At 41.7% G+C, this 71,574-nt stretch overlaps 4 protein-coding genes, 2 long non-coding RNA genes and 1 pseudogene across 8 annotated transcripts in view; 6 read left to right on the top strand and 1 right to left on the bottom strand.

The window, feature by feature from the left end:
• LOC112432671 (TBC1 domain family member 2A-like) overlaps nt 1-4,940 on the top strand; it is a 13,947-nt gene extending 9,007 nt beyond the window's left edge. The window contains exons 2-7 of one of the 2 annotated variants that reach the window (XM_076890001.1): nt 2,223-2,320; nt 2,353-2,436; nt 2,524-2,644; nt 2,729-2,914; nt 3,539-3,660; nt 3,990-4,940. In XM_076890001.1, coding sequence (XP_076746116.1) covers nt 2,223-2,320; nt 2,353-2,436; nt 2,524-2,644; nt 2,729-2,914; nt 3,539-3,660; nt 3,990-4,191 — 813 coding nt within the window. In that variant the 3' untranslated portion in view covers nt 4,192-4,940. Of the gene's footprint in view, nt 1-2,222; nt 2,437-2,523; nt 2,645-2,728; nt 2,915-3,538; nt 3,942-3,989 lie in introns of those variants that run through there. The other variant, XM_076889999.1, reaches the window with a different exon arrangement.
• Nucleotides 4,941-7,658: 2,718 nt separating this feature from the next.
• Nucleotides 7,659-11,015, top strand: LOC106675518 (uncharacterized). Its single transcript, XM_014410314.4, has one exon. It carries the CDS (start codon nt 8,473-8,475, stop codon nt 10,708-10,710), a length of 2,238 nt encoding a protein of 745 aa, XP_014265800.3. The 5' UTR covers nt 7,659-8,472; the 3' UTR covers nt 10,711-11,015.
• A 19,955-nt stretch (nt 11,016-30,970) lies between these two features.
• Nucleotides 30,971-35,074, top strand: LOC143421077 (TBC1 domain family member 2A-like). Its single transcript, XM_076889990.1, has 3 exons — nt 30,971-31,227; nt 31,852-31,973; nt 32,303-35,074. The coding sequence occupies exons 1-3, from the start codon at nt 31,069-31,071 to the stop codon at nt 32,502-32,504; spliced, it is 483 nt and encodes a 160-aa protein (XP_076746105.1). The 5' UTR covers nt 30,971-31,068; the 3' UTR covers nt 32,505-35,074.
• A 9,887-nt stretch (nt 35,075-44,961) lies between these two features.
• On the top strand, nt 44,962-47,185 carry LOC112431616 (TBC1 domain family member 2A-like). The gene is made up of 4 exons (XM_024800283.2): nt 44,962-45,246; nt 45,331-45,516; nt 46,141-46,262; nt 46,779-47,185. Exons 1-4 carry the CDS (start codon nt 45,076-45,078, stop codon nt 46,978-46,980), a joined length of 681 nt encoding a protein of 226 aa, XP_024656051.2. The 5' UTR covers nt 44,962-45,075; the 3' UTR covers nt 46,981-47,185.
• A 7,325-nt stretch (nt 47,186-54,510) lies between these two features.
• Nucleotides 54,511-55,355, bottom strand: LOC143413636 (uncharacterized). Its single transcript, XR_013094255.1, has 3 exons — nt 55,246-55,355; nt 54,659-55,131; nt 54,511-54,570 (listed from the first exon to the last, which is right to left on the bottom strand). It is a non-coding gene; the product is annotated as an uncharacterized LOC143413636 (long non-coding RNA).
• A 948-nt stretch (nt 55,356-56,303) lies between these two features.
• LOC112431618 (TBC1 domain family member 2A-like) lies at nt 56,304-60,891 on the top strand (annotated as a pseudogene).
• Nucleotides 60,892-71,249: 10,358 nt separating this feature from the next.
• The window catches only part of LOC112432666 (uncharacterized), an 11,344-nt gene continuing 11,019 nt past the window's right edge, over nt 71,250-71,574 (top strand). Inside the window, exon 1 of one of the 2 annotated variants that reach the window (XR_013094254.1) lies at nt 71,250-71,482. This is a non-coding gene — a long non-coding RNA (uncharacterized LOC112432666). The remainder of the gene's footprint in view (nt 71,483-71,574) is intronic. The other variant, XR_013094252.1, reaches the window with a different exon arrangement.

Genomic DNA, 71,574 nt, shown 5'->3' with positions numbered 1-71,574 from the left:
GAAACAGATGAACCAGAATTGGTTTGTAAAAATGGTGCAACTTCAGTGATGTGGAACTGGTTTGGTGTTTGTCCGTCAGATACACGACAAAGCACATTTTTTTGCAGAACATGCAAGCGGCCGTTGTTATTGTTGTATTTGTCGGACTAAGATGCTCTTAAATCTGGGAGTAATCTGGGTCCTAAACTCCTTATGCTTCAGTTCAAACGAACACTGCAACTTTAATAAAACGATCAGCATTGCTGCTTTACCAGGTGTAACTATGAAGTTTAACTTCCAGGCATCCATTAAAACAAAATTTATTACATTTAACAGAGTTAGAAGTTAGCGGGAAGCTAGCGGAAGTTAGCTCGCTAGTTACCTAAGCATGATATTGCATGTTCTGACTGAGAGATTTCTGAAAAAAATCAAACGTACAGCTCTGCTATCACTTCCAACATAAATGAAGACAGGAAACTAAACAGCAGTGACGTTTGTAGGGTTACTGAAGTTGGGCTAGCTGGTATATAATGATGTGCTACGTAATCGCTAGCGACACAGCTATGTTAGCATAACATAAACAGGGAAGCTGGAGGACGAACACTGTAACACTTTTCCACTTATAAAAGTTAACGTTAAGGTTCCTCATGGTTAGAGACAAATGCAATCGCATGGCAGGGTGCTGTAAACAGACCAAACTTCAGTCAGGAGAACAACTGAGATAATCCATCCACAATACGAGGTTAGTCATTAATATACTGCAACAACATGGGAATAGAGCAGCTGCCAGAGAATTCAACATTAATGAATCAATGGTACAGAAGTGGAGGAAGCAAGAAGAATGAGTTTAATAAAGTTTGATTTATCTGACTGCTTTGTTTCGCTTGATGTGCCTTATAATCCCGTGCACCTTATGGTCCGAAAAATACGTATTGCATACTGCAGTTTAATTTTGCAAAGCACCTCTTTTTAACTTCAGTGGATATTATATATGGTTATGCTCAGGATATGTCAGCCCATTTCTACTGGAAATGCCTTTTGATTAAACTTTCAGCAAGGAATTTGTATTTGCACTGTTACATTTTTATAAAGCTTTAATGTACATAAAAACCAGCTTCTTATTTAAGTGAAAATAAATGGAAGGTTTTCTTTTTGCGCTAGTAATGTTGTGGAGTTGTATTTTGTCTCGCATCAATTATATCGTCAGTTATATCGTTATCGCAAATTTTCAAATATATATCGTGATAAATATTTTTGGCCATATCGCCCTGCTCTAGTACTGAGGTATCTGAAAGGGACAACCGAGAAAGAACTGTGTTACAGGAAATGTGACAACAAAGAACTGAGGTTGTGGGCATACAGCGATGCTGATTGGGCAGCTGATGTAACAGACAGACGGAGTACAACTGGTTATTGCATAAGCTTGTCTGTAGATGGTCCTTTAATCTCATGGAAAACCAAAAGACAACCTACTGTTGCATTATCTACCTGTGAAGCGGAGTACATGGCTTTAGCTGCGACCCTACAAGAAGTTTTGTACCTAATGCAACTGTTACAAGGTATTGATGGACAAAAATATGCACCGCCAAAAGTTCATGAAGATAATCAGGGTGCAATTGCGTTGGCGAAGAATCCTGTGACGAGACAGAGATGTAAACATGTTGACATAAAGTACAACTTTGTGAGATCAACTGTGAGTGCAGGAAAAATAACTCTGGATTATTGTTCAACAGAAGAGATGGTTGCAGATGTAATGACAAAGCCTGCAACAAAAGTTAAGCTGTTCAAGTTTGAGAAGTTTATGTTTGGGCATTAACATGGTATACGAACATGTATACAGTACTGAGGAAGAAACCTTTTGTTTGTTGTTTTTTTTGTTTACTTAAGAGCATCATAATATGAGAGCAAGTGGGGGTGTTGAAATAAGAAGAGAAAATGCTCTCAATTATGGAGACAGTCAAATGGTTTATTTATGTTTGATGTGTGCTTTACATTTGTGTGGCTGTTAATAAAGTTAGCACGCTCTAGGGGGCGTATGCGTTCATCAAAAAATGGCCGAAGGTTGATGTGTGATTATTCCTCCCAAAATGTCGTTGATGAAGTTAGCTATGCACGTTAGATTTTACTGCGCATTTTCATACCTCTGCCAACAGAGTGCTTTATCCGCACCTGAGCACAGGTGGCTCCTCCTCCTTCCTGTTGGGAATGCTGGCGAGCACTCAGTAATCCTGTTCTGTTTCCAGCTGTGTGAGAAGAGTCGGACAGCTCCTAATCCTGCCTCCAGGCAGGTCCAGCTGGACCTTCACCGAACCCTGACGACCAATCAGCACTTCTCCTCGCCGTCCAGCCCCGCCCTCCAGCCCCACCCTTCAGCCCTGCCCTCCAGCAGCTCCGCCGCATCCTTCTGGCCTTCTCCGGGCATAACCCTGCCATTGGCTACTGCCAGGTACTCAACAGGTCAGAACAAAAGTATAAATTTTATATCTGAGTTCTTATGTGGACCCGCCTTCCAGGCAGAACCTCACCTTCCATCAATGTCCACAGGTTAGCGGCCCTCGCTCTGCTGGTCCTCCAAAGTGACGAAGACGCCTTCTGGTGTCTGGTGGCAGTGGTGGAAGCCATCATGCCTCAGGACTACTACACCAAGAATCTGGTGGCCTCTCAGGTCAGCAGACACACTCACCTGCTTGCCTGCTGTGATCTGTTTTAGTGATCAGTGAGGCTGATCTCTGTGAGTCTTTGTGCTCAGGCGGACCAGCGCGTGCTGAAGGACTTCATGGCGGAGAAGCTTCCTCGCCTGGCATCTCACTTTGAGGATCACAACATTGACGTCTCTCTGGTCACCTTCAACTGGTTCCTGGTGGTTTTTGTGGAGAGTCTGCCCAGCGACATCCTGATGCCTCTGTGGGACGCCTTCCTGTATGAGGGTACCAAGGTACCATACACCCGAACACACCATGACAGAAATGCAGACAACACTTGAATGCACCACAGTAGTGTCCATGGAAACAAAAATGATTTTGTTTTCACCTTTAGATGTCTTTATTTACATTTTAGGAGTAATAAGACATTGTTTACTAAGCATGGGGAACTGTCATGTGACATGAAATAGGAGTGGGAAAGCAGATCATTCTAGTAACGACCTCACAGTCTACCACAAGCAGCGTAAATCCAGACGATGAGCGGGACAATGGCTTTGGGCTTGTTTCTGCAATGTGACAAATGCAGCACAGCTTTTACATCGTTTGTCTCAGGAAATAAAATCACAGTTCAGACACAGAAATATATACCACACAGGGATAAATGCTGACAACAGCTTCAGCCACGTAGATCCAACCCAAAAGTTTAATTTAAACTTAAAGCTCAACTACCAAGTAAGTTAATATTATCTGGCAACTGAGGAACCAAGTGGCTTATTGGAAATCGATCAGAGCTGTAATGAGTAAAGGGCCCAACTGCACCACAACTGAAAGAGTAATTTTATGACTCACCTCCTCAAAGTTTCCAATTAATTGTGTGGCGTGAGTGTCCTGTTATGAAATGCGTGTCTGTGCTGCAGGTGATCTTCAGATACACTCTGGCTCTGTTCAAATACAAAGAGGACGACATCCTGAAGATTCACGACAGCGTGGAGATCTACCAGTACCTACGCTTCTTCACAAAGACCGTCTCCAATGCCAGGTACGCACTCGCCTCCACCCGCCTTAATCTACGAGCTGTTACACTCTCAGAAGTGTAGCGGATGTAGCTGTTGAATCTTTGAGCTTCAAACCCTTTTTACTGAAATTTTGTGAGAAGTTTAAATTTCCCTGATCACAGTAACAACGATTTAAAGATTTTTAAGTATCTGCAGCTCTCGGATACATGTGGTCCAGTCAGTCCAGTATTTCCTGCTCAAACTGCAGTACCTGAAGTATCAAGCAGCATAAAACAGAAACACTCAAGCTGATCAGTTTCCAGTTCCTCTGTGTTGGTGATCGAGTCCTTTCCACCTGCGTGTGTCCATGCAGGAAGCTGGCCAGCATCGCCTTCAACGACATGAACCCATTCCCCAGCCGGCTGCTGAGGAACCGGCGAGTGCTCCACCTGGAGCGCCTGCAGGCGGAGCTGCGTGAGCTGGAGGAGCAGCACAAGGAGGTCATCACAGAGAGCGTCGTACGGAAAGACAAAGAGCTCGACGTCATGGTGAGCGAGGACGACGAGGACCTCTGATCACACGGGACGCTTCAGCTGCTCACTTCGAGACGACGATGAGTTTTCCATGAGTTCAAGAGAATTTTACTAAACCGGCTGTTAACTGGTTTCCTTGAAACTAAACACAGGATTGTGTCAGGTTCACCATCTCTACTAACACTACAAGGAAACAGACGCATACAGATTTAACTGCATCACATCTCTGAAACAAGCTTGCAGTAAACAAATGTGTACTGTGTTCACGTGTGTAATAAGTCAGGCTGCAGAAATGTGCAGATGTATTTCAGTGAATTCATTTGGATTAATATGTGATAGCTTATTTATTTCATTGCATCTTTTGCTTTATACCTAAAAATGCGTGACATTTCTAAATGTAGTCACATCCCTGTGAAACATGGTTGATTATCAGCTGTAGTCACAGCTGGTGATAAAGTAATTAAATGTCCAGCTATTCAAAAATAGGGCATTCTGCACAATGAGTACTTTTTGGTACTTGAAGTATATTTTGATGCTGATGCTTCAGGGCATTGTGCTGCATTGTCGAAGCTCTCTGGGCTTCCGGTTAGAACGACCTCACAGTGTTTTATTTTGATCTGGTGTAAAGTGCATTGTGCAGAAATGACAGAATGATAGTCACATGATAAAACTGACTTTTCTTTTTTTTTTTACATTTTACTGGGTGTGCATCTTGTTCAAATGTCTTTTTCAGCATTTGTACATAAATATTCTGTATATAAATATTTGATTTTCATTTATTTTACAGAGTCCTTTATTTTGTTTCACAAATATGACATTCATGTCAAATGACATCTGCAGACTTTATAATGACCAGCAGGGGGCAGTGTATTGCAGTCTATGAGAACATTTACTGAGACCTGTTTCATGCACTAGTTTCATGTCTCATTGAATCCAACATGATGTTGATTTTGTAAATTAAGGTCACATCTTCATCACATCTAATTTCAAAACACTGATCAATTTAAAAAAAAAAAATGAATTCCATACCAATTGCAGGAATAAAATAGGAATAAATAACAAACGAGAAATACATACAAAACAAGAGAAAGGCACACATGAGAGAACAGGTCACATGACAGCACAGCATTATCTACCCACAATTTGAACTAAATAACAGATAGCACAGGCAATGAAAACAAACGGAAATCAGAATAAATTTAAAAACTTTTATTGATGTTAACTTGAAGTGCTGAATTAGCCCTGTTGTCAGTTCAAATCACTTCAATCTATAGCGCACTTTAAGGTCTTTAGACCTTAAAAAGTAATACACTGCAAGGTAAGCTTGCAGCATCTTACTTTAAGGTCAACTGTGAAACTTTGTGGAAAGCCTGAGACAAGTTGATGAGTCAGTGAAGCGCACCTCCTTCTGATGACGGCTATACTGAGGTGAGTTTTTAAGCATATCCTGAACTTTATTCATTATTAGACTTCTGACACCTGGCAAATAAACTCTCATGCGATATGAGAACATAACAGCAAAAAGCCAGTAGCTGGTACATGAATGGATAAAAATTGGATCCCTCAGGGAGGCGCCACCACTTGATCTTCTCCACCGTCGTGGTTGGTGTTCTTCGTCGTCGTTGGCCAAGGTTGAGTCGGAGATACATCACAAGTAGCCGATGTTGAGGGCCAATATTGGTTGATGGTATGACTTTTACGTTCGTGACTAGGCTGAGATGGGGTCTTCGGACTAGCCAGTAGTCGATTTGGGTGTCTCTGCCGCCGCTGGAGTACGTGATGAGGTGTGCCGGCTTCTTTTTGAAGAAGGTGTTGGTCACGGCAAGATCGTGGGCCTCTGCGTAGTCCAGTACCCGGCAACCGTCGTCGTTTCTGGTCCCAAATCCTTGGCCGCCATGGAATCGGTGATATCCGTCTCTCCCCTTGCCTACATGTCCATTTAGGTCGCCGCCTACCGCCACGTGTTCCTCAGGGCTAATCGTTTGCAGGTGGTCGTCGAGGGCGCGCCAGAATTCTGTCTTCTCCTCGTCGGGGCAGTTGGTCTGTGGTGCATAGCAGGAGATCGGGGGGGGGCTAGAGGGGCTTGAGCACCCGCCCCTTTCCTGATGAGTGCCCAAAGTGCCCTTTTGTTGAGGCAACTTTTAAATTTTTTTTATTTATTTATTTTATGTGTGTGTGCGTGCGGAGTCCTGTCTGTGCCCCTCAACAATAATATTTAACTATTAATCATAGTTTTGCTAAATAAAAGGATCTGGCTTGCATCAGTCACATGATCACATTTAACCAATGATCGCCCTCGACGGCAGAACGCGCTGGTTACGAGCCGGGAACGAGCTCACAAAGAGCACGCGCATTTGTTGCGGTCCGGAGCTGTAGGAGAAACACAAGTTAACTCAGAGACACAGACTGATGCGACAAACCCAGTAAGTAGGTGTACAGCGCACACTGTAGTGTGTAGCACACAGGAGTATTAGCTTATTACATACACGTTGGTAAGCTGTCTTGTTGCAACTGACGAACTGAAACAAACGAGCGTGCTGTGTGTGCAACAGCGTGACAAACATTACCTGTCCTTTTATTAACTGCACAAGTAGTGCTGGTCACAGCTGCTGGCTACCTGTGTAAGGCTGTCATGGGTCTGTAGCTCTGTCACCGTTTTAGGGAACATATTTAGTTTTAAAGTATTTAGAACATATTTAGTTTTAAAGTAAGTTTCTGGGCATTTCCTGCCTTTCTGGAGGGATTATATTTCACTAAAAAACGATCTAATATGCATGTCCACATAATAATTATTATAATTATAATATATTAAAAAACACACGCTGTATTTTAAAGAACATACATTAAGAAGCAGATTATATTAGATTTATATTTTAAATAAGACAAAAGTTGGATTTTACAGCAGTAAAATGATTGTATCTCTACAGTTTAAAAATGTAATAAGCTTTGCCCCTGCACAGAGTGGATAGTGAAACAAATGGAATCATCATAAATACATTATTTCATATTTATTACTTCCCCCTCCTCATTGCTTTATTATTGTAGCTCTAGTAATAAATAATAATTTAAGGATGCCCATAGTATATACAGTATTCTGAAGAAGGTCTAAAATGTCACTGTGTGTGCATGTGTGTGTTTTATTTAGCTGGATTTAAAAAAATATTACTCATGATATAACATTGTGCAGACATGGCTGGTAAGGACATGAGGAGGAAATAGTAGGAGCTGTATGAGGCTACTAAAGGCAGGGCTATAACATTTTGCTGTCATCATTTTATTATAGATTAAGTGCAAGAGTTGTTAGGTGTGGATAATTAGATTATAGTTTATTGCAATAGCAAGTTGTGCCTTGTTCTCAGATAGACAGCAAGTGGAGAGTGATATATGAAATGATGGGAAGGAAGGAAGAAGAGAAGCAAAGAGTGATTCACAGGCAGAGCCGAGTTTATGTCACAGTTTTTCGTTGCCTTATGGTTCCAAGCGCTGTCACCAATCTTTGCATTTTGTTATTATCTCATGAAACTTGTTTAATCAGCTACCATCTCTCCTGTGGACTTTTTAATGTCTACAGTCTCAGATCAACACAGCCCTGCCCTTCCCATATTAGATTCTTGATGAATGTGTGTTGTTGTTATTCAGCATGGTTCAATGTGCCCCTTTTTAACTTTGAGCACCCGCCCCTTTAAACCTCTCTGCACGTCCCTGATAGAGACAGGTTTTAAAGACTAGAAATGAAAACATGTGAGTCCTGTCTTTAAATAAAAATATATAATTCCCTATATTCCTATCTATTCTTGACATTGAAGCTTTACTCTTCTTGATATTGTGACAAAATACTCTTGGGTTAACCACGAGCTTTCTAAAAACTTGCATATAACAATTGTGCACCATTCATTCCTCATCTTTGCTGCCCATCATTACAACTTTGCTAATGATGGGCAGCAGGTTAGTGTCATGATGTCACCTCAGACATAGTTAAAAGCCCTGTTAACGTAGCTGCTTCTCGCCGGGTGCGGTGGCGCGTGCCTGTAATCCAAGCTACCGGGAGGCTGAGGTTGGAGGATCGTTTGAGCTCACGAGCTCTGAGCTGCAGCAGGCTATGTCGATTAACACAAAATAATTATCCTCATTCAAAAGTCATGTAAGAACCTCATTGGCTTACGGAATGTTGATGTTATTTAAAAAATTCATACAAAAACATGACCTCATTCTAGAATGTCATGTGACAACCTCATTGGCTTATGGAATTGTGATGTCACAGGCTTCTGAATCCATAAATAGGGGTGAGGAGGTACAACTTTCAGTCCGTTATTTGCAGCACTTATGTTAGCAGCATTCAAACGTTCACCAGTAAAGCATTTTCAAACATCTGGATACTTTTCGTACTCACGGTATACAGACTCCAACATGTCTCAGAAAGAGCAAGAAAGACAAGAAGCTGACCCCAGCTCTATTCCATGGTATGAGTCCCTAGACCCTTACATCAGCTCTCTTCCTTGGGATGAACAGGTGGAATTAGAGGAAAAGCGATTGGAAGAAATGGAGAAGGAAAATCTCATGAACAGAGAAAAGATTAAGATCCTGACAGAAGAAAATGAGAGAAAGAGCGCTGAATTAGAAAAATTATCCTACCAGCTTCAGGAAAGGGAAGGTATTATTGAGGAGAAACAATGGGCTCTCCAAGATAAGAAGAATCACGAGCTCCAAGAAAAGCTTGATGAAGCTCTAGAAAAAATTAAAGATCTGCTCCAAAATGAGAAAAAAGAGAGCATTAAAGGGGATAAAATGCTCAAGAAGAATCAGGAGCTCCAAGAAAAGCTTGATGGAGCTCTGGAAAAAAATAAAGATCTGCTCCAAAAGGAGAAAAAAGAGAGCATAAAACAGGAAAACATGGTCAAGAAGAATCAGGAGCTCCAAGAGAAGCTTGACGAAGCTCTGGAAAAACTGAAGGAAATCCACCAAGAAGAGAAGCAACAGTCCACACAGCAGAGAGACATGCAGAGCAAACTCCAAGCCATGGAGGAAAAATACAAAGCGCTGCAGGTGAAACATGACAAAACTCTGCACAAAAGTCAACAGTTGCTTCAAGACAAGAAGCAAATGGAAATGAAACAGAAGGAAATTGACTCCAAGCTTGACGAGATGGAGGAAAAACACAGATCGCTCCAAATCAAGCTTGAGAAAACAGTGCACAGAAATAAAGAGTTCATTCAAGAGAGAGAGCAACAAGAAATGCTGGAGAAAGAAACAGACTCCCAGCTTGAAGTCTTGGAGGAAAAACTGAAAATGCTGCAACTAACTCTTGAGGAAACACTGCTCAAAAATAAAGAGCTGCTTCAAGAAAAAGACCAACAGAAAATACATCAGGAAGAAATGGATTGCAAGCTGAGGAACATCGAGAAACAAAATGAAGGCTTGCAAGTGATGCTTGATGAAGCTCTGGAGAGAAATAAAGAGTTTCTGCACGAGAAAGACCAACAGAAAATAAAAAAGGAAGAAATGGATTGCAAGCTGAGGCACATCAAGAAACAGAATGAAGGCTTGCAAGTGATGCTTGATGAAGCTCTGGAGAGAAATAAAGAGTTTCTTCACAAGATAGACCAACAGAAAATAAAAAAGGAAGAAATGGATTGCAAGCTGAGGAACATTGAGAAACAAAATGAAGGCTTGCGAGTAATGCTTGATGAAGCTCTGGAGAGAAATAAGGAGAACCTCCAAGAAAAGAAACAAGAGCCCGTAGAGCAGAGAGACCTGCAGAGCAAACTCCAAGCCATGGAGGAAAAATACAAAGCGCTGCAGGTGAAACATGACAAAACTCTGCACAAAAGTCAACAGTTGCTTCAAGACAAGAAGCAAATGGAAATGAAACAGAAGGAAATGGACTCCAAGCTTGACGAGATGGAGGAAAAACACAGATCGCTCCAAATCAGGCTTGATAAAAAAGTGCACGGAAATAAAGAGCTTCTTCAAGAAAAAGACCAACAGAAAATACAACAGGAAGAAGAAAAACTTCATCTCCAGAGGAAAAATCAAGCACTCCAAGAATTGTATAACGAAACAAAGTACAAATCAACTGTACTGGAAGAAGAAAAGAAAAAGCTGGAAAAACAATGCTCAGCGATGCAGAGTAGCATCAATGAGATGCTGAGAAAAAATACCGAACTTGAGGAACTTTCTAAGACCTTGAAGTACAAAAACACTGAAATCCAGGCGCAAAAGCAAGAACAACAGAAAACACATAAAGACCTGCAGTGTAGACTTCAAGAAATCCAGAAGAGAAACCAGCAGCTGGAAGACATGCACACAGATGTGCACAAGGCAAAGCGAATAGAGGAGGCAACAGTTAAAGAACTGAAAGACAAGCTTAAAGAAAAACAAGAACAATTAGAAGACATGGTGAAAAGATGCAACAAACTTGAGAAAGAAAACGCAGAAACAATCGATGAGCTGAAAACCCTCATCATTGAGAAAAAAGTGCTGGTGGAAGAGTATCTGAAAAAGAAGAAAAAACGCTTCCACTGGTTCTGGAGGAGGGGCACTGCTGCTTCTCACCTGATGTAACCTCGTCTTCCTCCACCTCTATTCCATCTTCATTTCCCCCCTTCCCCTCCCTCCTTTTTCTTTTTTCACCCTCACCCCCCGACCAGTCCCGGCAGTTGACTGCCCCCTCCTGAGCCTGGTTCTGCCATAGGTTTCTCCTTTAGGTGTCTTTCACTTTAAAAGGAGTTTTTCCTATCCACTGTCGCCTGCTGCTTGCTCAGAGGGGATTGTTGGGGTTTTCTCTCATCTCTCTCTTTCATTCTTTCTATCCTTTCCCCCCCTTCTGCCTTTTCCTTTACCCAATAAACACAATTGCCCACATTTTACATTTGTTTGAAAAATGTCTTCATTCAACAATAATTCATCTTAGGTATAAAAACAAGAAATAGGTAATAGCTGCATGTGTGTTTGTGTGTGTGCATAATATACATACTTGTTTCCCAGAAAGATTTAATACTAGATGGATAGAGACCAGGCACGTGCAGAGGGGGGGGCTAGAGGGGCTTGAGCACCCGCCCCTTTCCTGATGAGTGCCCAAAGTGCCCTTTTGTTGAGGCAACTTTTAAATTTTTTTTATTTATTTATTTATTTATTTATTTTATGTGTGTGTGCGTGCGGAGTCCTGTCTGTGCCCCTCAACAATAATATTTAACTATTAATCATAGTTTTGCTAAATAAAAGGATCTGGCTTGCATCAGTCACATGATCACATTTAACCAATGATCGCCCTCGACGGCAGAACGCGCTGGTTACGAGCCGGGAACGAGCTCACAAAGAGCACGCGCATTTGTTGCGGTCCGGAGCTGTAGGAGAAACACAAGTTAACTCAGAGACACAGACTGATGCGACAAACCCAGTAAGTAGGTGTACAGCGCACACTGTAGTGTGTAGCACCCAGGAGTATTAGCTTATTACGTACACGTTGGTAAGCTGTCTTGTTGCAACTGACGAACTGAAACAAACGAGCGTGCTGTGTGTGCAACAGCGCGACAAACATTACCTGTCCTTTTATTAACTGCACAAGTAGTGCTGGTCATAGCTGCTGGCTACCTGTGTAAGGCTGTCATGGGTCTGTAGCTCTGTCACCGTTTTAGGGAACATATTTAGTTTTAAAGTAAGTTTCTGGGCATTTCCTGCCTTTCTGGAGGGATTATATTTCACTAAAAAACCATCTAATATGCATGTCCACATAATAATTATTATAATTATAATATATTAAAAAACACACGCTGTATTTTAAAGAACATACATTAAGAAGCAGATTATATTAGATTTATATTTTAAATAAGACAAAAGTTGGATTTTACAGCAGTAAAATGATTGTATCTCTACAGTTTAAAAATGTAATAAGCTTTGCCCTGCACAGAGTGGATAGTGAAACAAATGGAATCATCATAAATACATTATTTCATATTTATTACTTCCCCCTCCTCATTGCTTTATTATTGTAGCTCTAGTAATAAATAATAATGTAAGGATGCCCATAGTATATACAGTATTCTGAAGAAGGTCTAAAATGTCACTGTGTGTGCATGTGTGTGTTTTATTTAGCTGGATTTAAAAAAATATTACTCATGATATAACATTGTGCAGACATGGCTGGTAAGGACATGAGGAGGAAACAGTAGGAGCTGTATGAGGCTACTAAAGGCAGGGCTATAACATTTTGCTGTCATCATTTTATTATAGATTAAGTGCAAGAGTTGTTAGGTGTGGATAATTAGATTATAGTTTATTGCAATAGCAAGTTGTGCCTTGTTCTCAGATAGACAGCAAGTGGAGAGTGATATATGAAATGATGGGAAGGAAGGAAGAAGAGAAGCAAAGAGTGATTCACAGGCAGAGCCGAGTTTATGTCACAGTTTTTCGTTGCCTTATGGTTCCAAGCGCTGTCACCAATCTTTGCATTTTGTTATTATCTCATGAAACTTGTTTAATCAGCTACCATCTCTCCTGTGGACTTTTTAATGTCTACAGTCTCAGATCAACACAGCCCTGCCCTTCCCATATTAGATTCTTGATGAATGTGTGTTGTTGTTATTCAGCATGGTTCAATGTGCCCCTTTTTAACTTTGAGCACCCGCCCCTTTAAACCTCTCTGCACGTCCCTGCAGGAGATAATCCGTAGGACGGTCGGGTCGGCGTCGATCTTCACTGACATGATGCGATCCGATATGCGGGTAACTTCGACCACGTTGTGCCGGAGCTTTATTATTAGACTTCTGACACCTGGCAAATAAACTCTCACGCGATATGAGAACATAACAACAAAAAGCCAGTAGCTGGTACATGAATGGATAAAAATTGGATCCCTCTTAGATTGAATTGGTTGCCCTCTTATATTACGTTGTTTTGAACCTAACCGCATCCACTGAATTAATGCAGTTTTCAGGACAGTAAAAACAGAGAACTCTGATATACACAATTTCTGATTGCTGATAGTGTTTCTTAATGCAAAATGGGCTTCCATTTAAAATGCAATTGCTTTATGTTCGATCTTTAGTGAAGAAGGGTCATTTTTGATTCTGTGGACAAGGGATGCAAATGGAATGTGAAGGCAACAGGTAGTAGGGTGAATTAGGGTTTCGTGTGGTCTTCAGTGCATGAATTTTATTGCCACTTTATTTCAACTTTTTATTAATGTACTCAAAAGAAAAACAAGAACCACAAAGGAGATTCTTGTGATTCTTGTTTGTGCTATCTGTTTGTGAAAGAAAGCACATTTTACCACATCATACTGTGTTTGCTGCCATTTATTTTACTCGTCCTGCCTGAGTGTCTGGGCTGCGTTTGTCTGTGCACCTTTGTTCTGGCCTTCTGCTGATGGGTTTCACATGCTGGGCTTTCCCTCTTGGTCCACACCCAGCAGCCTGCTGCTGACCACACACAGCCTACAAACTGATCCATCCATGCATCCATCCATGCATGCATGGCCTGGTTATTGTTGAGTTATCACCTCCAGCTCCTTGCTCATAACCAGGTAGATACTGGGCTGGGCCTGATCTCTGAGCTCAATAACAATGACAAAAATGCCAAACACTTGACTCTTCATGGTAAAAAATGTTTATAATACAGTAAAAACTGGATGTAGCCAAAATCAGTGTTTTATATACAGTGTAAGTGAACAACATTGCTACACTGCTGGTGTTTGATTGATAGAGGCTTTCTTTATAAGAACTATGATATCATTTCTTTTGCTGATTAACAGTTTTTATATAATTTTTATATCATATATAGCTTTCAAGAAGCCAAAGATCACTGGACGAAAAGACTACAGACCTGTGGCTCTGACATCTGGTCAGGAAGTCTTTTGAGCGCCTGGTTCTCTCCTATCTTAAGACCCTCACGGCCCCCCTCCTGGACCCCCTGCAGTTTGCATACAGAGCCAACAGGTCTGTAGACGATGCCATCAACATGGCCCTACACTTTGTCCTGCAGAATCTATGCTAGGATCCTGTTTGTGGACTTCAGCTCTACCTTCAACACCATCCTTTCAGACCTTCTTCAAGGATTGCTTTCCCAGATGAATGTGCCTGATCCCATCTGCCGGTGGATCACTGACTTCCTGACGGACAGGAAGCAACCAGTGAGGCTGGGGAAGAATGTCTTGGACTCCCGGACCATCAGCACGAGCTCCCCTCAGGGCTGTGTTCTTTCTTCTATGCCCTTCTCCCTGTACACCAACTGCCGCACCTCCAACCACCAGTCTGTCAAATTAATTAAGCTTGCAGATGACACCACCATTATTGGACTCCTCTCAGACGGGGATAAGTCTGCCTACAGGATGGAGGCTGAACATCTGGTGTCCTGATGCAGCCGCAACAACCAGGTGCTGAATAAGTGTTATTTTCATTTACCACTGGCCCAAGTACATTTTTATTGGCTTGTGAACAAAGCTGTAGTTTTTGTATTTTTTAAATATTAACGCAATTTAATTGACACATTATTTATATTATTTCACTTTCAATGTGAAAAATGCTGGAAAAACGTTGAAAATAATGGTCACCCCTGTTCGCTGCAATGTAAAATAGTACAACTGCTGTCAGCCTTCATTAAGTTGCATCATTTAAACATTTGCATATTTTTATTCAACTTCTGCAGGATGCTTTGATGAAAGACTCCCTTTTCCCAAGTAGAGGCTTTACTAGAGGTCACAGGAACAGCGCTGCTGTTTTGGATGCGGAAAAATGTTGTCTTTCACTCTACCTGAGCTCAGTGTCTCAGTAAGGGCTCCGCCTCATTGTAGCTGACGCTGAAATGTTTGTGTGGGTTGCCATGACAACACCAGAAGTGCATCTGAGATCGTGTCCAAATTCATGGGCTGCATCCTCCTGAGGACTCGGTGTTCTGACAAAACGTCTTACTTTGGCAAAACGTCCTACCGTAAGTAGTTCATGCGTTCTCGGCGGCTCTAGTGACCCTCGAACTCTCGGCTAGCTATCGAGGTGGTGGATAACATACGTCTCCCCCACAAGAGCACGAACCTACAACTTTTCTACTACTGGTTTTACAAGGCGTACACGGTAAAAACATTATGCTGTTATTTGTTAAGCACTTGTGCACCTTGTGAAAAGAAATAAGTGGCTGAGATGGATGTCATATGTGCTATTGATATTATTTTACTCGTTTCTAGTTTTCACGGTGCTCCATGATTGTGAGAGGAATAAAAAAGAATTGTGGACATCAGTACGAAGCATGGATTCTTTTGACCAGAGTAGATACACTGGTCCCTTGAATATACTAATCTTTTTGAGGTGGGTGACTGTTCCTGTGTATTTACAGAAACAATGGTTGTGATAACCTCAGCTGTTTCAGAGGGTGACTGTTCGTTGCTTTGCGCACTTTTAAATCTGTATACAATGGTTTGTTCCCTTTTTGTGTTCTGAGGTTTAAACAAAGATGTACTAGATGTATTATACCGGTCCCTCGAATCTACAAATCTTTTAGATGTGGATGACTGTTCATTTTCATCTGTGTTTACAGAAACACTGGGTGTTGGAACCTCAGTAGTTTCTTTTTGGCTGACAGACTCTGGAGCTGTACAAGAGGAATAAAGAGCTGCAATGCTTTTGTGAACCTGACCTGGGAAGGGAGAGAAATATATTTTTGTTTTGTTTTTGTTTGTCTTCTTGTTTTATTTGATTCCTTGTGGGATTTGGATCCAACAAGTAAAGTATGCATATTATGCACACACACAAACACACATGCAGCTATTACCATTTCTTGTATTCTTGAATAAAGACATTGATCTGACACATTTAAAATGCAGCCAATTGTTTTTATTGTTATATTATTAAGAAAAAAGAAAAGGTGGGGGTGGGGGGATGTAAAGAAGAGCTTAAAGGAAAGGGCTAGAGGAGAGAAAACCCCAACAATTAGCAGGGCATTTTTTTACTTGGACAAATTGTTAATAAAGTTTCCATATCTGTAACAATGATGACAGTATAATTGTTTATAAACAATTATATTGACAATTATATGTGTCCAGTATGTTGGCTCATTTTCTTTTACTTTTTGCATTTGAAAATAAAAGTTGGGCTGATTTTGACACCATTACAAGAAGTGTTGTTAATGATTCTTTTTGAATTAAAATCAGGTTACCACAAATTGTTTTTTAATTTAATTTCATTTGAAATGTTTGTCAGTGGGTAAACAATTCGTAATGCAAAGTCAGAAACATCGAGTTATTCTTGTACTGCATGCTTGCAATAAATAAGTTGTCCTAACAGTCAGTCAAAGGAGCTTGGAAAGAAAAGCGTCTGGACTTCTTTGAGTTGAAGTGACTGATATATATATTTTTTGTCTGTTTGTTTTGTTGGTTTTTGTTTTTTGCCCTTTATCACCATTCCTCTTCCCTGCTGTTTTTCTTTCCCTCTTTCTTTCTCCCCTTTCTTTCCCTCAGTCATGTCTGTCCTATGTGTAGCAAGTGAAAATAAAATAAACAAGAAAAACAAAGGTGAATCAAATAGACCAATACGGCAAGGCCGGGATGGTCCATTTGGTAAAGTAAATCCGTTAGTTATATTTAACATAATGTTAAATGGCAACATTCTGTTTACAATGTTACCATTTCACATTATGTTAAATGGTAACATTCTGTTTACAATGTTACCATTTCACATTATGTTAAATGGTAACATTCTGTTTACAATGTTACCATTTCACATTATGTTAAATGGTAACATTCTGTTTACAATGTTACCATTAACACCGTCGATCTTCACTGACATGATGCGATCCGATATGCGGGTAACTTCGACCACGTTGTGCCGGAGCTTTATTATTAGACTTCTGACACCTGGCAAATAAACTCTCACGCGATATGAGAACATAACAGCAAAAAGCCAGTAGCTGGTACATGAATGGATAAAAATGGGATGCAAATGGAATGTGAAGGCAACAGGTAGTAGGGTGAATTAGGGTTTCGTGTGGTCTTCAGTGCATGAATTTTATTGCCACTTTATTTCAACTTTTTATTAATGTACTCAAAAGAAAAACAAGAACCACAAAGGAGATTCTTGTGATTCTTGTTTGTGCTATCTGTTTGTGAAAGAAAGCACATTTTACCACATCATACTGTGTTTGCTGCCATTTATTTTACTCGTCCTGCCTGAGTGTCTGGGCTGCGTTTGTCTGTGCACCTTTGTTCTGGCCTTCTGCTGATGGGTTTCACATGCTGGGCTTTCCCTCTTGGTCCACACCCAGCAGCCTGCTGCTGACCACACACAGCCTACAAACTGATCCATCCATGCATCCATCCATGCATGCATGGCCTGGTTATTGTTGAGTTATCACCTCCAGCTCCTTGCTCATAACCAGGTAGATACTGGGCTGGGCCTGATCTCTGAGCTCAATAACAATGACAAAAATGCCAAACACTTTACTCTTCATGGTAAAAAATGTTTATAATACAGTAAAAACTGGATGTAGCCAAAATCAGTGTTTTATATACAGTGTAAGTGAACAACATTGCTACACTGCTAGTGTTTGATTGATAGAGGCTTTCTTTATAAGACTTATGATATCATTTCTTTTGCTGATTAACAGTTTTTATATAATTTTTATATCATATATAGCTTTCAAGAAGCCAAAGATCACTGGACGAAAAGACTACAGACCTGTGGCTCTGACATCTGGTCAGGAAGTCTTTTGAGCGCCTGGTTCTCTCCTATCTTAAGACCCTCACGGCCCCCCTCCTGGACCCCCTGCAGTTTGCATACAGAGCCAACAGGTCTGTAGACGATGCCATCAACATGGCCCTACACTTTGTCCTGCAGAATCTATGCTAGGATCCTGTTTGTGGACTTCAGCTCTACCTTCAACACCATCCTTTCAGACCTTCTTCAAGGATTGCTTTCCCAGATGAATGTGCCTGATCCCATCTGCCGGTGGATCACTGACTTCCTGACGGACAGGAAGCAACCAGTGAGGCTGGGGAAGAATGTCTTGGACTCCCGGACCATCAGCACGAGCTCCCCTCAGGGCTGTGTTCTTTCTTCTATGCCCTTCTCCCTGTACACCAACTGCTGCACCTCCAACCACCAGTCTGTCAAATTAATTAAGCTTGCAGATGACACCACCATTATTGGACTCCTCTCAGACGGGGATAAGTCTGCCTACAGGATGGAGGCTGAACATCTGGTGTCCTGATGCAGCCGCAACAACCAGGTGCTGAATAAGTGTTATTTTCATTTACCACTGGCCCAAGTACATTTTTATTGGCTTGTGAACAAAGCTGTAGTTTTTGTATTTTTTAAATATTAACGCAATTTAATTGACACATTATTTATATTATTTCACTTTCAATGTGAAAAATGCTGGAAAAACGTTGAAAATAATGGTCACCCCTGTTCGCTGCAATGTAAAATAGTACAACTGCTGTCAGCCTTCATTAAGTTGCATCATTTAAACATTTGCATATTTTTATTCAACTTCTGCAGGATGCTTTGATGAAAGACTCCCTTTTCCCAAGTAGAGGCTTTACTAGAGGTCACAGGAACAGCGCTGCTGTTTTGGATGCGGAAAAATGTTGTCTTTCACTCTACCTGAGCTCAGTGTCTCAGTAAGGGCTCCGCCTCATTGTAGCTGACGCTGAAATGTTTGTGTGGGTTGCCATGACAACACCAGAAGTGCATCTGAGATCGTGTCCAAATTCATGGGCTGCATCCTCCTGAGGACTCGGTGTTCTGACAAAACGTCTTACTTTGGCAAAACGTCCTACCGTAAGTAGTTCATGCGTTCTCGGCGGCTCTAGTGACCCTCGAACTCTCGGCTAGCTATCGAGGTGGTGGATAACATACGTCTCCCCCACAAGAGCACGAACCTACAACTTTTCTACTACTGGTTTTACAAGGCGTACACGGTAAAAACATTATGCTGTTATTTGTTAAGCACTTGTGCACCTTGTGAAAAGAAATAAGTGGCTGAGATGGATGTCATATGTGCTATTGATATTATTTTACTCGTTTCTAGTTTTCACGGTGCTCCATGATTGTGAGAGGAATAAAAAAGAATTGTGGACATCAGTACGAAGCATGGATTCTTTTGACCAGAGTAGATACACTGGTCCCTTGAATATACTAATCTTTTTGAGGTGGGTGACTGTTCCTGTGTATTTACAGAAACAATGGTTGTGATAACCTCAGCTGTTTCAGAGGGTGACTGTTCGTTGCTTTGCGCACTTTTAAATCTGTATACAATGGTTTGTTCCCTTTTTGTGTTCTGAGGTTTAAACAAAGATGTACTAGATGTATTATACCGGTCCCTCGAATCTACAAATCTTTTAGATGTGGATGACTGTTCATTTTCATCTGTGTTTACAGAAACACTGGGTGTTGGAACCTCAGTAGTTTCTTTTTGGCTGACAGACTCTGGAGCTGTACAAGAGGAATAAAGAGCTGCAATGCTTTTGTGAACCTGACCTGGGAAGGGAGAGAAATATATTTTTGTTTTGTTTTTGTTTGTCTTCTTGTTTTATTTGATTCCTTGTGGGATTTGGATCCAACAAGTAAAGTATGCATATTATGCACACACACAAACACACATGCAGCTATTACCATTTCTTGTATTCTTGAATAAAGACATTGATCTGACACATTTAAAATGCAGCCAATTGTTTTTATTGTTATATTATTAAGAAAAAAGAAAAGGTGGGGGGATGTAAAGAAGAGCTTAAAGGAAAGGGCTAGAGGAGAGAAATCCCCAACAATTAGCAGGGCATTTTTTTACTTGGACAAATTGTTAATAAAGTTTCCATATCTGTAACAATGATGACAGTATAATTGTTTATAAACAATTATATTGACAATTATATGTGTCCAGTATGTTGGCTCATTTTCTTTTACTTTTTGCATTTGAAAATAAAAGTTGGGCTGATTTTGACACCATTACAAGAAGTGTTGTTAATGATTCTTTTTGAATTAAAATCAGGTTACCACAAATTGTTTTTTAATTTAATTTAATTTGAAATGTTTGTCAGTGGGTAAACAATTCGTAATGTAAAGTCAGAAACATCGAGTTATTCTTGTACTGCATGCTTGCAATAAATAAGTTGTCCTAACAGTCAGTCAAAGGAGCTTGGAAAGAAAAGCGTCTGGACTTCTTTGAGTTGAAGTGACTGATATATATATTTTTTGTCTGTTTGTTTTGTTGGTTTTTGTTTTTTGCCCTTTATCACCATTCCTCTTCCCTGCTGTTTTTCTTTCCCTCTTTCTTTCTCCCCTTTCTTTCCCCCAGTCATGTCTGTCCTATGTGTAGCAAGTGAAAATAAAATAAACAAGAAAAACAAAGGTGAATCAAATAGACCAATACGGCAAGGCCGGGATGGTCCATTTGGTAAAGTAAATCCGTTAGTTATATTTAACATAATGTTAAATGGCAACATTCTGTTTACAATGTTACCATTTCACATTATGTTAAATGGTAACATTCTGTTTACAATGTTACCATTTCACATTATGTTAAATGGTAACATTCTGTTTACAATGTTACCATTTTACATTGTGTTAAATGGTAACATTCTGTTTACAATGTTACCATTTAACATTATGTTAAATGGTAACATTCTGTTTACAATGTTACCATTTTACCTTGTGTTAAATGGTAACATTCTGTTTACAATGTTACCATTTTACATTATGTTAAATGGTAACATTCTGTTTACAATGTTACCATTTTACCTTGCGTTAAATGGTAACATTCTGTTTACAATGTTACCATTTTACCTTGTGTTAAATGGTAACATTCTGTTTACAATGTTACCATTTTACATTATGTTAAATGGTAACATTCTGTTTACAATGTTACCATTTTACCTTGTGTTAAATGGTAACATTCTGTTTACAATGTTACCATTTTACATTATGTTAAATGGTAACATTCTGTTTACAATGTTACCATTAACACCGTCGATCTTCACTGACATGATGCGATCCGATATGCGGGTAACTTCGACCACGTTGTGCCGGAGCTTTATTATTAGACTTCTGACACCTGGCAAATAAACTCTCACGCGATATGAGAACATAACAGCAAAAAGCCAGTAGCTGGTACATGAATGGATAAAAATGGGATGCAAATGGAATGTGAAGGCAACAGGTAGTAGGGTGAATTAGGGTTTCGTGTGGTCTTCAGTGCATGAATTTTATTGCCACTTTATTTCAACTTTTTATTAATGTACTCAAAAGAAAAACAAGAACCACAAAGGAGATTCTTGTGATTCTTGTTTGTGCTATCTGTTTGTGAAAGAAAGCACATTTTACCACATCATACTGTGTTTGCTGCCATTTATTTTACTCGTCCTGCCTGAGTGTCTGGGCTGCGTTTGTCTGTGCACCTTTGTTCTGGCCTTCTGCTGATGGGTTTCACATGCTGGGCTTTCCCTCTTGGTCCACACCCAGCAGCCTGCTGCTGACCACACACAGCCTACAAACTGATCCATCCATGCATCCATCCATGCATGCATGGCCTGGTTATTGTTGAGTTATCACCTCCAGCTCCTTGCTCATAACCAGGTAGATACTGGGCTGGGCCTGATCTCTGAGCTCAATAACAATGACAAAAATGCCAAACACTTTACTCTTCATGGTAAAAAATGTTTATAATACAGTAAAAACTGGATGTAGCCAAAATCAGTGTTTTATATACAGTGTAAGTGAACAACATTGCTACACTGCTGGTGTTTGATTGATAGAGGCTTTCTTTATAAGAACTATGATATCATTTCTTTTGCTGATTAACAGTTTTTATATAATTTTTATATCATATATAGCTTTCAAGAAGCCAAAGATCACTGGACGAAAAGACTACAGACCTGTGGCTCTGACATCTGGTCAGGAAGTCTTTTGAGCGCCTGGTTCTCTCCTATCTTAAGACCCTCACGGCCCCCCTCCTGGACCCCCTGCAGTTTGCATACAGAGCCAACAGGTCTGTAGACGATGCCATCAACATGGCCCTACACTTTGTCCTGCAGAATCTATGCTAGGATCCTGTTTGTGGACTTCAGCTCTACCTTCAACACCATCCTTTCAGACCTTCTTCAAGGATTGCTTTCCCAGATGAATGTGCCTGATCCCATCTGCCGGTGGATCACTGACTTCCTGACGGACAGGAAGCAACCAGTGAGGCTGGGGAAGAATGTCTTGGACTCCCGGACCATCAGCACGAGCTCCCCTCAGGGCTGTGTTCTTTCTTCTATGCCCTTCTCCCTGTACACCAACTGCCGCACCTCCAACCACCAGTCTGTCAAATTAATTAAGCTTGCAGATGAACAAAGCTGTAGTTTTTGTATTTTTAAATATTAAGATAAGATAAGATAAGATAACCTTTATTAGTCCCACACGTGGGAAATTTGTTTTGTCACAGCAGGAAGTGGACAGTGCAAAAGTTATGAGGCAAAAATTAGAATACAATAAGAATAAATACAGTACACAACTGTACAGAATAGAATAAAATACTATACTATATACAGTAGAATAAAATAAAATAAATATACAATAAGATAAAAATAGAATACAAATACAAATACTATATACAACTGAGTAAAAATACAACGATGACAGAAAGGATTATTGCACTTAGTATTATTGCATATGTATGGATGTGTGTGCTTGATCAGTTAAAGTCTTTATTATGGAGTCTGACAGCAGTGGGGAGGAAAGACCTGCGAAATCTCTCCGTCCCACACCATGGGTGCCGCAGTCTCCCACTGAAGGAGCTGCTCAGTGCTGTCACAGTCTGCTGCATGGGGTGGGAGATGTTGTCCATCAGGGATGACAGCTTAGCCCCCGTTCTCCTGTCACTCACCACCTCCACTGGGTCCAGAGGGCATCCTAGAACAGAGCTGGCCCTTCGGATCACCCTGTTCAGTCTCTTCCTGTCCCCAGCAGAGATGCTGCCGCCCCAGCAGACCACACCATAAAAGATAGCAGAAGCCACAACAGAGTCATAGAATTTCTTCAGGAGTGGGCCCTCCACTCCAAACGACCTGAGTCTCCGCAGCAGGTACAGCCTGCTCTGCCCTTTCCTGTAGAGGGCGTCTGAGTTATGAGTCCAGTCCAGTCTATTGTTCAGATGAACACCAAGGTACCTGTAGCTGTCCACAGCCTCAATGTCTATACCTTGGATGTTCAGTGGTTGCAGTGGAGAATGCTTGTGTCTGCGGAAGTCTACCACCAGTTCCTTGGTTTTACTGGCGTTGATCTGGAGGTAGTTCAGCTGGCACCAGTCCACAAAGTCTTGGGTCAGACCTCTGTACTCCTTGTCGTCCCCATCAGTGATGAGGCCGACTATTGCAGAGTCATCAGAGAACTTCTGCAGGAAGCACTGGGTGGAATTGTGGGAGAAGTCTGCAGTGTAGATGGTGAAGAGGAACGGAGCCAGAACCGTTCCCTGTGGGGCCCCCGTACTGCAGACGACCCTGTCCGACACACAGCCCTGAGTCCTCACATACTGTGGTCGGTCGGTGAGGTAGTCCAGGATCCAGGTAGTGAGGTGATGGTCCACTCCAGAGTTCTCCAGCTTGTCCTTCAGAACCGAGGGAAGAATAGTGTTGAAGGCACTGGAGAAATCAAAGAACGTGATTCTCACAGTGCTTCCAGCGGTCTCCAGGTGAGCGAGGGAACGATGTAGGAGGTGAATGACGGCATCATCCGCTCCAATGCCAGGCTGGTAGGCAAACTGAAGTGGGTCCAGTGATGAGCTTATTAGGCGCCGAAGCTGAGCCAGGACCAACCGCTCCAGGGTCTTCATCAGGTGGGATGTCAGAGCCACCGGCCTGTAGCTGTTGAGGTCCTTGGGGCGTGAAGTCTTTGGCACTGGTACAACACAGGAGGTTTTCCAGAGCTGTGGGACTCTTCCCAACCTCAGGCTCAGGTTGAAGAGGTGCTCCATCACCCCACACAGTTGGTCCGCGCAGGACCTGACGACCCTCGAGCTGATGCCATCTGGACCCGCTGCCTTCTTGCCATTAATCCTCCTCAGTTCCCTCCTAACCTGGGTGGTTGAGAGAGACAGGCTGGAGCCTTGTGTTGAGTGTGTATTGGATGCTGTTGTTGGGGGTGGGGGGGAGTGAGCAGGGTGAATAGAGGAGGTGTGAAGTGTCTGAGGTGGAACAGCAGCAGTGGGGGTGGGTGAGTCTGCAGCCGATGTTGCAGACTGCCTCATGGCTGAGTCAAATCTGTTGAAGAAATGATTCAGTTCATTTGCCCATCTCACATCCCTCCCAGGCAGAGAGTTCTGCTGTTTGTGGCCCGAGATGGTTCTGAGGCCTCTCCAGACTTCACCAACGTTGTTTTGTTGAAGCTGGTTCTCCATCTTCTGCCTGTAGCTCTCCTTCCCATTCCTTATCAGTCCCCTCAGCTCTCTCTGCACCCTTTTCAACTCCTCTTTGTCTCTGGATTTGAAGGCCCTCCTCTTCTGCTTGAGGACAGCTTTAATTTCTGGGGTAATCCAAGGTTTGTTGTTGGAGAAACACCGTACAGTCCTGGTAGGTACAGTGTTATCCACACAGAAGTTTATATAGTCAGTAATGCATGTAGTAAGGCTGTCGATGTCCTCACCGTGGTCATCACAAATCACCTCCCACACAGTCGACTCAAAACAATCCTTAAGAGCCTCCTCGCTCTCCTCTGACCATCTCTGTACTGTGCGGGTGGCTGGTGGCTCCCTGCGCACTAAGGGCTCATACACAGGGACAAGGTGCACCAGGTTGTGATCAGATCTGCCCAGGGGAGGGAGAGGTGATGAACTGTATGCCTCTTCTGCATTGGCATACAGTAAGTCCAGTGTTTTATTGACTCTGGTTGGGCAGGTCACATACTGGGTGAAGGTGGGCAGTGTGGAGTCCAGTGAGGCATGATTGAAGTCCCCTGATATTATGAGAAGGGCTCTCGGTGATTGTGTTTGCAGTCTGCTGACCACAGAGTGGAGAGAGTCACAGGCTGCATCCGCGTTGGCCGAGGGGGGGACATACGCTGTTATCGCGATAACATGCGAGAACTCCCGGGGCAGGTAGTACGGACGCATGCTAACGGCTAACAGCTCAATGTCTCTGCTGCAGAGTTGCTCTTTTACAGTGATGTGCCCAGGGTTACACCATCTGTCGTTCACAAAAACTGCCAGTCCCCCTCCTTTCCTCTTACCGCTGTCTCTGGTCCTGTCCGCTCGCAGCAGCTGGAATCCCGGTAGTGTCACGCTCGTGTCCGGAGTTAGCGATGTTAGCCACGACTCCGTTAGCGCAATTTAATTAGATTAGATTAGATTAGATAGAACTTTATTAATCCCTCGGGTGGGTTCCTCTGGGAAATTCGATTTCCAAAAAAGCACAGCACCGACAGAAGTTACAGAGTTATACACACACACATATATATAAATACAGAGACAATATAAATAAAATATACGAAGGGGATAAATATAATAAATAGGAATAAAAATAAAAATACAAGTGAATTGCACATTTCAAGTATTGAGTCTATTGCACCGTTGACTATTTACAAAAGTACTGCACAAAAGGTATTGCACAGTGAGGTGAAGAGGCACTACAGCTTAGTTGTTCCCCCCTCCTTTGTCCTCCTGTTTCCCCTCCCTCTCCCCTCCAGAGAGGAGTTAAACAGTCTGATGGCGTGTGGGACAAAGGAGTTTTTAAGTCTGTTAGTTCTTGTCTTTGGGAGAAGCAACCTGTCACTGAACAGACTCTTCTGGTTGTTAATGGCCGTGTGCAGAGGATGCCTGGCATTGTCCATAATGTCCATCAGTTTCTTTAATGTCCTTTTCTCTGCCACTGTCACCAGAGTGTCCAGCTTCATGCCGACCACAGAGCTAGCCCTCCTGATCAGTTTCTCCAGCCTGGATGAGTCCTTCTTTGCTGTGCTGCTCCCCCAGCACACCACAGCATAGAAAAGTACTCCAGCAACCACTGACTGGTAAAACATCCTCAGGAGCTTCCTGCAGATGTTAAAAGACCTCAGCCTCCTGAGGAAGTACAGTCGGCTTTGGGCTTTTTTATACAGGTGCTCTGAGTTGCATGACCAGTCCAGTTTATTGTCCACCCACAGCCCGAGGTACTTGTACTTGTTGACCACCTCCTAATCGAGACATTATTTATATTATTTCACTTTCAATGTGAAAAATTCTGTAAAAACGTTGAAAATAATGGTCACCCCTGTTCGCTGCAATGTAAAATAGTACAACTGCTGTCAGCCTTCATTAAGTTGCATCATTTAAACATTTGCATATTTTTATTCAACTTCTGCAGGATGCTTTGATGAAAGACTCCCTTTTCCCAAGTAGAGGCTTTACTAGAGGTCACAGGAACAGCGCTGCTGTTTTGGATGCGGAAAAATGTTGTCTTTCACTCTACCTGAGCTCAGTGTCTCAGTAAGGGCTCCGCCTCATTGTAGCTGACGCTGAAATGTTTGTGTGGGTTGCCATGACAACACCAGAAGTGCATCTGAGATCGTGTCCAAATTCATGGGCTGCATCCTCCTGAGGACTCGGTGTTCTGACAAAACGTCTTACTTTGGCAAAACGTCCTACCGTAAGTAGTTCATGCGTTCTCGGCGGCTCTAGTGACCCTCGAACTCTCGGCTAGCTATCGAGGTGGTGGATAACATACGTCTCCCCCACAAGAGCACGAACCTACAACTTTTCTACTACTGGTTTTACAAGGCGTACACGGTAAAAACATTATGCTGTTATTTGTTAAGCACTTGTGCACCTTGTGAAAAGAAATAAGTGGCTGAGATGGATGTCATATGTGCTATTGATATTATTTTACTCGTTTCTAGTTTTCACGGTGCTCCATGATTGTGAGAGGAATAAAAAAGAATTGTGGACATCAGTACGAAGCATGGATTCTTTTGACCAGAGTAGATACACTGGTCCCTTGAATATACTAATCTTTTTGAGGTGGGTGACTGTTCCTGTGTATTTACAGAAACAATGGTTGTGATAACTTCAGCTGTTTCAGAGGGTGACTGTTCGTTGCTTTGCGCACTTTTAAATCTGTATACAATGGTTTGTTCCCTTTTTGTGTTCTGAGGTTTAAACAAAGATGTACTAGATGTATTATACCGGTCCCTCGAATCTACAAATCTTTTAGATGTGGATGACTGTTCATTTTCATCTGTGTTTACAGAAACACTGGGTGTTGGAACCTCAGTAGTTTCTTTTTGGCTGACAGACTCTGGAGCTGTACAAGAGGAATAAAGAGCTGCAATGCTTTTGTGAACCTGACCTGGGAAGGGAGAGAAATATATTTTTGTTTTGTTTTTGTTTGTCTTCTTGTTTTATTTGATTCCTTGTGGGATTTGGATCCAACAAGTAAAGTATGCATATTATGCACACACACAAACACACATGCAGCTATTACCATTTCTTGTATTCTTGAATAAAGACATTGATCTGACACATTTAAAATGCAGCCAATTGTTTTTATTGTTATATTATTAAGAAAAAAGAAAAGGTGGGGGTGGGGGGATGTAAAGAAGAGCTTAAAGGAAAGGGCTAGAGGAGAGAAAACCCCAACAATTAGCAGGGCATTTTTTTACTTGGACAAATTGTTAATAAAGTTTCCATATCTGTAACAATGATGACAGTATAATTGTTTATAAACAATTATATTGACAATTATATGTGTCCAGTATGTTGGCTCATTTTCTTTTACTTTTTGCATTTGAAAATAAAAGTTGGGCTGATTTTGACACCATTACAAGAAGTGTTGTTAATGATTCTTTTTGAATTAAAATCAGGTTACCACAAATTGTTTTTTAATTTAATTTCATTTGAAATGTTTGTCAGTGGGTAAACAATTCGTAATGCAAAGTCAGAAACATCGAGTTATTCTTGTACTGCATGCTTGCAATAAATAAGTTGTCCTAACAGTCAGTCAAAGGAGCTTGGAAAGAAAAGCGTCTGGACTTCTTTGAGTTGAAGTGACTGATATATATATTTTTTGTCTGTTTGTTTTGTTGGTTTTTGTTTTTTGCCCTTTATCACCATTCCTCTTCCCTGCTGTTTTTCTTTCCCTCTTTCTTTCTCCCCTTTCTTTCCCCCAGTCATGTCTGTCCTATGTGTAGCAAGTGAAAATAAAATAAACAAGAAAAACAAAGGTGAATCAAATAGACCAATACGGCAAGGCCGGGATGGTCCATTTGGTAAAGTAAATCCGTTAGTTATATTTAACATAATGTTAAATGGCAACATTCTGTTTACAATGTTACCATTTCACATTATGTTAAATGGTAACATTCTGTTTACAATGTTACCATTTTACATTGTGTTAAATGGTAACATTCTGTTTACAATGTTACCATTTTACATTATGTTAAATGGTAACATTCTGTTTACAATGTTACCATTTACATTATGTTAAATGGTAACATTCTGTTTACAATGTTACCATTTCACATTATGTTAAATGGTAACATTCTGTTTACAATGTTACCATTTCACATTATGTTAAATGGTAACATTCTGTTTACAATGTTACCATTTTACATTGTGTTAAATGGTAACATTCTGTTTACAATGTTACCATTTTACATTGTGTTAAATGGTAACATTCTGTTTACAATGTTACCATTTTACATTGTGTTAAATGGTAACATTCTGTTTACAATGTTACCATTTTACATTATGTTAAATGGTAACATTCTGTTTACAATGTTACCATTTACATTATGTTAAATGGTAACATTCTGTTTACAATGTTACCATTTCACATTGTGTTAAATGGTAACATTCTGTTTACAATGTTACCATTTCACATTGTGTTAAATGGTAACATTCTGTTTACAATGTTACCATTTTACATTGTGTTAAATGGTAACATTATGTTTACGATGTTACCATTTTACATTATGTTAAATTGTAACATTATGTTTACGATGTTACCATTTTACATTATGTTAAATTGTAACATTATGTTTACAATGTTACCATTTACATTATGTTAAATTGTAACATTATGTTTACGATGTTACCATTTTACATTATGTTAAATTGTCAGTAGGCCTGGTACCGGAACAGGTACTGGACCCCCTTTTACTTTCAGCCATCAGAAGAGGGTACACTGTGGTCATAACAATACTCAGACTGTAGCATTTAAAGGTCCCAAAGTGTACCAGGAAAATATCCCCCGCACGATTACACCAGCAGCCTGAATTGTGAATGTGAGGGAGGATGGATCCATGCTTTCATGTTGTTCACTCCAGGCTGATATAAAAATGATATAACTAATACTACTTCTACTAATAATGACAATAACAACAAAATAATAATAATAATGTCAAAAATACCAGTAATAATAATAACAATAACAACATAAACAACAACATTACTACTAATAATAATAAAGATAAACAAATGTATTAAAAAATTAATAATGATAATAATAATAATAAAACTGATCATAACAGTAACAATATCAATCATAACAACAAGAGTACTAACAACAATAATAACAATAACAATGAAGGTGTTGCTGCAGATCTGAGTCCCGACTCTGCTGCCTTTCTAGTGCGGCAAAGAAAGTAAGAAATAGAAAAAGAAAAACACAAATAAACTGAGTGTGAGGGTTTTTCTACAAGTTACACTGAATATTTGCACAGACATGCTGACTGTTTGCTGGGAGACGTCACCTGTCTTTTATAGAATAGCAGGTAAGCTGTTCTCTGCCGCTGCTCACACACAGACTCACACGTGGTCTGGCAGACCAACTCGTCATCGTACGTAAGCCGGCTGTCTGTGACGTCGTCTCTTCCGCTCATCTGGTGAACGCCGTCACAGACGTAATGTCCTGAGAGGAGAAGGCGCACTTATTAAGGTCTCATAAACTTTCAAAGCTGACCTGCATTCAGCACATGTGTCTGAAAGCACCCACTCACCGCTGTAAGCTGAGGAGCCCAAACGACTGATCACGCTGACCAACAAATAGCGAGCAGTTTACTGGGAGAGGGCAGCGGCACCACCCGTTAGCTTAGAAATGGGCTCCATCCATACTTGAAATGAACGGTGTGCCTTTTCCCTTACCTCTTCAGTAAAGGCTGTGTCCTGGCTGATCACCAGCTGCTGTGTCAGAACAATGGGGCTGTTCTTCTTCTCCACGGTGAACGATGGAGTGAACGTAAACCACTTCAGCTGGAGGATCAGCACACTGAAAGAGATGAGACAAAGAGGAGAGGCTCAAAGGAAGACGCAAGGAGGACATGACATGAACAAAACTGACACCGACTGAACTGTGGTGGTTTGAGGCCTTTGGGGACCGATTTGAGGTTACTCACTTTGGCAGGTTCAAGAACAACAGCTCCTCTTTGATCTTCTTAGCTCCGCACTGGCATTCGTAGTCCAACAGGCCGCCCTGCAGCAGGGAGCAGGAGGAACAGGTGCATTAGAGTTAAACTCTTTTACAGATGAATTCACATATTCGTGGGAGCAAGCCTGTTCACAGAATAGAGTCTAAACAAGCTCTTACTTTCAGACTCCAGCCCCGCCCTTCAGCAGCTCCGCAGCATCCTGCTGGCTGGCACAACCTTGCCATTGGCTGCTGCCAGGGACTCAACAGGTTAGAACAAAAATATAAATATTATATCTGAGTTCTTATGTGGACCCGCCTTCCAGACACAACGTCACCTTCCATGAATGTCCACAGGTTAGCGGCCCTCGCTCTGCTGGTCCTCCAAAGTGACGAAGACGCCTTCTGGTGTCTGGTGGCAGTGGTGGAAGCCATCATGCCTCAGGACTACTACACCAAGAATCTGGTTGGCCTCTCAGGTCAGCAGACACACTCACCTGCTTGCCTGCTGTGATCTGTTTTAGTGATCAGTGAGGCTGATCTCTGTGAGTCTTTGTGCTCAGGCGGACCAGCGCGTGCTGAAGGACTTCATGGCGGAGAAGCTTCCTCGCCTGGCATCTCACTTTGAGGATCACAACATTGACGTCTCTCTGGTCACCTTCAACTGGTTCCTGGTGGTTTTTGTGGAGAGTCTGCCCAGCGACATCCTGATGCCTCTGTGGGACGCCTTCCTGTATGAGGGTACCAAGGTACCATACACCCGAACACACCATGACAGAAATGCAGACAACACTTGAATGCACCACAGTAGTGTCCATGGAAACAAAAATGATTTTGTTTTCACCTTTAGATGTCTTTATTTACATTTTAGGAGTAATAAGACATTGTTTACTAAGCATGGGGAACTGTCATGTGACATGAAATAGGAGTGGGAAAGCAGATCATTCTAGTAACGACCTCACAGTCTACCACAAGCAGCGTAAATCCAGACGATGAGCGGGACAATGGCTTTGGGCTTGTTTCTGCAATGTGACAAATGCAGCACAGCTTTTACATCGTTTGTCTCAGGAAATAAAATCACAGTTCAGACACAGAAATATATACCACACAGGGATAAATGCTGACAACAGCTTCAGCCACGTAGATCCAACCCAAAAGTTTAATTTAAACTTAAAGCTCAACTACCAAGTAAGTTAATATTATCTGGCAACTGAGGAACCAAGTGGCTTATTGGAAATCGATCAGAGCTGTAATGAGTAAAGGGCCCAACTGCACCACAACTGAAAGAGTAATTTTATGACTCACCTCCTCAAAGTTTCCAATTAATTGTGTGGCGTGAGTGTCCTGTTATGAAATGCGTGTCTGTGCTGCAGGTGATCTTCAGATACACTCTGGCTCTGTTCAAATACAAAGAGGACGACATCCTGAAGATTCACGACAGCGTGGAGATCTACCAGTACCTACGCTTCTTCACAAAGACCGTCTCCAATGCCAGGTACGCACTCGCCTCCACCCGCCTTAATCTACGAGCTGTTACACTCTCAGAAGTGTAGCGGATGTAGCTGTTGAATCTTTGAGCTTCAAACCCTTTTTACTGAAATTTTGTGAGAAGTTTAAATTTCCCTGATCACAGTAACAACGATTTAAAGATTTTTAAGTATCTGCAGCTCTCGGATACATGTGGTCCAGTCAGTCCAGTATTTCCTGCTCAAACTGCAGTACCTGAAGTATCAAGCAGCATAAAACAGAAACACTCAAGCTGATCAGTTTCCAGTTCCTCTGTGTTGGTGATCGAGTCCTTTCCACCTGCGTGTGTCCATGCAGGAAGCTGACCAGCATCGCCTTCAACGACATGAACCCATTCCCCAGCCGGCTGCTGAGGAACCGGCGAGTGCTCCACCTGGAGCGCCTGCAGGCGGAGCTGCGTGAGCTGGAGGAGCAGCACAAGGAGGTCATCACCGAGAGCGTCGTACGGAAAGACAAAGAGCTCGACGTCATGGTGAGCGAGGATGACGAGGACCTCTGATCACACGGGACGCTTCAGCTGCTCACTTCGAGACGACGATGAGTTTTCCATGAGTTCAAGAGAATTTTACTAAACCGGCTGTTAACTGGTTTCCTTCACACCAAACACAGGATTGTGTCAGGTTCACCATCTCTACTAACACTACAAGGAAACAGACGCATACAGATTTAACTGCATCACATCTCTGAAACAAGCTTGCAGTAAACAAATGTGTACTGTGTTCACGTGTGTAATAAGTCAGGCTGCAGAAATGTGCAGATGTATTTCAGTGAATTCATTTGGATTAATATGTGATAGCTTATTTATTTCATTGCATCTTTTGCTTTATACCTAAAAATGCGTGACATTTCTAAATGTAGTCACATCCCTATGAAACATGGTTGATTATCAGCTGTAGTCACAGCTGGTGATAAAGTAATTAAAGGACCATTTGAAGAGTAATACCAGCCGGCAGGTGTGGCAAGGCATCCAGCACCTAACCAACTATAAGATCAATCTCGGAGCTGCGGACGGTGACCTGGAGCTGGCAGAGGAGCTGAATATCTTCTTTGCCCGCTTTGAGACCAGGGTACCGGAGGTATTGGAGCCACAGCAGCAACACGCCACCCATAGCAGCACCACCCTCACCCTGGAAGAGCACGAGGTGAGGCGCATGCTGCAGGCTGTTAACCCGAGGAAGGCGGCGGGTCCTGATGGTGTGCCAGGTCGAATATTGAGGGATTGTGCAGGACAGCTGGCTGGGATCTTCACCAGGATTTTCAACAAATCCCTCGCACAGGCGACTGTCCCACTCTGCCTGAAGTCCTCCACCATAGTCCCCTTGCCTAAGAAGCCCCACATCACCGGCCTGAATGACTACAGACCGGTGGCACTCACCCCAGTGGTAATGAAATGCTTTGAGAAGCTGGTCCGCAGACACATCACAGCAGCCCTGCCCCGCAGCCTGGATCCACACCAGTTTGCCTACAGAGCAAACCGATCCACGGAAGACGCTGTAGCCACAGCACTCCATGCTGCATTAACTCACCTGGAAGAGCATGGTAGCTATGTGCGGATGCTCTTCGTGGATTACTGCTCAGCTTTTAACACCATCCTTCCACACAAACTGGTGGCCAAGCTACAAGACCTGGGGCTTCCATACAGCACCTGCATGTGGATCAATAGCTTCCTCTCGGGCCGTAGACAGAGAGTCAGAGTTGGCCATCACACATCCTCAGCCCTGAGTCTCAGCACTGGCTCACCCCAGGGCTGTGTGCTCAGTCCACTGCTCTACTCTCTCTACACACACGACTGCACTCCTCGCCACCACAGCAACATCTTTGTGAAATTTGCAGATGACACCACAGTGGTGGGGCTCATTTCCAAGGGAGACGAGTCTACGTACAGAGACGAGGTGGAGCAGCTGACGTCATGGTGTAAGGCCAATAACCTCCTCCTCAACACTTCAAAAACCAAAGAACTCATAATAGACTTCAGAAGGAAAAAGGCAGAGATCCAACCACTATTCATAAATGGGGACTGTGTAGAAAGGGTGGCAAGCTTCCGCTTCCTGGGAGTCAATATAGAGGAGAACCTTTCCTGGAGTGTGAACACCTCCGAGCTGCTGAAAAAGGCCCAACAGAGACTGTACTTCCTGAGAATTCTCAGGAGGAATAACATCACACAGAGACTGCTGGTGTCCTTCTACAGAGCCACCATTGAGAGTGTTCTAACTTACTGCATATGTATTTGGTACACTAGCTGCACAGGGGCTCAGAGGAAAGCACTCCAAGGGATCATTAACACCGCCCAAAAGATCACTGGCTGCCCTCTCCCCACACTGGAAGTTCTACACAACGCCCACTGTTTTAAAAAGGCCCAAAACATCATAAAAGACACCTCACATCCTGGCCACTCCCTGTTCGAACTGTTGCCCTCAGGCAGACGGTACAGGGCAATCAGAGCAAGGACTAATAGACTCAAACACAGCTGTTATCCAACTGCAATAACACATCTGAATACTACAAAAAAATGTCCATCACGCCACTCTTGTGTTAATCTATGCACGGTCTGAAGCATGTGTGTGGGAATGTATGTGAATGTTTTACTGTTATATCTTATTAGTATTTTAAGTATTCTATCTATTTTATTTATTGAATTTTATTGTTTTATTTATATTTTGATATTGCTAGGGATGATGCAATGATCGGGGACCATTCTTAATTTCGTTGTTCTCATGACAATGACAATAAAGTTTCTGATTCTGATTCTGAAATGTCCAGCTATTCAAAAATAGGGCATTCTGCACAATGAGTACTTTTTGGTACTTGAAGTATATTTTGATGCTGATGCTTCAGGGCATTGTGCTGCATTGTCGAAGCTCTCTGGGCTTCCGGTTAGAACGACCTCACAGTGTTTTATTTTGATCTGGTGTAAAGTGCATTGTGCAGAAATGACAGCATGATAGTCACATGATAAAACTGACTTTTCTTTTTTTTTTTTTTAATTTTACTGGGTGTGCATCTTGTTCAAATGTCTTTTTCAGCATTTGTACATAAATATTCTGTATATAAATATTTGATTTTCATTTATTTTACAGAGTCCTTTATTTTGTTTCACAAATATGACATTCATGTCAAATGACATCTGCAGACTTTATAATGACCAGCAGGGGGCAGTGTATTGCAGTCTATGAAAACATTTACTGAGACCTGTTTCATGCACTAGTTTCATGTCTCATTGAATCCAACATGATGTTGATTTTGTAAATTAAGGTCACATGTTCATCACATCTAATTTCAAAACACTGATCAATTTAAAAAAAAATAATAATTCCATACCAATTGCAGGAATAAAATAGGAATAAATAACAAACGAGAAATACATACAAAACAAGAGAAAGGCACACATGAGAGAACAGGTCACATGACAGCACAGCATTATCTACCCACAATTTGAACTAAATAACAGATAGCACAGGCAATGAAAAACGGAAATCAGAATAAATTTAAAAACTTTTATTGATGTTAACTTGAAGTGCTGAATTAGCCCTGTTGTCAGTTCAAATCACTTCAATCTATAGCGCACTTTAAGGTCTTTAGACCTTGAAAAGTAATACACTGCAAGGTAAGCTTGCAGCATCTTACTTTAAGGTCAACTGTGAAACTTTGTGGAAAGCCTGAGACAAGTTGATGAGTCAGTGAAGCGCACTTCCTTCTGATGACGGCTATACTGAGGTGAGTTTTTAAGCATATCCTGAACTTTATTCATTATTAGACTTCTGACACCTGGCAAATAAACTCTCATGCGATATGAGAACATAACAGCAAAAAGCCAGTAGCTGGTACATGAATGGATAAAAATTGGATCCCTCTTAGATTGAATTGGTTGCCCTCTTATATTACGTTGTTTTGAACCTAACCGCATCCACTGAATTAATGCAGTTTTCAGGACAGTAAAAACAGAGAACTCTGATATACACAATTTCTGATTGCTGATAGTGTTTCTTAATGCAAAATGGGCTTCCATTTAAAATGCAATTGCTTTATGTTTGATCTTTAGTGAAGAAGGGTCATTTTTGATTCTGTGGACAAGGGATGCAAATGGAATGTGAAGGCAACAGGTAGTAGGGTGAATTAGGGTTTCGTGTGGTCTTCAGTGCATGAATTTTATTGCCACTTTATTTCAACTTTTTATTAATGTACTCAAAAGAAAAACAAGAACCACAAAGGAGATTCTTGTGATTCTTGTTTGTGCTATCTGTTTGTGAAAGAAAGCACATTTTACCACATCATACTGTGTTTGCTGCCATTTATTTTACTCGTCCTGCCTGAGTGTCTGGGCTGCGTTTGTCTGTGCACCTTTGTTCTGGCCTTCTGCTGATGGGTTTCACATGCTGGGCTTTCCCTCTTGGTCCACACCCAGCAGCCTGCTGCTGACCACACACAGCCTACAAACTGATCCATCCATGCATCCATCCATGCATGCATGGCCTGGTTATTGTTGAGTTATCACCTCCAGCTCCTTGCTCATAACCAGGTAGATACTGGGCTGGGCCTGATCTCTGAGCTCAATAACAATGACAAAAATGCCAAACACTTTACTCTTCATGGTAAAAAATGTTTATAATACAGTAAAAACTGGATGTAGCCAAAATCAGTGTTTTATATACAGTGTAAGTGAACAACATTGCTACACTGCTGGTGTTTGATTGATAGAGGCTTTCTTTATAAGAACTATGATATCATTTCTTTTGCTGATTAACAGTTTTTATATAATTTTTATATCATATATAGCTTTCAAGAAGCCAAAGATCACTGGACGAAAAGACTACAGACCTGTGGCTCTGACATCTGGTCAGGAAGTCTTTTGAGCGCCTGGTTCTCTCCTATCTTAAGACCCTCACGGCCCCCCTCCTGGACCCCCTGCAGTTTGCATACAGAGCCAACAGGTCTGTAGACGATGCCATCAACATGGCCCTACACTTTGTCCTGCAGAATCTATGCTAGGATCCTGTTTGTGGACTTCAGCTCTACCTTCAACACCATCCTTTCAGACCTTCTTCAAGGATTGCTTTCCCAGATGAATGTGCCTGATCCCATCTGCCGGTGGATCACTGACTTCCTGACGGACAGGAAGCAACCAGTGAGGCTGGGGAAGAATGTCTTGGACTCCCGGACCATCAGCACGAGCTCCCCTCAGGGCTGTGTTCTTTCTTCTATGCCCTTCTCCCTGTACACCAACTGCCGCACCTCCAACCACCAGTCTGTCAAATTAATTAAGCTTGCAGATGACACCACCATTATTGGACTCCTCTCAGACGGGGATAAGTCTGCCTACAGGATGGAGGCTGAACATCTGGTGTCCTGATGCAGCCGCAACAACCAGGTGCTGAATAAGTGTTATTTTCATTTACCACTGGCCCAAGTACATTTTTATTGGCTTGTGAACAAAGCTGTAGTTTTTGTATTTTTAAATATTAACGCAATTTAATTGACACATTATTTATATTATTTCACTTTCAATGTGAAAAATGCTGGAAAAACGTTGAAAATAATGGTCACCCCTGTTCGCTGCAATGTAAAATAGTACAACTGCTGTCAGCCTTCATTAAGTTGCATCATTTAAACATTTGCATATTTTTATTCAACTTCTGCAGGATGCTTTGATGAAAGACTCCCTTTTCCCAAGTAGAGGCTTTACTAGAGGTCACAGGAACAGCGCTGCTGTTTTGGATGCGGAAAAATGTTGTCTTTCACTCTACCTGAGCTCAGTGTCTCAGTAAGGGCTCCGCCTCATTGTAGCTGACGCTGAAATGTTTGTGTGGGTTGCCATGACAACACCAGAAGTGCATCTGAGATCGTGTCCAAATTCATGGGCTGCATCCTCCTGAGGACTCGGTGTTCTGACAAAACGTCTTACTTTGGCAAAACGTCCTACCGTAAGTAGTTCATGCGTTCTCGGCGGCTCTAGTGACCCTCGAACTCTCGGCTAGCTATCGAGGTGGTGGATAACATATGTCTCCCCCACAAGAGCACGAACCTACAACTTTTCTACTACTGGTTTTACAAGGCGTACACGGTAAAAACATTATGCTGTTATTTGTTAAGCACTTGTGCACCTTGTGAAAAGAAATAAGTGGCTGAGATGGATGTCATATGTGCTATTGATATTATTTTACTCGTTTCTAGTTTTCACGGTGCTCCATGATTGTGAGAGGAATAAAAAAGAATTGTGGACATCAGTACGAAGCATGGATTCTTTTGACCAGAGTAGATACACTGGTCCCTTGAATATACTAATCTTTTTGAGGTGGGTGACTGTTCCTGTGTATTTACAGAAACAATGGTTGTGATAACCTCAGCTGTTTCAGAGGGTGACTGTTCGTTGCTTTGCGCACTTTTAAATCTGTATACAATGGTTTGTTCCCTTTTTGTGTTCTGAGGTTTAAACAAAGATGTACTAGATGTATTATACCGGTCCCTCGAATCTACAAATCTTTTAGATGTGGATGACTGTTCATTTTCATCTGGAATTGCCCACCCCTGTTCTACATGCTTCTGAGGGAAACCTCACACTGAAGATTGGCAAGATGGCGCCGGTGTGTGTGGCTGCTCGTCTGTCACTGCCAAGTTTGTTCCTGTTTATGTTATTTTTAATTTGTGTCATTCATGAAACAAAGTCTCTGCTGAGGTATGATCGCCAGACACTATTGGACCTCAAACCTGTGGTCCAAAATATTGTGTCCTTTGGAGCTGGTGGGCAGCAACCCCTGCCCCCATTTGCATCGGAAACCCCGGGTTACCTGTACCGGGTTCCCACGCTACCTTCCCGGCGAAAGCGTCCTCGTCGCCGGGGTAAACGAAGCGGTCGCCTGGTGAAGCTAAAGGTTTACCTAAAGAATTATTCTGCTGTTTTCCGACCAGTGCATGGATTCTTGCCAAGGCTGTTTGCGTCTCGGCGTTTTCTGGATCCTGTTGATACCTGTTTGGTGCCTGTGGTCGGCTTTGATGATGATGCTCCTCGGCCTCGCTGCCCATGCCCTCCCAGGCTAAACCTCCGCTGTCAACATTATCGGAATCTGAGATCGCTGCGGCGGGTTTCTGGACCTCCTGAACCCCGAGCGCCAACTCCAGCTCCAGCTAGGATTGGCCTGGTGAACGCCAGATCACTTTTAAACAAAACTTTTATTCTTCGGGACTTCTTCAGTTCCCGTGATCTGGATTTTCTGTGTGTGACTGAGACGTGGCTGAGTGTTGGTGAGTCCAGTGTTCTATCTGAACTTTTACCTGTGGATTGTTGCTATTTTAACTCGCCACGGACGTCAGGCAGAGGTGGAGGCACAGTGACTGTTTACAAAAAGGATTTTAAATGTAAGCAGTGTTTTCTACAGCCTTCGTTCTCCAGCTTTGAACTTACCTCATTTGAGGTGAGTCGTACAAACCCGATTTTCTGCGCTGTCATCTATCGCCCCCCAAAATACAATAAGAACTTCATAAACGACTTTTCTGATTTTTTAGCTGGGATTATGCCCAACTATGATAGTGTTCTTATTGTTGGAGATTTTAATATACATGTATGCTGTCCTGATAAGCCACTGGTAAAGGACTTTTTAAGCCTTATTGACTCTTTTAGCCTGGTACAGTCCGTACGTGGCCCTACACATGAGCACGGACACACACTGGACCTTGTTCTGTCATATGGTCTGCCTGTCACTGACTTGGAGATTTGTGACTGTGCACTCTCAGATCATATGCCTGTGTTATTCAACGTTGGTTTGACATATACCGCAGTTAAACCTGGCGCTGCTACTCGGTGCTGTCGGGTTATTAACCCCGCCACTGCTGCGCAGTTTTCTGCTGCTTTTAATCAGCTCGGCGGGCCTTCTGACTTTGTTTCCTCTGACACAGAAGACCTACATTCCTGGTTTAATTCTTGCTGTCAAAAAATCATGGACTCTGTGGCTCCTTTAAAAACCAGGCAGCTTAAGGCTAAACCTGAGCCTTGGTTTAATGAGAGCAGTCGTGCTGTTAAGAGGGAATGTCGTCGAGCAGAACGGAGGTGGAAAAAGGATAAACTGCATGTATCATTTCAAATTCTCAAAGACTGCTGGCATCGCTACCAGAACACTGTTAAAGAGGCAAAAAGGGAATATTTTGCAAATATTATTTCTTCCAACTGTCATAACCCACGTGTGTTATTTAGGACCATTGACACTGTTCTTAATACTCCTTTGAATGTCTGTTTGGAAGTTTCTCCTGAGATTTGCAATGATTTTCTGAACTTTTTTATTGAAAAGGTTGTCACCATCAGGGCTCTTATCACAGCTCCTGACTCTGACCCCTCTGTCTCTGTCCCTTGCGCTGCTGTTTTCACTCAGTTTGAGCTTGTGACGCTCTCCTCTTTAGAGGATGTGGTTCGCCATATTAAGCCCACAGGTTCCCCACGGGATCCTGTCCCTCCACAATTCTTTAAAGAAATTTTTCCTAGTATACAACAGTATGTCCTTGACATTATTAACAGCAGTCTGTCTTCTGGTGTGGTTCCTGCAAATTTCAAACATGCAGTAGTACAGCCACTGCTTAAGAAACCTGGCCTTGATCACACAGTTTTAGCGAACTATAGGCCTATTTCCAAGCTGCCTTTAGTCTCCAAGGTTTTAGAGAAAATTGTTTTTAGTCAACTGAAAGATTTTCTAGATGAAAATGGAATCTTTGAGGTTTTTCAGTCAGGTTTTAAAACCCTTCACAGCACAGAATCTGCATTACTAAGGGTTTTTAATGACATCCTTCTGGCATGTGATTCTGGTAACCATGTTGTTCTTGTCTTGCTTGACCTAACTGCTGCCTTTGACACAGTAGACCACAATATTTTAATTTCTCGATTACATGATGTAGTGGGTATTGGTGGCACTGCACTCAATTGGTTTAGGTCTTATTTGTCAGATAGAACTTTCTCTGTCAGCCTTCTCGGTTACGAATCGTCTTCTGCTCCTCTGTCATGTGGTGTCCCACAGGGCTCAATTTTAGGGCCACTGCTCTTTTCTCTGTATCTACTGCCTCTGGGTTCTATCCTTAGAAGGCATGGGATCTCATTTCACTGTTATGCCGATGACTGCCAAATTTATTTGACACTAAAACGCAAGGATGCCATCTCCATAAAACCTCTCTTGACATGTCTAGATGACATTAAAGCTTGGTTGGCTCGAAACTTTTTAAATTTTAATAAAAAGAAAACAGAAGTGTTGGTGTTTGGACCCAGTGGTCCCTGTGAGTCCTCCTCTGTTGTTTTAGGATCCCTGGAAGTCTATTTTAAATCTGTTGTTACTGACCTTGGTTTTAAGTTGGACAGTGATTTTAAATTGGACAACCAAATCAGAGCAGTGGTGAAGTCCAGTTTTTATCATTTAAGGCGACTGGCAAGACTAAAATCTTTTCTTTCGAGGCAGCACCTTGAAACAGTGATCCATGCTTTTATTTCTTCCCGCCTGGACTACTGTAACTCACTTTATGTGGGGGTCAGTCAGTTATTGCTCTCACGTCTGCAGCTGGTTCAAAATGCGGCTGCACGACTCCTAACAGGAACTCGAAAGAGAGAGCATATAACCCCCGTGCTGGCCTCTCTGCACTGGCTGCCTGTGTCTTTTAGAGTTAATTTTAAAATTCTTATGTTTGTTTTTAAATGTCTACACAGTCTTGCCCCGCCTTACCTCTCTGAGCTTCTTCATCCCCACATACCCTGTCGGTCTCTCAGGTCAGCTGACCAGCTGCTCCTGGAGGTACCGAGATCCAGGAGGAAGCTCAGAGGGGACAGGGCCTTCTCTATTGTGGCTCCAAAATTATGGAATAATTTGCCCATGCATGTTAGAGAGGCCCCTTCACTGTCCACTTTTAAATCACGTCTTAAAACCCACTTTTATTCCTTGGCTTTTAACCTCAGTGAGACTTAGTTTCTTTTTTAATGCAGTAGTTATTTAATTAATGATTTCACTCTTCTTTTATTTGTTTTTTATTTATATCTCATGTAATTTTATTTTACAGTTCCAATGTACAGCACTTTGTGTCAGCTGTGGTTGTTTTAAAGTGCTTTATAAATAAAGTTGATGATGATGATGATGATGTGTTTACAGAAACACTGGGTGTTGGAACCTCAGTAGTTTCTTTTTGGCTGACAGACTCTGGAGCTGTACAAGAGGAATAAAGAGCTGCAATGCTTTTGTGAACCTGACCTGGGAAGGGAGAGAAATATATTTTTGTTTTGTTTTTGTTTGTCTTCTTGTTTTATTTGATTCCTTGTGGGATTTGGATCCAACAAGTAAAGTATGCATATTATGCACACACACAAACACACATGCAGCTATTACCATTTCTTGTATTCTTGAATAAAGACATTGATCTGACACATTTAAAATGCAGCCAATTGTTTTTATTGTTATATTATTAAGAAAAAAGAAAAGGTGGGGGGATGTAAAGAAGAGCTTAAAGGAAAGGGCTAGAGGAGAGAAAACCCCAACAATTAGCAGGGCATTTTTTTACTTGGACAAATTGTTAATAAAGTTTCCATATCTGTAACAATGATGACAGTATAATTGTTTATAAACAATTATATTGACAATTATATGTGTCCAGTATGTTGGCTCATTTTCTTTTACTTTTTGCATTTGAAAATAAAAGTTGGGCTGATTTTGACACCATTACAAGAAGTGTTGTTAATGATTCTTTTTGAATTAAAATCAGGTTACCGCAAATTGTTTTTTAATTTAATTTCATTTGAAATGTTTGTCAGTGGGTAAACAATTCGTAATGCAAAGTCAGAAACATCGAGTTATTCTTGTACTGCATGCTTGCAATAAATAAGTTGTCCTAACAGTCAGTCAAAGGAGCTTGGAAAGAAAAGCGTCTGGACTTCTTTGAGTTGAAGTGACTGATATATATATTTTTTGTCTATTTGTTTTGTTGGTTTTTGTTTTTTGCCCTTTATCACCATTCCTCTTCCCTGCTGTTTTTCTTTCCCTCTTTCTTTCTCCCCTTTCTTTCCCCCAGTCATGTCTGTCCTATGTGTAGCAAGTGAAAATAAAATAAACAATAAAAACAAAGGTGAATCACATAGACCAATACGGCAAGGCCGGGATGGTCCATTTGGTAAAGTAAATCCGTTAGTTATATTTAACATAATGTTAAATGGCAACATTCTGTTTACAATGTTACCATTATACATTATGTTAAATGGTAACATTCTGTTTACAATGTTACCATTTTACCTTGTGTTAAATGGTAACATTCTGTTTACAATGTTACCATTTTACCTTGTGTTAAATGGTAACATTCTGTTTACAATGTTACCATTTTACATTGTGTTAAATGGTAACATTCTGTTTACAATGTTACCATTTTACATTATGTTAAATGGTAACATTCTGTTTACAATGTTACCATTTACATTATGTTAAATTGTAACATTATGTTTACGATGTTACCATTTTACATTATGTTAAATTGTCAGTAGGCCTGGTACCGGAACCGGTACTGGACCCCCTTTTACTTTCAGCCATCAGAAGAGGGTACACTGTGGTCATAACAATACTCAGACTGTAGCATTTAAAGGTCCCAAAGTGTACCAGGAAAATATCCCCCGCACGATTACACCAGCAGCCTGAATTGTGAATGTGAGGGAGGATGGATCCATGCTTTCATGTTGTTCACTCCAGGCTGATATAAAAATGATATAACTAATACTACTTCTACTAATAATGACAATAACAACAAAATAATAATAATAATGTCAAAAATACCAGTAATAATAATAACAATAACAACATAAACAACAACATTACTACTAATAATAATAAAGATAAACAAATGTATTAAAAAATTAATAATGATAATAATAATAATAAAACTGATCATAACAGTAACAATATCAATCATAACAACAAGAGTACTAACAACAATAATAACAATAACAATGAAGGTGTTGCTGCAGATCTGAGTCCCGACTCTGCTGCCTTTCTAGTGCGGCAAAGAAAGTAAGAAATAGAAAAAGAAAAACACAAATAAACTGAGTGTGAGGGTTTTTCTACAAGTTACACTGAATATTTGCACAGACATGCTGACTGTTTGCTGGGAGACGTCACCTGTCTTTTATAGAATAGCAGGTAAGCTGTTCTCTGCCGCTGCTCACACACAGACTCACACGTGGTCTGGCAGACCAACTCGTCATCGTACGTGAGCCGGCTGTCTGTGACGTCGTCTCTTCCGCTCATCTGGTGAACGCCGTCACAGACGTAATGTCCTGAGAGGAGAAGGCGCACTTATTAAGGTCTCATAAACTTTCAAAGCTGACCTGCATTCAGCACATGTGTCTGAAAGCACCCACTCACCGCTGTAAGCTGAGGAGCCCAAACGACTGATCACGCTGACCAACAAATAGCGAGCAGTTTACTGGGAGAGGGCAGCGGCACCACCCGTTAGCTTAGAAATGGGCTCCATCCATACTTGAAATGAACGGTGTGCCTTTTCCCTTACCTCTTCAGTAAAGGCTGTGTCCTGGCTGATCACCAGCTGCTGTGTCAGAACAATGGGGCTGTTCTTCTTCTCCACGGTGAACGATGGAGTGAACGTAAACCACTTCAGCTGGAGGATCAGCACACTGAAAGAGATGAGACAAAGAGGAGAGGCTCAAAGGAAGACGCAAGGAGGACATGACATGAACAAAACTGACACCGACTGAACTGTGGTGGTTTGAGGCCTTTGGGGACCGATTTGAGGTTACTCACTTTGGCAGGTTCAAGAACAACAGCTCCTCTTTGATCTTCTTAGCTCCGCACTGGCATTCGTAGTCCAACAGGCCGCCCTGCAGCAGGGAGCAGGAGGAGCAGGTGCATTAGAGTTAAACTCTTTTACAGATGAATTCACATATTCGTGGGAGCAAGCCTGTTCACAGAATAGAGTCTAAACGAGCTCTTACTTTCAGACTCCAGCCCCGCCCTTCAGCAGCTCCGCAGCATCCTGCTGGCTGGCACAACCTTGCCATTGGCTGCTGCCAGGGACTCAACAGGTTAGAACAAAAATATAAATATTATATCTGAGTTCTTATGTGGACCCGCCTTCCAGGCAGAACCTCACCTTCCATGAATGTCCACAGGTTAGCGGCCCTCGCTCTGCTGGTCCTCCAAAGTGACGAAGACGCCTTCTGGTGTCTGGTGGCAGTGGTGGAAGCCATCATGCCTCAGGACTACTACACCAAGAATCTGGTGGCCTCTCAGGTCAGCAGACACACTCACCTGCTTGCCTGCTGTGATCTGTTTTAGTGATCAGTGAGGCTGATCTCTGTGAGTCTTTGTGCTCAGGCGGACCAGCGCGTGCTGAAGGACTTCATGGCGGAGAAGCTTCCTCGCCTGGCATCTCACTTTGAGGATCACAACATTGACGTCTCTCTGGTCACCTTCAACTGGTTCCTGGTGGTTTTTGTGGAGAGTCTGCCCAGCGACATCCTGATGCCTCTGTGGGACGCCTTCCTGTATGAGGGTACCAAGGTACCATACACCCGAACACACCATGACAGAAATGCAGACAACACTTGAATGCACCACAGTAGTGTCCATGGAAACAAAAATGATTTTGTTTTCACCTTTAGATGTCTTTATTTACATTTTAGGAGTAATAAGACATTGTTTACTAAGCATGGGGAACTGTCATGTGACATGAAATAGGAGTGGGAAAGCAGATCATTCTAGTAACGACCTCACAGTCTACCACAAGCAGCGTAAATCCAGACGATGAGCGGGACAATGGCTTTGGGCTTGTTTCTGCAATGTGACAAATGCAGCACAGCTTTTACATCGTTTGTCTCAGGAAATAAAATCACAGTTCAGACACAGAAATATATACCACACAGGGATAAATGCTGACAACAGCTTCAGCCACGTAGATCCAACCCAAAAGTTTAATTTAAACTTAAAGCTCAACTACCAAGTAAGTTAATATTATCTGGCAACTGAGGAACCAAGTGGCTTATTGGAAATCGATCAGAGCTGTAATGAGTAAAGGGCCCAACTGCACCACAACTGAAAGAGTAATTTTATGACTCACCTCCTCAAAGTTTCCAATTAATTGTGTGGCGTGAGTGTCCTGTTATGAAATGCGTGTCTGTGCTGCAGGTGATCTTCAGATACACTCTGGCTCTGTTCAAATACAAAGAGGACGACATCCTGAAGATTCACGACAGCGTGGAGATCTACCAGTACCTACGCTTCTTCACAAAGACCGTCTCCAATGCCAGGTACGCACTCGCCTCCACCCGCCTTAATCTACGAGCTGTTACACTCTCAGAAGTGTAGCGGATGTAGCTGTTGAATCTTTGAGCTTCAAACCCTTTTTACTGAAATTTTGTGAGAAGTTTAAATTTGCGAGTGAATGTGAGTATGAATGGTTGTCTGTCCTTGTGTGTTAGCCCTACGACAGACTGGCGAACTGTCCAGGGTGTACCCCGCCTCTTGCCCTATGACAGCTGGGATAGGCTCCAGTGCCCCCTGCGACCCTGAAAAGGATAAGCGGTAGCGAATGGATGGATGGATGGATGGAAGTTTAAATTTCCCTGATCACAGTAACAACGATTTAAAGATTTTTAAGTATCTGCAGCTCTCGGATACATGTGGTCCAGTCAGTCCAGTATTTCCTGCTCAAACTGCAGTACCTGAAGTATCAAGCAGCATAAAACAGAAACACTCAAGCTGATCAGTTTCCAGTTCCTCTGTGTTGGTGATCGAGTCCTTTCCACCTGCGTGTGTCCATGCAGGAAGCTGACCAGCATCGCCTTCAACGACATGAACCCATTCCCCAGCCGGCTGCTGAGGAACCGGCGAGTGCTCCACCTGGAGCGCCTGCAGGCGGAGCTGCGTGAGCTGGAGGAGCAGCAGAAGGAGTTCATCACCGAGAGCGTCGTACGGAAAGACAAAGAGCTCGACGTCGTGGTGAGCGAGGACGACGAGGACCTCTGATCACACGGGACGCTTCAGCTGCTCACTTCGAGACGACGATGAGTTTTCCATGTGTTCAAGAGAATTTCACTAAACCGGCTGTTAACTGGTTTCCTTCACACCAAACACAGGATTGTGTCAGGTTCACCATCTCTACTAACACTACAAGGAAACAGACGCATACAGATTTAACTGCATCATATCTCTGAAACAAGCTTGCAGTAAACAAATGTGTACTGTGTTCACATGTGTAATAAGTCAGGCTGCAGAAATGTGCAGATGTATTTCAGTGAATTCATTTGGATTAATATGTGATAGCTTATTTATTTCATTGCATCTTTTGCTTTATACCTAAAAATGCGTGACATTTCTAAATGTAGTCACATCCCTATGAAACATGGTTGATTATCAGCTGTAGTCACAGCTGGTGATAAAGTAATTAAAATGTCCAGCTATTCAAAAATAGGGCATTCTGCACAATGAGTACTTTTTGGTACTTGAAGTATATTTTGATGCTGATGCTTCAGGGCATTGTGCTGCATTGTCGACGCTCTCTGGGCTTCCGGTTAGAACGACCTCACAGTGTTTTATTTTGATCTGGTGTAAAGTGCATTGTGCAGAAATGACAGCATGATAGTCACATGATAAAACTGACTTTTCTTTTTTTTTTTAAATTTTACTGGGTGTGCATCTTGTTCAAATGTCTTTTTCAGCATTTGTACATAAATATTCTGTATATAAATATTTGATTTTCATTTATTTTACAGAGTCCTTTATTTTGTTTCACAAATATGACATTCATGTCAAATGACATCTGCAGACTTTATAATGACCAGCAGGGGGCAGTGTATTGCAGTCTATGAGAACATTTACTGAGACCTGTTTCATGCACTAGTTTCATGTCTCATTGAATCCAACATGATGTTGATTTTGTAAATTAAGGTCACATCTTCATCACATCTAATTTCAAAACACTGATCAATTTTTTTAAAAAATGAATTCCATACCAATTGCAGGAATAAAATAGGAATAAATAACAAACGAGAAATACATACAAAACAAGAGAAAGGCACACATGAGAGAACAGGTCACATGACAGCACAGCATTATCTACCCACAATTTGAACTAAATAACAGATAGCACAGGCAATGAAAACAAACGGAAATCAGAATAAATTTAAAAACTTTTATTGATGTTAACTTGAAGTGCTGAATTAGCCCTGTTGTCAGTTCAAATCACTTCAATCTATAGCGCACTTTAAGGTCTTTAGACCTTAAAAAGTAATACACTGCAAGGTAAGCTTGCAGCATCTTACTTTAAGGTCAACTGTGAAACTTTGTGGAAAGCCTGAGACAAGTTGATGAGTCAGTGAAGCGCACTTCCTTCTGATGACGGCTATACTGAGGTGAGTTTTTAAGCATATCCTGAACTTTATTCATTATTAGACTTCTGACACCTGGCAAATAAACTCTCACGCGATATGAGAACATAACAGCAAAAAGCCAGTAGCTGGTACATGAATGGATAAAAATTGGATCCCTCAGGGAGGCGCCACCACTTGATCTTCTCCACCGTCGTGGTTGGTGTTCTTCGTCGTCGTTGGCCAAGGTTGAGTCGGAGATCCATCACAAGTAGCCGATGTTGAGGGCCAATATTGGTTGATGGTATGACTTTTACGTTCGTGACTAGGCTGAGATGGGGTCTTCGGACTAGCCAGTAGTCGATTTGGGTGTCTCTGCCGCCGCTGGAGTACGTGATGAGGTGTGCCGGCTTCTTTTTGAAGAAGGTGTTGGTCACGGCAAGATCGTGGGCCTCTGCGTAGTCCAGTACCCGGCAACCCTCGTCGTTTCTGGTCCCAAATCCTTGGCCGCCATGGAATCGGTGATATCCGTCTCTCCCCTTGCCTACATGTCCGTTTAGGTCGCCGCCTACCGCCACGTGTTCCTCAGGGCTAATCGTTTGCAGGTGGTCGTCGAGGGCGCGCCAGAATTCTGTCTTCTCCTCGTCGGGGCAGTTGGTCTGTGGTGCATAGCAGGAGATAATCCGTAGGACGGTCGGGTCGGCGTCGATCTTCACTGACATGATGCGATCCGATATGCGGGTAACTTCGACCACGTTGTGCCGGAGCTTTATTATTAGACTTCTGACACCTGGCAAATAAACTCTCATGCGATATGAGAACATAACAGCAAAAAGCCAGTAGCTGGTACATGAATGGATAAAAATTGGATCCCTCTTAGATTGAATTGGTTGCCCTCTTATATTACGTTGTTTTGAACCTAACCGCATCCACTGAATTAATGCAGTTTTCAGGACAGTAAAAACAGAGAACTCTGATATACACAATTTCTGATTGCTGATAGTGTTTCTTAATGCAAAATGGGCTTCCATTTAAAATGCAATTGCTTTATGTTCGATCTTTAGTGAAGAAGAGTCATTTTTGATTCTGTGGACAAGGGATGCAAATGGAATGTGAAGGCAACAGGTAGTAGGGTGAATTAGGGTTTCGTGTGGTCTTCAGTGCATGAATTTTATTGCCACTTTATTTCAACTTTTTATTAATGTACTCAAAAGAAAAACAAGAACCACAAAGGAGATTCTTGTGATTCTTGTTTGTGCTATCTGTTTGTGAAAGAAAGCACATTTTACCACATCATACTGTGTTTGCTGCCATTTATTTTACTCGTCCTGCCTGAGTGTCTGGGCTGCGTTTGTCTGTGCACCTTTGTTCTGGCCTTCTGCTGATGGGTTTCACATGCTGGGCTTTCCCTCTTGGTCCACACCCAGCAGCCTGCTGCTGACCACACACAGCCTACAAACTGATCCATCCATGCATCCATCCATGCATGCATGGCCTGGTTATTGTTGAGTTATCACCTCCAGCTCCTTGCTCATAACCAGGTAGATACTGGGCTGGGCCTGATCTCTGAGCTCAATAACAATGACAAAAATGCCAAACACTTTACTCTTCATGGTAAAAAATGTTTATAATACAGTAAAAACTGGATGTAGCCAAAATCAGTGTTTTATATACAGTGTAAGTGAACAACATTGCTACACTGCTGGTGTTTGATTGATAGAGGCTTTCTTTATAAGAACTGAAGAGAAAATCTCCGTCCCGGTTTCCCTCCAAGGCACGAGCACCAATAAGCAGAGTTCTGTCCTTTCTTTATTAGATTCCTAATTATTCAAAGTAACACTCAAGTATGCCGTTCAGCTGGGTTAGTTACAGCGCCGGGAGTAGCTTGGGAGAACAAGGAAACACAGACTGCTTCAGGTTGCTCTTCCAAAATCAACTCAAAGGTTTATTCAGTACAAAACAGCTTATATAGAGGAAAAAAAGGTTCGTGTGTCAGCAAGTTCTCAGTTCAAACCGGTACAGACCAAATAAGGAAACGTCTTCCTGCCTTGTGAGCAAAGAAGTATCCTTTGTGTAGTTTATCAGTTCAGCTACAATTTATGATCATTCCAGCAAAATACACTCCTAGACATAGAATACAGAGTTCTTTCATTAGTGAATTCTGAAACAAACCACCTGGCCTTTAACGAGCCTTTTTCTAAGAGATAAAGAAGGGAGGATGGGAGTAAGGAAGTGGTCTCGTCTCTGTGGTATTTTCGACCTTGGGGTACCAGCCTGTGAGTTTTACACATCAATTCTTGGGTCAGAGAGAAAGAGAAAAACAACTAGTAAATGGGCCTTATTGAGTAACTCTTTTCTGTATAATATCACTACAAAACAATATCCTGTAAATGCTACCATGGTATCAAAATATCAACACAAGAACTATGATATCATTTCTTTTGCTGATTAACAGTTTTTATATAATTTTTATATCATATATAGCTTTCAAGAAGCCAAAGATCACTGGACGAAAAGACTACAGACCTGTGGCTCTGACATCTGGTCAGGAAGTCTTTTGAGCGCCTGGTTCTCTCCTATCTTAAGACCCTCACGGCCCCCCTCCTGGACCCCCTGCAGTTTGCATACAGAGCCAACAGGTCTGTAGACGATGCCATCAACATGGCCCTACACTTTGTCCTGCAGAATCTATGCTAGGATCCTGTTTGTGGACTTCAGCTCTACCTTCAACACCATCCTTTCAGACCTTCTTCAAGGATTGCTTTCCCAGATGAATGTGCCTGATCCCATCTGCCGGTGGATCACTGACTTCCTGACGGACAGGAAGCAACCAGTGAGGCTGGGGAAGAATGTCTTGGACTCCCGGACCATCAGCACGAGCTCCCCTCAGGGCTGTGTTCTTTCTTCTATGCCCTTCTCCCTGTACACCAACTGCCGCACCTCCAACCACCAGTCTGTCAAATTAATTAAGCTTGCAGATGACACCACCATTATTGGACTCCTCTCAGACGGGGATAAGTCTGCCTACAGGATGGAGGCTGAACATCTGGTGTCCTGATGCAGCCGCAACAACCAGGTGCTGAATAAGTGTTATTTTCATTTACCACTGGCCCAAGTACATTTTTATTGGCTTGTGAACAAAGCTGTAGTTTTTGTATTTTTAAATATTAACGCAATTTAATTGACACATTATTTATATTATTTCACTTTCAATGTGAAAAATGCTGGAAAAACGTTGAAAATAATGGTCACCCCTGTTCGCTGCAATGTAAAATAGTACAACTGCTGTCAGCCTTCATTAAGTTGCATCATTTAAACATTTGCATATTTTTATTCAACTTCTGCAGGATGCTTTGATGAAAGACTCCCTTTTCCCAAGTAGAGGCTTTACTAGAGGTCACAGGAACAGCGCTGCTGTTTTGGATGCGGAAAAATGTTGTCTTTCACTCTACCTGAGCTCAGTGTCTCAGTAAGGGCTCCGCCTCATTGTAGCTGACGCTGAAATGTTTGTGTGGGTTGCCATGACAACACCAGAAGTGCATCTGAGATCGTGTCCAAATTCATGGGCTGCATCCTCCTGAGGACTCGGTGTTCTGACAAAACGTCTTACTTTGGCAAAACGTCCTACCGTAAGTAGTTCATGCGTTCTCGGCAGCTCTAGTGACCCTCGAACTCTCGGCTAGCTATCGAGGTGGTGGATAACATACGTCTCCCCCACAAGAGCACGAATCTACAACTTTTCTACTACTGTTTTTACAAGGCGTACAAGGTAAAAACATTATGCTGTTATTTGTTAAGCACTTGTGCACCTTGTGAAAAGAAATAAGTGGCTGAGATGGATGTCATATGTGCTATTGATATTATTTTACTCGTTTCTAGTTTTCACGGTGCTCCATGATTGTGAGAGGAATAAAAAAGAATTGTGGACATCAGTACGAAGCATGGATTCTTTTGACCAGAGTAGATACACTGGTCCCTTGAATATACTAATCTTTTTGAGGTGGGTGACTGTTCCTGTGTATTTACAGAAACAATGGTTGTGATAACCTCAGCTGTTTCAGAGGGTGACTGTTCGTTGCTTTGCGCACTTTTAAATCTGTATACAATGGTTTGTTCCCTTTTTGTGTTCTGAGGTTTAAACAAAGATGTACTAGATGTATTATACCGGTCCCTCGAATCTACAAATCTTTTAGATGTGGATGACTGTTCATTTTCATCTGTGTTTACAGAAACACTGGGTGTTGGAACCTCAGTAGTTTCTTTTTGGCTGACAGACTCTGGAGCTGTACAAGAGGAATAAAGAGCTGCAATGCTTTTGTGAACCTGACCTGGGAAGGGAGAGAAATATATTTTTGTTTTGTTTTTGTTTGTCTTCTTGTTTTAATTGATTCCTTGTGGGATTTGGATCCAACAAGTAAAGTATGCATATTATGCACACACACAAACACACATGCAGCTATTACCATTTCTTGTATTCTTGAATAAAGACATTGATCTGACACATTTAAAATGCAGCCAATTGTTTTTATTGTTATATTATTAAGAAAAAAGAAAAGGTGGGGGTGGGGGGATGTAAAGAAGAGCTTAAAGGAAAGGGCTAGAGGAGAGAAAACCCCAACAATTAGCAGGGCATTTTTTACTTGGACAAATTGTTAATAAAGTTTCCATATCTGTAACAATGATGACAGTATAATTGTTTATAAACAATTATATTGACAATTATATGTGTCCAGTATGTTGGCTCATTTTCTTTTACTTTTTGCATTTGAAAATAAAAGTTGGGCTGATTTTGACACCATTACAAGAAGTGTTGTTAATGATTCTTTTTGAATTAAAATCAGGTTACCACAAATTGTTTTTTAATTTAATTTCATTTGAAATGTTTGTCAGTGGGTAAACAATTCGTAATGCAAAGTCAGAAACATCGAGTTATTCTTGTACTGCATGCTTGCAATAAATAAGTTGTCCTAACAGTCAGTCAAAGGAGCTTGGAAAGAAAAGCGTCTGGACTTCTTTGAGTTGAAGTGACTGATATATATATTTTTTGTCTATTTGTTTTGTTGGTTTTTGTTTTTTGCCCTTTATCACCATTCCTCTTCCCTGCTGTTTTTCTTTCCCTCTTTCTTTCTCCCCTTTCTTTCCCCCAGTCATGTCTGTCCTATGTGTAGCAAGTGAAAATAAAATAAACAATAAAAACAAAGGTGAATCAAATAGACCAATACGGCAAGGCCGGGATGGTCCATTTGGTAAAGTAAATCCGTTAGTTATATTTCACATTATGTTAAATGGTAACATTCTGTTTACAATGTTACCATTTTACATTGTGTTAAATGGTAACATTCTGTTTACAATGTTACCATTTCACATTGTGTTAAATGGTAACATTCTGTTTACAATGTTACCATTTCACATTGTGTTAAATGGTAACATTCTGTTTACAATGTTACCATTTTACATTATGTTAAATGGTAACATTCTGTTTACAATGTTACCATTTCACATTATGTTAAATGGTAACATTATGTTTACAATGTTACCATTTACATTATGTTAAATTGTAACATTATGTTTACGATGTTACCATTTTACATTATGTTAAATTGTCAGTAGGCCTGGTACCGGAACCGGTACTGGACCCCCTTTTACTTTCAGCCATCAGAAGAGGGTACACTGTGGTCATAACAATACTCAGACTGTAGCATTTAAAGGTCCCAAAGTGTACCAGGAAAATATCCCCCGCACGATTACACCAGCAGCCTGAATTGTGAATGTGAGGGAGGATGGATCCATGCTTTCATGTTGTTCACTCCAGGCTGATATAAAAATGATATAACTAATACTACTTCTACTAATAATGACAATAACAACAAAATAATAATAATAATGTCAAAAATACCAGTAATAACAATAACAATAACAACATAAACAACAACATTACTACTACTAATAATAAAGATAAACAAATGTATTAAAAAATTAATAATGATAATAATAATAATAAAACTGATCATAACAGTAACAATATCAATCATAATAACAACAGTACTAACAACAATAATAACAATAACAATGAAGGTGTTGCTGCAGATCTGAGTCCCGACTCAGAATAGCAGGTAAGCTGTTCTCTGCCGCTGCTCACACACAGACTCACACGTGGTCTGGCAGACCAACTCGTCATCGTATGTGAGCCGGCTGTCTGTGACGTCGTCTCTTCCGCTCATCTGGTGAACGCCGTCACAGACGTAATGTCCTGAGAGGAGAAGGCGCACTTATTAAGGTCTCATAAACTTTCAAAGCTGACCTGCATTCAGCACATGTGTCTGAAAGCACCCACTCACCGCTGTAAGCTGAGGAGCCCAAACGACTGATCACGCTGACCAACAAATAGCGAGCAGTTTACTGGGAGAGGGCAGCGGCACCACCCGTTAGCTTAGAAATGGGCTCCATCCATACTTGAAATGAACGGTGTGCCTTTTCCCTTACCTCTTCAGTAAAGGCTGTGTCCTGGCTGATCACCAGCTGCTGTGTCAGAACAATGGGGCTGTTCTTCTTCTCCACGGTGAATGATGGAGTGAACGTAAACCACTTCAGCTGGAGGATCAGCACACTGAAAGAGATGAGACAAAGAGGAGAGGCTCAAAGGAAGACGCAAGGAGGACATGACATGAACAAAACTGACACCGACTGAACTGTGGTGGTTTGAGGCCTTTGGGGACCGATTTGAGGTTACTCACTTTGGCAGGTTCAAGAACAACAGCTCCTCTTTGATCTTCTTAGCTCCGCACTGGCATTCGTAGTCCAACAGGCCGCCCTGCAGCAGGGAGCAGGAGGAACAGGTGCATTAGAGTTAAACTCTTTTACAGATGAATTCACATATTCGTGGGAGCAAGCCTGTTCACAGAATAGAGTCTAAACGAGCTCTTACTTTCAGACTCCAGCCCCGCCCTTCAGCAGCTCCGCAGCATCCTGCTGGCTGGCACAACCTTGCCATTGGCTGCTGCCAGGGACTCAACAGGTTAGAACAAAAATATAAATATTATATCTGAGTTCTTCCAGACACAACGTCACCTTCCATGAATGTCCACAGGTTAGCGGCCCTCGCTCTGCTGGTCCTCCAAAGTAAGAAAAAATGAGAAAAAATAAGGAGCAGACCAAGCAAAAGAGGGTATTTAAAGAGACAGTGCTCTTAAGGTGCATTTTTGGCGAGTTTTATTATCTAAATGTCATTGTGTCACTTTCTTATGAGGCTTCAGTGAACTGAAAAAGCTTCTGGGATGAGAAGCGAAACGTCTTCAAAAAAGTTAAAGAAGTCCGGTTGCTTTTTTCCCCCAAGCTCCTTAGAGTTCTCTGAAAATGGTCAGGTAGAAGAACTGGACTGAAAATGAGTAAAAAAGCAGCCAAAGCCCAAGGAAGTTGAAAGACTGGAAACTATTGCTGAGGTCATGTCAGTGTAAAAAGTTACCTACAAGTCTGGCACCTTGGAAGCAAAACATAAAGAAATAAGGTGTAAGGCCAAATGTTTGGTCCTGCAGCCAACCGGACCATGAAATATAGAGCACAGGTGAACAAAGTGAGGCAGCAGTTTGCTGATTTCCACCTTGTGCCTTTCATGTTGATCAGCTTAGTAGTTTGCCAGCTTTCTAGCTGTTAAAGACTTTTGGCGAGAGGTTATTCATATTTGAACTCTAATTGAACCCCTCTTTTTTACTGTTTTTTTGTTTGTTTGTTTTTGGGGTTTTTTGTTGTCTTAGATGGCCTGACTCAGCAGGTGGGGGCAGTTTCTGAGTTTGCCTTCGTTCAAACAGTGCAGAAATGGTTTCGCTATGCTCCAGACCGGATGGGTGGTGCAGGACGCCCGATATCCAGCCCCATCATGGAGTAAACTAAAAACAGTAAATAATACATTTAACAAACAAGCAAGCTCTAAATTCAAGCGGAGAGACAGCAGACATAGCCGCACCATTCCAGGGATTTTTGGTTAGCATGAGGGGTCTAGCCAGGACCCTTACTGGATACTGGGTGGGAATCGAACGTGCGACTCCAAAGATGTGTAGTATTACCACTACACTATCCAGCTGCGCTACACTATCCAACAAAAAAAGTTTTTAGAAAATTTGATAAAGTCTGATACTTAATATTGTAGGGATATTAATCTCCCTATGATATTAATACGGATTAATAACACAGAGAAGTCATACTTCTGTTATGACAGAATTAATTGGGTAAATTATATTTACAATTGTAACATTGTAAATTTAATGTTACGATTTTACATCATGTTGCAATTTAACATAATGTGAAATTGTAACATTGTAAACATAATGTTACAATTTTACAATTGTAACATCCATCCATCCATCCATCCATCCATCTTCATCCGCTTTATCCGAGGTCGCGGGGGCAGCAGCCTAAGCAAAGAGGCCCAGACCTCCCTCTCCCCAGCCACCTCCTCCAGCTTATCCGGGGGAACACCAAGGCGTTCCCAGGCCAGCCGAGAGATATAATCTCTCCAGCGTGTCCTGGGTCTGCCCCGGGGCCTCCTCCCGGTGGGACATGCCTGGAACACCTCACCCAGGAGGCGCCCAGGGGGCATCCTTGTCAGATGCCCGAACCACCTCAGCTGGCTCCTTTCGATGTGGAGCAGCAGCTGCTCTACTCTGAGCCCCTCCCGGACGGCCGAACTTCTCACCCTATCTCTAAGTGAGAGGCCAGCCACCCTTCGGAGGAAGCTCATTTCTGCCGCTTGTATACGCGATCTCGTTCTTTCGGTCACTACCCACAGCTCGTGGCCATAGGTGAGGGTAGGGATTGTAACATTGTAAACATAATACAATTTTACATTATGTTACTGTCAGAGTCGGACGGTGCCCCGACCGGTCGACCTGTGTGTGTGTGTGTGTGTGTTTTTTTGTTCTCCTCTCTCGCTCCGCTTTTTCTCCGCTGCGATTGTTACGCGGTCGCGTAGCAACGGGAGACCTCCGACCCGTAAGTGCTGCCGCTCTGAGCTGCCTACTAAGCCTGGACGCGATCGAGACGGAGAGACGGAAGGGGACACGTCACTGATTCTAGGGAGTTTTGTGGACACACGAGGGGAGACGGGGAGAGGAGCACTGAAGGGACTTGCACTGTGGATAACTGTGGATTGATTTTGGCTTCACTGTAAATAAAGACACTGTTCAACTTAAACGAGAAGTCCGCGTCTAGGTTCGCTAACTCACCACCCTTAACAGCTACAATTTAACATCATGTAAAATTGTAACATCAAGTTACAATTTGTAAATTGTAACATTGTAAACATAATGTTACAATTTTATATGATGTTAAACTGTAACATAAAGTAAAATTGTAACATTATGTTTACAATGTTACAATTTTACATTATGTTAAATTGTTACATAAAGTAAAATTGTAACATCATGTTTACAATGTTACAATTTGTAAATTGTAACATTGTAAACATAATGTTACAATTTTACTTTATGTTAAACTGTAACATAATGTAAAATTGTAACATTATGTTTACAATGTTACAATTTTATATTATGTTAAATTGTAACATAATGCTTAACAGATAATGGTTATCCTCTTTTTATATCATACATCATTGTCTCTGTAGGAGGGTCTGGAGCACTCCCTGCTGAGCCGCTGGGTTCAGTACCTTGCAGGCAGGTCCGACGATGACTTCATCATCTCACCTGAGCTCAAAATTCTGGTGCGTGAAGGCGTCCCTCGGGAGTATCGGCAGAGTGTGGCGCTGTTTGGTCCGAGCCAGAACTTTGACAAGCCAAGAGTGCCACACGCAACGCTATCAGCAGGTACAGCTGTAGAGAGAGAGAGTGCTTTATCCGCACCTGAGCACAGGTGGCTCCTCCTTCTTCCTGTCGGGAATGCTGGCGAGCACTCAGTAATCCTGTTCTGTTTCCAGCTGTGTGAGAAGAGTCGGACAGCTCCTAATCCTGCCTCCAGGCAGGTCCAGCTGGACCTTCACCGAACCCTGACGACCAATCAGCACTTCTCCTCGCCGTCCAGCCCCGCCCTCCAGCCCTGCCCTCCAGCAGCTCCGCCGCATCCTTCTGGCCTTCTCCGGGCATAACCCTGCCATTGGCTACTGCCAGGTACTCAACAGGTCAGAACAAAAGTATAAATTTTATATCTGAGTTCTTATGTGGACCCGCCTTCCAGGCAGAACCTCACCTTCCATCAATGTCCACAGGTTAGCGGCCCTCGCTCTGCTGGTCCTCCAAAGTGACGAAGACGCCTTCTGGTGTCTGGTGGCAGTGGTGGAAGCCATCATGCCTCAGGACTACTACACCAAGAATCTGGTGGACTGTGATCTCTGTGAGTCTTTGTGCTCAGGCGGACCAGCGCGTGCTGAAGGACTTCATGGCGGAGAAGCTTCCTCGCCTGGCATCTCACTTTGAGGATCACAACATTGACGTCTCTCTGGTCACCTTCAACTGGTTCCTGGTGGTTTTTGTGGAGAGTCTGCCCAGCGACATCCTGATGCCTCTGTGGGACGCCTTCCTGTATGAGGGTACCAAGGTACCATACACCCGAACACACCATGACAGAAATGCAGACAACACTTGAATGCACCACAGTAGTGTCCATGGAAACAAAAATGATTTTGTTTTCACCTTTAGATGTCTTTATTTACATTTTAGGAGTAATAAGACATTGTTTACTAAGCATGGGGAACTGTCATGTGACATGAAATAGGAGTGGGAAAGCAGATCATTCTAGTAACGACCTCACAGTCTACCACAAGCAGCGTAAATCCAGACGATGAGCGGGACAATGGCTTTGGGCTTGTTTCTGCAATGTGACAAATGCAGCACAGCTTTTACATCGTTTGTCTCAGGAAATAAAATCACAGTTCAGACACAGAAATATATACCACACAGGGATAAATGCTGACAACAGCTTCAGCCACGTAGATCCAACCCAAAAGTTTAATTTAAACTTAAAGCTCAACTACCAAGTAAGTTAATATTATCTGGCAACTGAGGAACCAAGTGGCTTATTGGAAATCGATCAGAGCTGTAATGAGTAAAGGGCCCAACTGCACCACAACTGAAAGAGTAATTTTATGACTCACCTCCTCAAAGTTTCCAATTAATTGTGTGGCGTGAGTGTCCTGTTATGAAATGCGTGTCTGTGCTGCAGGTGATCTTCAGATACACTCTGGCTCTGTTCAAATACAAAGAGGACGACATCCTGAAGATTCACGACAGCGTGGAGATCTACCAGTACCTACGCTTCTTCACAAAGACCGTCTCCAATGCCAGGTACGCACTCGCCTCCACCCGCCTTAATCTACGAGCTGTTACACTCTCAGAAGTGTAGCGGATGTAGCTGTTGAATCTTTGAGCTTCAAACCCTTTTTACTGAAATTTTGTGAGAAGTTTAAATTTCCCTGATCACAGTAACAACGATTTAAAGATTTTTAAGTATCTGCAGCTCTCGGATACATGTGGTCCAGTCAGTCCAGTATTTCCTGCTCAAACTGCAGTACCTGAAGTATCAAGCAGCATAAAACAGAAACACTCAAGCTGATCAGTTTCCAGTTCCTCTGTGTTGGTGATCGAGTCCTTTCCACCTGCGTGTGTCCATGCAGGAAGCTGACCAGCATCGCCTTCAACGACATGAACCCACTCCCCCAGCCGGCTGCTGAGGAACCGGCGAGTGCTCCACCTGGAGCGCCTGCAGGCGGAGCTGCGTGAGCTGGAGGAGCAGCACAAGGAGTTCATCACCGAGAGCGTCGTACGGAAAGACAAAGAGCTCGACGTCATGGTGAGCGAGGACGACGAGGACCTCTGATCACACGGGACGCTTCAGCTGCTCACTTCGAGACGACGATGAGTTTTCCATGAGTTCAAGAGAATTTTACTAAACCGGCTGTTAACTGGTTTCCTTCACACCAAACACAGGATTGTGTCAGGTTCACCATCTCTACTAACACTACAAGGAAACAGACGCATACAGATTTAACTGCATCACATCTCTGAAACAAGCTTGCAGTAAACAAATGTGTACTGTGTTCACGTGTGTAATAAGTCAGGCTGCAGAAATGTGCAGATGTATTTCAGTGAATTCATTTGGATTAATATGTGATAGCTTATTTATTTCATTGCATCTTTTGCTTTATACCTAAAAATGCGTGACATTTCTAAATGTAGTCATATCCCTATGAAACATGGTTGATTATCAGCTGTAGTCACAGCTGGTGATAAAGTAATTAAAATGTCCAGCTATTCAAAAATAGGGCATTCTGCACAATGAGTACTTTTTGGTACTTGAAGTATATTTTGATGCTGATGCTTCAGGGCATTGTGCTGCATTGTCGAAGCTCTCTGGGCTTCCGGTTAGAACGACCTCACAGTGTTTTATTTTGATCTGGTGTAAAGTGCATTGTGCAGAAATGACAGCATGATAGTCACATGATAAAACTGACTTTTCTTTTTTTTTTTTACATTTTACTGGGTGTGCATCTTGTTCAAATGTCTTTTTCAGCATTTGTACATAAATATTCTGTATATAAATATTTGATTTTCATTTATTTTACAGAGTCCTTTATTTTGTTTCACAAATATGACATTCATGTCAAATGACATCTGCAGACTTTATAATGACCAGCAGGGGGCAGTGTATTGCAGTCTATGAGAACATTTACTGAGACCTGTTTCATGCACTAGTTTCATGTCTCATTGAATCCAACATGATGTTGATTTTGTAAATTAAGGTCACATCTTCATCACATCTAATTTCAAAACACTGATCTTTTTTTTTTTTAAATGAATTCCATACCAATTGCAGGAATAAAATAGGAATAAATAACAAACGAGAAATACATACAAAACAAGAGAAAGGCACACATGAGAGAACAGGTCACATGACAGCACAGCATTATCTACCCACAATTTGAACTAAATAACAGATAGCACAGGCAATGAAAACAAACGGAAATCAGAATAAATTTAAAAACTTTTATTGATGTTAACTTGAAGTGCTGAATTAGCCCTGTTGTCAGTTCAAATCACTTCAATCTATAGCGCACTTTAAGGTCTTTAGACCTTAAAAAGTAATACACTGCAAGGTAAGCTTGCAGCATCTTACTTTAAGGTCAACTGTGAAACTTTGTGGAAAGCCTGAGACAAGTTGATGAGTCAGTGAAGCGCACTTCCTTCTGATGACGGCTATACTGAGGTGAGTTTTTAAGCATATCCTGAACTTTATTCATTATTAGACTTCTGACACCTGGCAAATAAACTCTCATGCGATATGAGAACATAACAGCAAAAAGCCAGTAGCTGGTACATGAATGGATAAAAATTGGATCCCTCAGGGAGGCGCCACCACTTGATCTTCTCCACCGTCGTGGTTGGTGTTCTTCGTCGTCGTTGGCCAAGGTTGAGTCGGAGATCCATCACAAGTAGCCGATGTTGAGGGCCAATATTGGTTGATGGTATGACTTTTACGTTCGTGACTAGGCTGAGATGGGGTCTTCGGACTAGCCAGTAGTCGATTTGGGTGTCTCTGCTGCCGCTGGAGTACGTGATGAGGTGTGCCGGCTTCTTTTTGAAGAAGGTGTTGGTCACGGCAAGATCGTGGGCCTCTGCGTAGTCCAGTACCCGGCAACCGTCGTCGTTTCTGGTCCCAAATCCTTGGCCGCCATGGAATCGGTGATATCCGTCTCTCCCCTTGCCTACATGTCCATTTAGGTCGCCGCCTACCGCCACGTGTTCCTCAGGGCTAATCGTTTGCAGGTGGTCGTCGAGGGCGCGCCAGAATTCTGTCTTCTCCTCGTCGGGGCAGTTGGTCTGTGGTGCATAGCAGGAGATAATCCGTAGGACGGTCGGGTCGGCGTCGATCTTCACTGACATGATGCGATCCGATATGCGGGTAACTTCGACCACGTTGTGCCGGAGCTTTATTATTAGACTTCTGACACCTGGCAAATAAACTCTCACGCGATATGAGAACATAACAGCAAAAAGCCAGTAGCTGGTACATGAATGGATAAAAATTGGATCCCTCTTAGATTGAATTGGTTGCCCTCTTATATTACGTTGTTTTGAACCTAACCGCATCCACTGAATTAATGCAGTTTTCAGGACAGTAAAAACAGAGAACTCTGATATACACAATTTCTGATTGCTGATAGTGTTTCTTAATGCAAAATGGGCTTCCATTTAAAATGCAATTGCTTTATGTTCGATCTTTAGTGAAGAAGGGTCATTTTTGATTCTGTGGACAAGGGATGCAAATGGAATGTGAAGGCAACAGGTAGTAGGGTGAATTAGGGTTTCGTGTGGTCTTCAGTGCATGAATTTTATTGCCACTTTATTTCAACTTTTTATTAATGTACTCAAAAGAAAAACAAGAACCACAAAGGAGATTCTTGTGATTCTTGTTTGTGCTATCTGTTTGTGAAAGAAAGCACATTTTACCACATCATACTGTGTTTGCTGCCATTTATTTTACTCGTCCTGCCTGAGTGTCTGGGCTGCGTTTGTCTGTGCACCTTTGTTCTGGCCTTCTGCTGATGGGTTTCACATGCTGGGCTTTCCCTCTTGGTCCACACCCAGCAGCCTGCTGCTGACCACACACAGCCTACAAACTGATCCATCCATGCATCCATCCATGCATGCATGGCCTGGTTATTGTTGAGTTATCACCTCCAGCTCCTTGCTCATAACCAGGTAGATACTGGGCTGGGCCTGATCTCTGAGCTCAATAACAATGACAAAAATGCCAAACACTTTACTCTTCATGGTAAAAAATGTTTATAATACAGTAAAAACTGGATGTAGCCAAAATCAGTGTTTTATATACAGTGTAAGTGAACAACATTGCTACACTGCTGGTGTTTGATTGATAGAGGCTTTCTTTATAAGAACTGAAGAGAAAATCTCCGTCCCGGTTTCCCTCCAAGGCACAAGCACCAATAAGCAGAGTTCTGTCCTTTCTTTATTAGATTCCTAATTATTCAAAGTAACACTCAAGTATGCCGTTCAGCTGGGTTAGTTACAGCGCCGGGAGTAGCTTGGGAGAACAAGGAAACACAGACTGCTTCAGGTTGCTCTTCCAAAATCAACTCAAAGGTTTATTCAGTACAAAACAGCTTATATAGAGGAAAAAAAGGTTCGTGTGTCAGCAAGTTCTCAGTTCAAACCGGTACAGACCAAATAAGGAAACGTCTTCCTGCCTTGTGAGCAAAGAAGTATCCTTTGTGTAGTTTATCAGTTCAGCTACAATTTATGATCATTCCAGCAAAATACACTCCTAGACATAGAATACAGAGTTCTTTCATTAGTGAATTCTGAAACAAACCACCTGGCCTTTAACGAGCCTTTTTCTAAGAGATAAAGAAGGGAGGATGGGAGTAAGGAAGTGGTCTCGTCTCTGTGGTATTTTCGACCTTGGGGTACCAGCCTGTGAGTTTTACACATCAATTCTTGGGTCAGAGAGAAAGAGAAAAACAACTAGTAAATGGGCCTTATTGAGTAACTCTTTTCTGTATAATATCACTACAAAACAATATCCTGTAAATGCTACCATGGTATCAAAATATCAACACAAGAACTATGATATCATTTCTTTTGCTGATTAACAGTTTTTATATAATTTTTATATCATATATAGCTTTCAAGAAGCCAAAGATCACTGGACGAAAAGACTACAGACCTGTGGCTCTGACATCTGGTCAGGAAGTCTTTTGAGCGCCTGGTTCTCTCCTATCTTAAGACCCTCACGGCCCCCCTCCTGGACCCCCTGCAGTTTGCATACAGAGCCAACAGGTCTGTAGACGATGCCATCAACATGGCCCTACACTTTGTCCTGCAGAATCTATGCTAGGATCCTGTTTGTGGACTTCAGCTCTACCTTCAACACCATCCTTTCAGACCTTCTTCAAGGATTGCTTTCCCAGATGAATGTGCCTGATCCCATCTGCCGGTGGATCACTGACTTCCTGACGGACAGGAAGCAACCAGTGAGGCTGGGGAAGAATGTCTTGGACTCCCGGACCATCAGCACGAGCTCCCCTCAGGGCTGTGTTCTTTCTTCTATGCCCTTCTCCCTGTACACCAACTGCCGCACCTCCAACCACCAGTCTGTCAAATTAATTAAGCTTGCAGATGACACCACCATTATTGGACTCCTCTCAGACGGGGATAAGTCTGCCTACAGGATGGAGGCTGAACATCTGGTGTCCTGATGCAGCCGCAACAACCAGGTGCTGAATAAGTGTTATTTTCATTTACCACTGGCCCAAGTACATTTTTATTGGCTTGTGAACAAAGCTGTAGTTTTTGTATTTTTAAATATTAACGCAATTTAATTGACACATTATTTATATTATTTCACTTTCAATGTGAAAAATGCTGGAAAAACGTTGAAAATAATGGTCACCCCTGTTCGCTGCAATGTAAAATAGTACAACTGCTGTCAGCCTTCATTAAGTTGCATCATTTAAACATTTGCATATTTTTATTCAACTTCTGCAGGATGCTTTGATGAAAGACTCCCTTTTCCCAAGTAGAGGCTTTACTAGAGGTCACAGGAACAGCGCTGCTGTTTTGGATGCGGAAAAATGTTGTCTTTCACTCTACCTGAGCTCAGTGTTTCAGTAAGGGCTCCGCCTCATTGTAGCTGACGCTGAAATGTTTGTGTGGGTTGCCATGACAACACCAGAAGTGCATCTGAGATCGTGCCCAAATTCATGGGCTGCATCCTCCTGAGGACTCGGTGTTCTGACAAAACGTCTTACTTTGGCAAAACGTCCTACCGTAAGTAGTTCATGCGTTCTCGGCGGCTCTAGTGACCCTCGAACTCTCGGCTAGCTATCGAGGTGGTGGATAACATACGTCTCCCCCACAAGAGCACGAATCTACAACTTTTCTACTACTGGTTTTACAAGGCGTACACGGTAAAAACATTATGCTGTTATTTGTTAAGCACTTGTGCACCTTGTGAAAAGAAATAAGTGGCTGAGATGGATGTCATATGTGCTATTGATATTATTTTACTCGTTTCTAGTTTTCACGGTGCTCCATGATTGTGAGAGGAATAAAAAAGAATTGTGGACATCAGTACGAAGCATGGATTCTTTTGACCAGAGTAGATACACTGGTCCCTTGAATATACTAATCTTTTTGAGGTGGGTGACTGTTCCTGTGTATTTACAGAAACAATGGTTGTGATAACCTCAGCTGTTTCAGAGGGTGACTGTTCGTTGCTTTGCGCACTTTTAAATCTGTATACAATGGTTTGTTCCCTTTTTGTGTTCTGAGGTTTAAACAAAGATGTACTAGATGTATTATACCGGTCCCTCGAATCTACAAATCTTTTAGATGTGGATGACTGTTCATTTTCATCTGTGTTTACAGAAACACTGGGTGTTGGAACCTCAGTAGTTTCTTTTTGGCTGACAGACTCTGGAGCTGTACAAGAGGAATAAAGAGCTGCAATGCTTTTGTGAACCTGACCTGGGAAGGGAGAGAAATATATTTTTGTTTTGTTTTTGTTTGTCTTCTTGTTTTAATTGATTCCTTGTGGGATTTGGATCCAACAAGTAAAGTATGCATATTATGCACACACACAAACACACATGCAGCTATTACCATTTCTTGTATTCTTGAATAAAGACATTGATCTGACACATTTAAAATGCAGCCAATTGTTTTTATTGTTATATTATTAAGAAAAAAGAAAAGGTGGGGGTGGGGGGATGTAAAGAAGAGCTTAAAGGAAAGGGCTAGAGGAGAGAAAACCCCAACAATTAGCAGGGCATTTTTTTACTTGGACAAATTGTTAATAAAGTTTCCATATCTGTAACAATGATGACAGTATAATTGTTTATAAACAATTATATTGACAATTATATGTGTCCAGTATGTTGGCTCATTTTCTTTTACTTTTTGCATTTGAAAATAAAAGTTGGGCTGATTTTGACACCATTACAAGAAGTGTTGTTAATGATTCTTTTTGAATTAAAATCAGGTTACCACAAATTGTTTTTTAATTTAATTTCATTTGAAATGTTTGTCAGTGGGTAAACAATTCGTAATGCAAAGTCAGAAACATCGAGTTATTCTTGTACTGCATGCTTGCAATAAATAAGTTGTCCTAACAGTCAGTCAAAGGAGCTTGGAAAGAAAAGCGTCTGGACTTCTTTGAGTTGAAGTGACTGATATATATATTTTTTGTCTATTTGTTTTGTTGGTTTTTGTTTTTTGCCCTTTATCACCATTCCTCTTCCCTGCTGTTTTTCTTTCCCTCTTTCTTTCTCCCCTTTCTTTCCCCCAGTCATGTCTGTCCTATGTGTAGCAAGTGAAAATAAAATAAACAAGAAAAACAAAGGTGAATCAAATAGACCAATACGGCAAGGCCGGGATGGTCCATTTGGTAAAGTAAATCCGTTAGTTATATTTCACATTATGTTAAATGGTAACATTCTGTTTACAATGTTACCATTTTACATTGTGTTAAATGGTAACATTCTGTTTACAATGTTACCATTTCACATTGTGTTAAATGGTAACATTCTGTTTACAATGTTACCATTTCACATTGTGTTAAATGGTAACATTCTGTTTACAATGTTACCATTTCACATTGTGTTAAATGGTAACATTCTGTTTACAATGTTACCATTTCACATTGTGTTAAATGGTAACATTCTGTTTACAATGTTACCATTTCACATTGTGTTAAATGGTAACATTCTGTTTACAATGTTACCATTTCACATTGTGTTAAATGGTAACATTCTGTTTACAATGTTACCATTTCACATTGTGTTAAATGGTAACATTCTGTTTACAATGTTACCATTTCACATTGTGTTAAATGGTAACATTCTGTTTACAATGTTACCATTTCACATTGTGTTAAATGGTAACATTCTGTTTACAATGTTACCATTTCACATTGTGTTAAATGGTAACATTCTGTTTACAATGTTACCATTTCACATTGTGTTAAATGGTAACATTCTGTTTACAATGTTACCATTTTACATTATGTTAAATGGTAACATTCTGTTTACAATGTTACCATTTCACATTATGTTAAATGGTAACATTATGTTTACAATGTTACCATTTACATTATGTTAAATTGTAACATTATGTTTACGATGTTACCATTTTACATTATGTTAAATTGTCAGTAGGCCTGGTACCGGAACCGGTACTGGACCCCCTTTTACTTTCAGCCATCAGAAGAGGGTACACTGTGGTCATAACAATACTCAGACTGTAGCATTTAAAGGTCCCAAAGTGTACCAGGAAAATATCCCCCGCACGATTACACCAGCAGCCTGAATTGTGAATGTGAGGGAGGATGGATCCATGCTTTCATGTTGTTCACTCCAGGCTGATATAAAAATGATATAACTAATACTACTTCTACTAATAATGACAATAACAACAAAATAATAATAATAATGTCAAAAATACCAGTAATAATAATAACAATAACAACATAAACAACAACATTACTACTACTAATAATAAAGATAAACAAATGTATTAAAAAATTAATAATGATAATAATAATAATAAAACTGATCATAACAGTAACAATATCAATCATAATAACAACAGTACTAACAACAATAATAACAATAACAATGAAGGTGTTGCTGCAGATCTGAGTCCCGACTCTGCTGCCTTTCTAGTGCGGCAAAGAAAGTAAGAAATAGAAAAAGAAAAACACAAATAAACTGAGTGTGAGGGTTTTTCTACAAGTTACACTGAATATTTGCACAGACATGCTGACTGTTTGCTGGGAGACGTCACCTGTCTTTTATAGAATAGCAGGTAAGCTGTTCTCTGCCGCTGCTCACACACAGACTCACACGTGGTCTGGCAGACCAACTCGTCATCGTACGTGAGCCGGCTGTCTGTGACGTCGTCTCTTCCGCTCATCTGGTGAACGCCGTCACAGACGTAATGTCCTGAGAGGAGAAGGCGCACTTATTAAGGTCTCATAAACTTTCAAAGCTGACCTGCATTCAGCACATGTGTCTGAAAGCACCCACTCACCGCTGTAAGCTGAGGAGCCCAAACGACTGATCACGCTGACCAACAAATAGCGAGCAGTTTACTGGGAGAGGGCAGCGGCACCACCCGTTAGCTTAGAAATGGGCTCCATCCATACTTGAAATGAACGGTGTGCCTTTTCCCTTACCTCTTCAGTAAAGGCTGTGTCCTGGCTGATCACCAGCTGCTGTGTCAGAACAATGGGGCTGTTCTTCTTCTCCACGGTGAACGATGGAGTGAACGTAAACCACTTCAGCTGGAAGATCAGCACACTGAAAGAGATGAGACAAAGAGGAGAGGCTCAAAGGAAGACGCAAGGAGGACATGACATGAACAAAACTGACACCGACTGAACTGTGGTGGTTTGAGGCCTTTGGGGACCGATTTGAGGTTACTCACTTTGGCAGGTTCAAGAACAACAGCTCCTCTTTGATTTTCTTAGCTCCGCACTGGCATTCTTAGTCCAACAGGCCGCCCTGCAGCAGGGAGCAGGAGGAACAGGTGCATTAGAGTTAAACTCTTTTACAGATGAATTCACATATTCGTGGGAGCAAGCCTGTTCACAGAATAGAGTCTAAACGAGCTCTTACTTTCAGACTCCAGCCCCGCCCTTCAGCAGCATCCTGCTGGCTGGCACAACCTTGCCATTGGCTGCTGCCAGGGACTCAACAGGTTAGAACAAAAATATAAATATTATATCTGAGTTCTTATGTGGACCCGCCTTCCAGACACAATGTCACCTTCCATGAATGTCCACAGGTTAGCGGCCCTCGCTCTGCTGGTCCTCCAAAGTAAGAAAAAATGAGAAAAAATAAGGAGCAGACCAAGCAAAAGAGGGTATTTAAAGAGACAGTGCTCTTAAGGTGCATTTTTGGCGAGTTTTATTATCTAAATGTCATTGTGTCACTTTCTTATGAGGCTTCAGTGAACTGAAAAAGCTTCTGGGATGAGAAGCGAAACGTCTTCAAAAAAGTTAAAGAAGTCCGGTTGCTTTTTTCCCCCAAGCTCCTTAGAGTTCTCTGAAAATGGTCAGGTAGAAGAACTGGACTGAAAATGAGTAAAAAAGCAGCCAAAGCCCAAGGAAGTTGAAAGATTGGAAACTATTGCTGAGGTCATGTCAGTGTAAAAAGTTACCTACAAGTCTGGCACCTTGGAAGCAAAACATAAAGAAATAAGGTGTAAGGCCAAATGTTTGGTCCTGCAGCCAACCGGACCATGAAATATAGAGCACAGGTGAACAAAGTGAGGCAGCAGTTTGCTGATTTCCACCTTGTGCCTTTCATGTTGATCAGCTTAGTAGTTTGCCAGCTTTCTAGCTGTTAAAGACTTTTGGCGAGAGGTTATTCATATTTGAACTCTAATTGAACCCCTCTTTTTTACTGTTTTTTTGTTTGTTTGTTTTTGGGGTTTTTTGTTGTCTTAGATGGCCTGACTCAGCAGGTGGGGGCAGTTTCTGAGTTTACCTTCGTTCAAACAGTGCAGAAATGGTTTCGCTATGCTCCAGACCGGATGGGTGGTGCAGGACGCCCGATATCCAGCCCCGTCATGGAGTAAACTAAAAACAGTAAATAATACATTTAACAAACAAGCAAGCTCTAAATTCAAGCGGAGAGACTGCAGACGTAGCCGCACCATTCCAGGGATTTTTGGTTAGCATGAGGGGTCTAGCCAGGACCCTTACTGGATACTTGGTGGGAATCGAATGTGCGACTCCAAAGATGTGTAGTATTACCACTACACTATCCAGCTGCGCTACACTATCCAACAAAAAAAGTTTTTAGAAAATTTGATAAAGTCTGATGCTTAATATTGTAGGGATATTAATCTCCCTATGATATTAATACGGATTAATAACACAGAGAAGTCATACTTCTGTTATGACAGAATTAATTGGGTAAATTATATTTACAATTGTAACATTGTAAACTTAATGTTATGATTTTACATTATATTAAATTGTAACATGATGTAAAATCGTAACATTGTCAACTTAACGTTACAATTTTACATTATGTTGCAATTTAACATAATGTGAAATTGTAACATTGTAAACATAATGTTACAATTGGAACATCAGTCCATCTATCCATGCATCTTCATCCGCTTTATCCGAGGCCGGGTCGCGGGGGCAGCAGCCTAAGCAAAGAGGCCCAGACCCAACACGCTGTGTACTCACCTTTGCTAAGTACATGTGAGATCTTGAATAAAAAAAACAAAACAAAACACACTTTTGTTTTGTGTTTTATTGAAAGCACTTTACAGAAAGTGTAATTGTTTGTAATGAAGAAAGAAGTAGGTAGGTTTGCATGTGTAATTAGTGTGTTATTGCAGAAGAAGCTTAATGTGTAGTTTGCAAAAACAATGGGAAAAAAAGGTGGCCGAAGAAGAAAAGATAAATGTCCTTTTTTTTAAGTATTCCCTCGGCCGGTCATTTGGCTTATGACATGTGGCGAGGACTCTGCTACAGAACTCCGCCAGTTTGAACCCCCCACGAACTCACTGCCATTTCCTTTTTGCTTTTTCCTGCTTGAGCCAAGTCCTCCGCCCGCTCTTCATCTCTCTCATTACCCCTTATTACCTTACACTCATGCCTTTGCCTTTCACCACTTCAAAACGAAGCCTACTTCAATATTACCTTCATACGCTCTCTTTGCTTTTGGCTTTCCTCATGCTGTGTACTCACCTTTGCTAAGTACATGTGAACAGATCTTGAATAAAAAAAACAAAACAAAACACACTTTTCTTTTCTGTTTTATTGAAAGCACTTTACAGAAAGTGTAATTGTTTGTAATGAAGAAAGAAGTAGGTAGGTTTCCATGTGTAATTAGTGTGTTATTGCAGAAGAAGCTTAATGTGTACTTTGGAAAAACGATGAGAAAAAAAGCTGGCTGAAGAAGAAATGATAAATGTCCTTTTTTTTCAAGCCTTCTCTCAGCCGGCAGTTTCAGTGCCACGGCCCTCGCTTGGGGGGTGGGGAGACGTGCCCCCCAAGGAGACCTGCTAGATTGTTCAGAAGGTTGTTCTCATCCATCCAGATGGAGGATCACTAACAGGAGCGTGGAAGACTCCAGAATCCACTCTGGCTGGAATCCGGTGGATATGCAGTGTGTACAGGTACAGGACCATTTAAACGGACAGCATTTATAGAATGACTATTAAAAGTCAGCGAGTGTCAGTATGTTAATGTGGTTATGTTAGTAATACAC

The sequence above is a fragment of the Maylandia zebra genome, linkage group LG2 (genome assembly GCF_041146795.1).
Source record: "Maylandia zebra isolate NMK-2024a linkage group LG2, Mzebra_GT3a, whole genome shotgun sequence".
Classification (NCBI taxonomy): Eukaryota; Metazoa; Chordata; class Actinopteri; order Cichliformes; family Cichlidae; genus Maylandia; species Maylandia zebra.
The sequence above is the reverse complement of the archived record's forward strand: the minus strand, read 5'-3'. Positions and strand labels throughout refer to the sequence as shown.

Excerpts from the sequence above, each read along its gene's own strand:
- LOC106675518 (XM_014410314.4), top strand. The coding sequence starts at position 8,473 with ATGTTAGCAGCATTCAAACGTTCACCAGTAAAGCATTTTCAAACATCT.
- LOC143421077 (XM_076889990.1), top strand. The coding sequence starts at position 31,069 with ATGGCGGAGAAGCTTCCTCGCCTGGCATCTCACTTTGAGGATCACAAC. Across the intron at positions 31,228-31,851 it reads TCCTGTATGAGGGTACCAAG|GTGATCTTCAGATACACTCT; the intron begins GTACCATACACC and ends TCTGTGCTGCAG. Across the intron at positions 31,974-32,302 it reads AAGACCGTCTCCAATGCCAG|GAAGCTGACCAGCATCGCCT; the intron begins GTACGCACTCGC and ends GTGTCCATGCAG.
- LOC112431616 (XM_024800283.2), top strand. The coding sequence starts at position 45,076 with ATGTGGACCCGCCTTCCAGGCAGAACCTCACCTTCCATGAATGTCCAC. Across the intron at positions 45,517-46,140 it reads TCCTGTATGAGGGTACCAAG|GTGATCTTCAGATACACTCT; the intron begins GTACCATACACC and ends TCTGTGCTGCAG. Across the intron at positions 46,263-46,778 it reads AAGACCGTCTCCAATGCCAG|GAAGCTGACCAGCATCGCCT; the intron begins GTACGCACTCGC and ends GTGTCCATGCAG.